Source organism: Symphalangus syndactylus, chromosome 1 (assembly GCF_028878055.3).
Source record: "Symphalangus syndactylus isolate Jambi chromosome 1, NHGRI_mSymSyn1-v2.1_pri, whole genome shotgun sequence".
NCBI lineage: Eukaryota > Metazoa > Chordata > Mammalia > Primates > Hylobatidae > Symphalangus > Symphalangus syndactylus.
In genome coordinates, this window is record NC_072423.2 from 2,653,612 (window position 1) to 2,725,700 (window position 72,089).

The following is a 72,089-nucleotide window of genomic DNA, read 5'->3' on the forward strand; positions in this document are numbered from 1 at the left end:
GAAAGATTGTTCAGATCTGCTCAATCAAAAGTATGGTTTAACTCTGTTAGCTGAATGCACAGATCAGAAAGAACTTTCACCGAATGATTCTGTGTAGTTTATATTTGAAGACATTCCTTTTTCCAATATAACCCTCTTAGCGCTCCGAATCTCCACTTGCATTTTCTACAAAAAGAGTGTTTCATAACTGCTCAATCAAAAATATGTTTTATCTCTGTTAACTGAATTTACAGATCAGAAATAAGTTTCACAGAATGCATCTGTGTAGTTTTTATTTGAAGATATTCTTTTTCCCAATGTAGGCCTCTTAGCGCTTAGCATGTCCAATTGCAGTTTCTACAGAAAGAGTGTTTCAGAACGGCTCAATCAAAAGTAAGGTTCAACTCTGTTAGTTGAATGCACAGAACAGAAAGAAGTTTCATACAATGCTTCTGTGTAGTTTATATTTGAACATATTCTTTTTTCCACTATTACCCACTTAGGGCTACGAATGTCCAGTTGCATTTTCTACAGACAGAGTGTTTCAAAACTGCTCAATCAAAAGTATGGTTTAACTCTGTTAGCTGAATGCTCAGATCAGAAAGAAGTTTCACAGAATGCTTCTGTGTAGTTTATATTTGAATATATTCCTTTTTCCACTACTACTCTTTTAGCGCTCCAAATGTCCAGTTGCATTTTCTACAGAAAGAGTGTTCAGATCTGCTCAATCAAAAGTATGGTTTAACTCTGTTAGCTGAATGCACAGATCAGAAAGAAGTCTCACAGAATGATTCTGTGTAGTTTATATTTGGAGACATTCTTTTTTCCACTATTACCCTCTTAGCGCTCCGAATCTCCACATGCATTTTCTACAGAAAGAGTGTTTCAGAACAGCTCAATCAAAACTAAGGTTCAAGTCTTTTAGTTGAACAAACAGAACAGAAAGAAGTTTCACACAATTCTTCTGTTAAGTTTTTATTTGTAGACACTCTTTTTCCCAATATAGGCCTCTTAGCGCTCAGAATCTCCAATTGCAGTTTCTACAGAAAGAGTGTTTCAGAACGGCTCAATCAAAAGTAAGGTTCAACTCTGTTAGTTGAATGCACAGAACAGAAAGAAGTTTCATACAATGCTTCTGTGTAGTTTATATTTGAACATATACTTTTTTCCACTATTACCCACTTAGCGCTACGAATGTCCAGTTGCATTTTCTACAGAGTGTTTCAAAACTGCTCAATCAAAAGTATGGTTTAACTCTGTTAGCTGAATGCTCAGATCAGAAAGAAGTTTCACAGAATGCTTCTGTGTAGTTTATATTTGAATATATTCCTTTTTCCACTACTACTCTCTTAGCGCTCCAAATGTCCAGTTGCATTTTCTACAGAAAGAGAGTTCAGATCTGCTCAATCAAAAGTATGGTTTAACTCTGTTAGCTGAATGCACAGATCAGAAAGAAGTTTCACAGAATGATTCTGTGTAGTTTATATTTGGAGACATTCCTTTTTCCACTATTACCCTCTTAGCGCTCCGAATCTCCACTTGCATTTTCTACAGAAAGAGTGTTTCAGAACGGCTCAATCAAAACTAAGGTTCAACTCTTTTAGTTGAACAAACAGAACAGAAAGAAGTTTCACACAATTCTTCTGTATAGTTTTTATTTGTAGACATTCTTTTTCCCAATATAGGCCTCTTAGCGCTCAGAATGTCCAATTGCAGTTTCTACAGAAAGAGTGTTTCAGAACGGCTCAATCAAAAGTAAGGTTCAACTCTGTTAGTTGTATGCACAGAACAGAAAGAAGTTTCATACAATGCTTCTGTGTAGTTTATATTTGAACATATTCTTTTTTCCACTATTACCCACTTACCGCTACGAATGTCCAGTTGCATTTTCTACAGACAGAGTGTTTCAAAACTGCTCAATCAAAAGTATGGTTTAACTCTGTTAGCTGAATGCTCAGATCAGAAAGAAGTTTCACAGAATGCTTCTGTGTAGTTTATATTTGAATATATTCCTTTTTCCACTACTACTCTCTTAGCGCTCCAAATGTCCAGTTGCATTTTCTACAGAAAGAGAGTTCAGATCTGCTCAATCAAAAGTATGGTTTAACTCTGTTAGCTGAATGCACAGATCAGAAAGAAGTTTCACAGAATGATTCTGTGTAGTTTATATTTGGAGACATTCCTTTTTCCACTATTACCCTCTTAGCGCTCCGAATCTCCACTTGCATTTTCTACAGAAAGAGTGTTTCAGAACGGCTCAATCAAAACTAATGTTCAAGTCTTTTAGTTGAACAAACAGAACAGAAAGAAGTTTCACACAATTCTTCTGTGTAGTTTTTATTTGTAGACATTCTTTTTCCCAATATAGGCCTCTTAGCGCTCAGAATGTCCAATTGCAGTTTCTACAGAAAGTGTGTTTCAGAACGGCTCAATCAAAAGTAAGGTTCAACTCTGTTAGTTGAATGCACAGAACAGAAAGAAGTTTCATACCATGCTTCTGTGTAGTTTATATTTGAACATATTCTTTTTTCCTCTATTACCCACTTAGCGCTACGAATGTCCAGTTGCATTTTCTACAGACAGAGTGTTTCAAAACTGCTTAATCAAAAGTATGGTTTAACTCTGTTAGCTGAATGCTCAGATCAGAAAGAAGTTTCACAGAATGCTTCTGTGTAGTTTATATTTGAATATATTCCTTTTTCCACTACTACGCTCTTAGTGCTCCAAATGTCCCGTTGCATTTTCTACAGAAAGAGTGTTCAGATCTGCTCAATCAAAAGTATGGTTTAACTCTGTTAGCTGAATGCACAGATCAGAAAGAAGTTTCACCGAATGATTCTGTGTAGTTTATATTTGAAGACATTCCTTTTTCCACTATTACCCTCTTAGCACTCCGAATCTCCACTTGCATTTTCTACAAAAAGAGTGTTTCATAACTGCTCAATCAAAAATATGTTTTATCTCTGTTAACTGAATTTACAGATCAGAAATAAGTTTCACAGAATGCATCTGTGTAGTTTTTATTTGAAGATATTCTTTTTACCAATGTAGGCCTTTTAGCGCTTAGCATGTCCAATTGCAGTTTCTACAGAAAGAGTGTTTCAGAACGGCTCAATCTAAAGTAAGGTTCAACTCTGTTAGTTGAATGCACAGAACAGAAAGAATTTTCACAGAATGCTACTGTGTAGTTTATATTTGAATATATTCCTTTTTCCACTATTACCCTCTTAGCGCTCCGAATGTCCACTTGAATTTTCTACAGAAAGAGTGTTCAGAACTGCGCAATCAAAAGTATGGTTTAACTCTGTTAGCTTAATGAACATATCAGAAATAAATTTCACACAATGCTTCTGTGTAGTTTTTATTTGAAGATATTATTTTTCCCAATATAGGCCTCTTAGCGCTCAGAATGTCCAATTGCAGTTTCTACAGAAAGAGTGTTTCAGAAAGGCTCAATCAAAAGGAAGGTTCAACTCTGTTAGTTGAATGCACAGAACAGAAAGAAGTTTCATACAATGCTTCTGTGTAGTTTATATTTGAACATATTCTTTTTTCCACTATTACCCACTTAGCGCTACGAATGTCCAGTTGCATTTTCTACAGACAGAGTGTTTCAAAACTGCTCAATAAAAAGTATGGTTTAACTCTGTTAGCTGAATGCTCAGATCAGAAAGAAGTTTCACAGAATGCTTCTGTGTAGTTTATATTTGAATATATTCCTTTTTCCACTACTACGCTCTTAGCGCTCCAAATGTCCAGTTGCATTTTCAACAGAAAGAGTGTTCAGATCTGCTCAATCAAAAGTATGGTTTAACTCTGTTAGCTGAATGCACAGATCAGAAAGAACTTTCACCGAATGATTCTGTGTAGTTTATATTTGAAGACATTCCTTTTTCCACTATAACCCTCTTAGCGCTCCGAATCTCCACTTGCATTTTCTACAAAAAGAGTGTTTCATAACTGCTCAATCAAAAATATGTTTTATCTCTGTTAACTGAATTTACAGATCAGAAATAAGTTTCACAGAATGCATCTGTGTAGTTTTTATTTGAAGATATTCTTTTTCCCAATGTAGGCCTCTTAGCGCTTAGCATGTCCAATTGCAGTTTCTACAGAAAGAGTGTTTCAGAACGGGTAAATCAAAAGTAAGGTTCAACTCTGTTAGCTGAATGCACAGAACAGAAAGAGTTTTGACAGAATGCTACTGTGTAGTTTATATTTGAATATATTCCTTTTTCCACTATTACCCTCTTAGCGCTCCGAATGTCCACTTGCATTTTCTACAGAAAGAGTGTTCAGAACTGCGCAATCAAAAGTATGGTTTAACTCTGTTAGCTTAATGAACATATCAGAAATAAGTTTCACACAATGCTTCTGTGTAGTTTTTATTTGAAGTTATTATTTTTCCCAATATAGGCCTCTTAGCGCTCAGAATGTCCAATTGCAGTTTCTACAGAAAGAGTGTTTCAGAAAGGCTCAATCAAAAGTAAGGTTCAACTCTGTTAGTTGAATGCACAGAACAGAAAGAAGTTTCATACAATGCTTCTGTGTAGTTTATATTTGAACATATTCTTTTTTCCACTATTACCCACTTAGGGCTACGAATGTCCAGTTGCATTTTCTACAGACAGAGTGTTTCAAAACTGCTCAATCAAAAGTATGGTTTAACTCTGTTAGCTGAATGCTCAGATTAGAAAGAAGTTTCACAGAATGCTTCTGTGTAGTTTATATTTGAATATATTCCTTTTTCCACTACTACACTCTTAGCGCTCCAAATGTCAAGTTGCATTTTCTACAGAAAGAGTGTTCAGATCTGCTCAATCAAAAGTATGGTTTAACTCTGTTAGCTGAATGCACAGATCAGAAAGAAGTCTCACATAATGATTCTGTGTAGTTTATATGTGGAGACATTCCTTTTTCCACTATTACCCTCTTAGCGCTCCGAATCTCCACTTGCATTTTCTACAGAAAGAGTGTTTCAGAACAGCTCAATCAAAACTAAGGTTCAAGTCTTTTAGTTGAACAAACAAAACAGAAAGAAGTTTCACACAATTCTTCTGTTAAGTTTTTATTTGTAGACACTCTTTTTCCCAATATAGGCCTCTTAGCGCTCAGAATCTCCAATTGCAGTTTCTACAGAAAGAGTGTTTCAGAACGGCTCAATCAAAAGTAAGGTTCAACTCTGTTAGTTGAATGCACAGAACAGAAAGAAGTTTCATACAATGCTTCTGTGTAGTTTATATTTGAACATATACTTTTTTCCACTATTACCCACTTAGCGCTACGAATGTCCAGTTGCATTTTCTACAGAGTGTTTCAAAACTGCTCAATCAAAAGTATGGTTTAACTCTGTTAGCTGAATGCTCAGATCAGAAAGAAGTTTCACAGAATGCTTCTGTGTAGTTTATATTTGAATATATTCCTTTTTCCACTACTACTCTCTTAGCGCTCAAAATGTCCAGTTGCATTTTCTACAGAAAGAGAGTTCAGATCTGCTCAATCAAAAGTATGGTTTAACTCTGTTAGCTGAATGCACAGATCAGAAAGAAGTTTCACAGAATGATTCTGTGTAGTTTATATTTGGAGACATTCCTTTTTCCACTATTACCCTCTTAGCGCTCCGAATCTCCACTTGCATTTTCTACAGAAAAAGTGTTTCAGAACGGCTCAATAAAAACTAAGGTTCAACTCTTTTAGTTGAACAAACAGAACAGAAAGTAGTTTCACACAATTCTTCTGTGTAGTTTTTATTTGTAGACATTCTTTTTTCCAATATAGGCCTCTTAGCGCTCAGAATGTCCAATTGCAGTTTCTACAGAAAGAGTGTTTCAGAACGGCTCAATCAAAAGTAAGGTTCAACTCTGTTAGTTGAATGCACAGAACAGAAAGAAGTTTCATACAATGCTTCTGTGTAGTTTATATTTGAACATATACTTTTTTCCACTATTACCCACTTAGCGCTACGAATGTCCAGTTGCATTTTCCACAGACAGAGTGTTTCAAAACTGCTCAATCAAAAGTATGGTTTAACTCTGTTAGCTGAATGCTCAGATCAGAAAGAAGTTTCACAGAATGCTTCTGTGTAGTTTATATTTGAATATATTCCTTTTTCCACTACTACTCTCTTAGCGCTCCAAATGTCCAGTTGCATTTTCTACAGAAAGAGTGTTCAGATCTGCTCAATCAAAAGTATGGTTTAACTCTGTTAGCTGAATGCACAGATCAGAAAGAAGTTTCACAGAATGATTCTGTGTAGTTTATATTTGGAGACATTCCTTTTTCCACTATTACCCTCTTAGCGCTCCGAATCTCCACTTGCATTTTCTACAGAAAGAGTGTTTCAGAACGGCTCAATCAAAACTAAGGTTCAACTCTTTTAGTTGAACAAACAGAACAGAAAGAAGTTTCACACAATTCTTCTGTGTAGTTTTTATTTGTAGACATTCTTTTTCCCTATATAGGCCTCTTAGCGCTCAGAATGTCCAATTGCAGTTTCTACAGAAAGAGTGTTTCAGAACGGCTCAATCAAAAGTAAGGTTCAACTCTATTAGTTGAATGCACAGAACAGAAAGAAGTTTCATACCATGCTTCTGTGTAGTTTATATTTGAACATATTCTTTTTTCCTCTATTACCCACTTAGCGCTACGAATGTCCAGTTGCATTTTCTACAGACAGAGTGTTTCAAAACTGCTTAATCAAAAGTATGGTTTAACTCTGTTAGCTGAATGCTCAGATCAGAAAGAAGTTTCACAGAATGCTTCTGTGTAGTTTATATTTGAATATATTCCTTTTTCCACTACTACGCTCTTAGTGCTCCAAATGTCCAGTTGCATTTTCTACAGAAAGAGTGTTCAGATCTGCTCAACCAAAAGTATGGTTTAACTCTGTTAGCTGAATGCACAGATCAGAAAGAAGTTTCACCGAATGATTCTGTGTAGTTTATATTTGAAGACATTCCTTTTTCCACTATTACCCTCTTAGCACTCCGAATCTCCACTTGCATTTTCTACAAAAAGAGTGTTTCATAACTGCTCAATCAAAAATATGTTTTATCTCTGTTAACTGAATTTAGAGATCAGAAATAAGTTTCACAGAATGCATCTGTGTAGTTTTTATTTGAAGATATTCTTTTTCCCAATGTAGGCCTCTTAGCGCTTAGCATGTCCAATTGCAGTTTCTACAGAAAGAGTGTTTCAGAACGGCTCAATCGAAAGTAAGGTTCAACTCTGTTAGCTGAATGCACAGAACAGAAAGAGTTTTCACAGAATGCTACTGTGTAGTTTATATTTGAATATATTCCTTTTTCCACTATTACCCTCTTAGCGCTCCGAATGTCCACTTGCATTTTCTACAGAAATAGTGTTCAGAACTGCGCAATCAAAAGTATGGTTTAACTCTGTTAGCTTAATGAACATATCAGAAATAAGTTTCACACAATGCTTCTGTGTAGTTTTTATTTGAAGTTATTATTTTTCCCAATATAGGCCTCTTAGCGCTCAGAATGTCCAATTGCAGTTTCTACAGAAAGAGTGTTTCAGAAAGGCTCAATCAAAAGTAAGGTTCAACTCTGTTAGTTGAATGCACAGAACAGAAAGAAGTTTCATACAATGCTTCTGTGTAGTTTATATTTGAACATATTCTTTTTTCCACTATTACCCACTTAGGGCTACGAATGTCCAGTTGCATTTTCTACAGACAGAGTGTTTCAAAACTGCTCAATCAAAAGTATGGTTTAACTCTGTTAGCTGAATGCTCAGATCAGAAAGAAGTTTCACAGAATGCTTCTGTGTAGTTTATATTTGAATATATTCCTTTTTCCACTACTACTCTCTTAGCGCTCCAAATGTCCAGTTGCATTTTCTACAGAAAGAGTGTTCAGATCTGCTCAATCAAAAGTATGGTTTAACTCTGTTAGCTGAATGCACAGATCAGAAAGAAGTTTCACAGAATGATTCTGTGTAGTTTATATTTGGAGACATTCCTTTTTCCACTATTACCCTCTTAGCGCTCCGAATCTCCACTTGCATTTTCTACAGAAAGAGTGTTTCAGAACGGCTCAATCAAAACTAAGGTTCAAGTCTTTTAGTTGAACAAACAGAACAGAAAGAAGTTTCACACAATTCTTCTGTTAAGTTTTTATTTGTAGACACTCTTTTTCCCAATTTAGGCCTCTTAGCGCTCAGAATGTCCAATTGCAGTTTCTACAGAAAGAGTGTTTCAGAACGGCTCAATCAAAAGTAAGGTTCAACTCTGTTAGTTGAATGCACAGAACAGAAAGAAGTTTCATACAATGCTTCTGTGTAGTTTATATTTGAACATATACTTTTTTCCACTATTACCCACTTAGCGCTACGAATGTCCAGTTGCATTTTCTACAGACAGAGTGTTTCAAAACTGCTCAATCAAAAGTATGGTTTAACTCTGTTAGCTGAATGCTCAGATCAGAAAGAAGTTTCACAGAATGCTTCTGTGTAGTTTATATTTGAATATATTCCTTTTTCCACTACTACGCTCTTAGCGCTCCAAATGTCCAGTTGCATTTTCAACAGAAAGAGTGTTCAGATCTGCTCAATCAAAAGTATGATTTAACTCTGTTAGCTGAATGCACAGATCAGAAAGAAGTTTCACCGAATGATTCTGTGTAGTTTATATTTGAAGACATTCCTTTTTCCACTATTACCCTCTTAGCGCTCCGAATCTCCACTTGCATTTTCTACAAAAAGAGTGTTTCATAACTGCTCAATCAAAAATATGTTTTATCTCTGTTAACTGAATTTACAGATCAGAAATAAGTTTCACAGAATGCATCTGTGTAGTTTTTATTTGAAGATATTCTTTTTCCCAATGTAGGCCTCTTAGCGCTTAGCATGTCCAATTGCAGTTTCTACAGAAAGAGTGTTTCAGAACGGCTCAATCGAAAGTAAGGTTCAACTCTGTTAGCTGAATGCACAGAACAGAAAGAGTTTTCACAGAATGCTACTGTGTAGTTTATATTTGAATATATTCCTTTTTCCACTATTACCCTCTTAGCGCTCCGAATGTCCACTTGCATTTTCTACAGAAATAGTGTTAAGAACTGCGCAATCAAAAGTATGGTTTAACTCTGTTAGCTTAATGAACATATCAGAAATAAGTTTCACACAATGCTTCTGTGTAGTTTTTATTTGAAGTTATTATTTTTCCCAATATAGGCCTCTTAGCGCTCAGAATGTCCAATTGCAGTTTCTACAGAAAGAGTGTTTCAGAAAGGCTCAATCAAAAGTAAGGTTCAACTCTGTTAGTTGAATGCACAGAACAGAAAGAAGTTTCATACAATGCTTCTGTGTAGTTTATATTTGAACATATTCTTTTTTCCACTATTACCCACTTAGGGCTACGAATGTCCAGTTGCATTTTCTACAGACATAGTGTTTCAAAACTGCTCAATCAAAAGTATGGTTTAACTCTGTTAGCTGAATGCTCAGATCAGAAAGAAGTTTCACAGAATGATTCTGTGTAGTTTATATTTGAATATATTCCTTTTTCCACTACTACTCTCTTAGCGCTCCAAATGTCCAGTTGCATTTTCTACAGAAAGAGTGTTCAGATCTGCTCAATCAAAAGTATGGTTTAACTCTGTTAGCTGAATGCACAGATCAGAAAGAAGTTTCACAGAATGATTCTGTGTAGTTTATATTTGGAGACATTCCTTTTTCCACTATTACCCTCTTAGCGCTCCGAATCTCCACTTGCATTTTCTACAGAAAGAGTGTTTCAGAACGGCTCAATCAAAACTAAGGTTCAAGTCTTTTAGTTGAACAAACAGAACAGAAAGAAGTTTCACACAATTCTTCTGTTAAGTTTTTATTTGTAGACACTCTTTTTCCCAATTTAGGCCTCTTAGGGCTCAGAATGTCCAATTGCAGTTTCTACAGAAAGAGTGTTTCAGAACGGCTCAATCAAAAGTAAGGTTCAACTCTGTTAGTTGAATGCACAGAACAGAAAGAAGTTTCATACAATGCTTCTGTGTAGTTTATATTTGAACATATACTTTTTTCCACTATTACCCACTTAGCGGTACGAATGTCCAGTTGCATTTTCTACAGACAGAGTGTTTCAAAACTGCTCAATCAAAAGTATGGTTTAATTCTGTTAGCTGAATGCTCAGATCAGAAAGAAGTTTCACAGAATGCTTCTGTGTAGTTTATATTTGAATATATTCCTTTTTCCACTACTACGCTCTTAGCGCTCCAAATGTCCAGTTGCATTTTCAACAGAAAGAGTGTTCAGATCTGCTCAATCAAAAGTATGGTTTAACCCTGTTAGCTGAATGCACAGATCAGAAAGAAGTTTCACCGAATGATTCTGTGTAGTTTATATTTGAAGACATTCCTTTTTCCACTATTACCCTCTTAGCGCTCCGAATCTCCACTTGCATTTTCTACAAAAAGAGTGTTTCAAAACTGCTCAATCAAAAATATGTTTTATCTCTGTTAACTGAATTTACAGATCAGAAATAAGTTTCACGGAATGCATCTGTGTAGTTTTTATTTGAAGATTTTCTTTTTCCCAATGTAGGCCTCTTAGCGCTTAGCATGTCCAATTGCAGTTTCTACAGAAAGAGTGTTTCAGAACGGCTCAATCAAAAGTAAGGTTCAACTCTGTTAGTTGAATGCACAGAACAGAAAGAATTTTCACAGAATGCTACTGTGTAGTTTATATTTGAATATATTACTTTTTCCACTATTACCCTCTTAGCGCTCCGAATGTCCACTTGCATTTTCTACAGAAAGAGTGTTCAGAACTGCGCAATCAAAAGTATGGTTTAACTCTGTTAGCTTAATGAACATATCAGAAATAAGTTTCACACAATGCTTCTGTGTAGTTTTTATTTGAAGATATTATATTTCCCAATATAGGCCTCTTAGCGCTCAGAATGTCCAATTGCAGTTTCTACAGAAAGAGTGTTTCAGAAAGGCTCAATCAAAAGTAAGGTTCAACTCTGTTAGTTGAATGCACAGAACAGAAAGAAGTTTCATACAATGCTTCTGTGTAGTTTATATTTGAACATATTCTTTTTTCCACTATTACCCACTTAGCGCTACGAATGTCCAGTTGCATTTTCTACAGACAGAGTGTTTCAAAACTGCTCAATAAAAAGTATGGTTTAACTCTGTTAGCTGAATGCTCAGATCAGAAAGAAGTTTCACAGAATGCTTCTGTGTAGTTTATATTTGAATATATTCCTTTTTCCACTACTACTCTCTTAGCGCTCCAAATGTCCAGTTGCATTTTCTACAGAAAGAGTGTTCAGATCTGCTCAATCAAAAGTATGGTTTAACTCTGTTAGCTGAATGCACAGATCAGAAAGAAGTTTCACAGAATGATTCTGTGTAGTTTATATTTGGAGACATTCCTTTTTCCACTATTACCCTCTTAGCGCTCCGAATCTCCACTTGCATTTTCTACAGAAAGAGTGTTTCAGAACGGCTCAATCAAAACTAAGGTTCAACTCTTTTAGTTGAACAAACAGAACAGAAAGAAGTTTCACACAATTCTTCTGTGTAGTTTTTATTTGTAGACATTCTTTTTCCCTATATAGGCCTCTTAGCGCTCAAAATGTCCAATTGCAGTTTCTACAGAAAGAGTGTTTCAGAACGGCTCAATCAAAAGTAAGGTTCAACTCTATTAGTTGAATGCACAGAACAGAAAGAAGTTTCATACCATGCTTCTGAGTAGTTTATATTTGAACATATTCTTTTTTCCTCTATTACCCACTTAGCGCTACGAATGTCCAGTTGCATTTTCTACAGACAGAGTGTTTCAAAACTGCTCAATCAAAAGTATGGTTTAAATCTGTTAGCTGAATGCTCAGATCAGAAAGAAGTTTCACAGAATGCTTCTGTGTAGTTTATATTTGAATATATTCCTTTTTCCACTACTACTCTCTTAGCGCTCCAAATGTCCACTTGCATTTTCTACAGAAAGAGTGTTCAGATCTGCTCAATCAAAAGTATGGTTTAACTCTGTTAGCTGAATGCACAGATCAGAAAGAAGTTTCACAGAATGATTCTGTGTAGTTTATATTTGGAGACATTCCTTTTTCCACTATTACCCTCTTAGCGCTCCGAATCTCCACTTGCATTTTCTACAGAAAGAGTGTTTCAGAACGGCTCAATCAAAACTAAGGTTCAACTCTTTTAGTTGAACAATCAGAACAGAAAGAAGTTTCACACAATTCTTCTGTGTAGTTTTTATTTGTAGATATTCTTTTTCCCAATATAGGCCTCTTAGTGCTCAGAATGTCCAATTGCAGTTTCTACATAAAGAGTGTTTCAGAACGGCTCAATCAAAAGTAAGGTTCAACTCTGTTAGTTGAATGCACAGAACAGAAAGAAGTTTCATACAATGCTTCTGTGTAGTTTATATTTGAACATATTCTTTTTTCCACTATTACCCACTTAGCGCTAGGAATGTCCAGTTGCATTTTCTACAGACAGAGTGTTTCAAAACTGCTCAATCAAAAGTATGGTTTAACTCTGTTAGCTGAATGCTCAGATGAGAAAGAAGTTTCACAGAATGCTTCTGTGTAGTTTATATTTGAATATATTCCTTTTTCCACTACTACGCTCTTAGCGCTCCAAATGTCCAGTTGCATTTTCTACAGAAAGAGTGTTCAGATCTGCTCAATCAAAAGTATGGTTTAACTCTGTTAGCTGAATGCACAGATCAGAAAGAAGTTTCACCGAATGATTCTGTGTAGTTTATATTTGAAGACATTCCTTTTTCCACAATTACCCTCTTAGCGCTCCGAATCTCCACTTGCATTTTCTACAAAAAGAGTGTTTCATAACTGCTCAATCAAAAATATGTTTTATGTCTGTTAACTGAATTAACAGATCAGAAATAAGTTTCACAGAATGCATCTGTGTAGTTTTTATTTGAAGATATTCTTTTTCCCAATGTAGGCCTCTTAGCGCTTAGCATGTCCAATTGCAGTTTCTACAGAAAGAGTGTTTCAGAACGGCTCAATCAAAAGTAAGGTTCAACTCTGTTAGTTGAATGCACAGAACAGAAAGAATTTTCACAGAATGCTACTGTGTAGTTTAAATTTGAATATATTCCTTTTTCCACTATTACCCTCTTAGCGCACCGAATGACCACTTGCATTTTCTACAGAAAGAGTGTTAAGAACTGCGCAATCAAAAGTATGGTTTAACTCTGTTAGCTTAATGAACATATCAGAAATAAGTTTCACACAATGCTTCTGTGTAGTTTTTATTTGAAGATATTATTTTCCCCAATAGAGGCCTCTTAGCGCTCAGAATGTCCAATTGCAGTTTCTACAGAAAGAGTGTTTCAGAAAGGCTCAATCAAAAGTAAGGTTCAACTCTGTTAGTTGAATGCACAGAACAGAAAGAAGTTTCATACAATGCTTCTGTGTAGTTTATATTTGAACATATTCTTTTTTCCACTATTACCCACTTAGCGCTACGAATGTCCAGTTGCATTTTCTACAGACATAGTGTTTCAAAACTGCTCAATCAAAAGTATGGTTTAACTCTGTTAGCTGAATGCTCAGATCAGAAAGAAGTTTCACAGAATGCTTCTGTGAAGTTTATATTTGAATATATTCCTTTTTCCACTACTACACTCTTAGCGCTCCAATTGTCCAGTTGCATTTTCTACAGAAAGAGGGTTCAGATCTGCTCAATCAAAAGTATGGTTTAACTCTGTTAGCTGAATGCACAGATCAGAAAGAAGTTTCACAGAATGATTCTGTGTAGTTTATTTTTGGAGACATTCCTTTTTCCACTATTACCCTCTTAGCGCTCCCAATCTCCACTTGCATTTTCTACAGAAAGACTGTTACAGAACGGCTCAATCAAAACTAAGGTTCAACTCTTTTAGTTGAACAAACAGAACAGAAAGAAGTTTCACACAATTCTTCTGTGTAGTTTTTATTTGTAGACATTCTTTTTCCCAATATAGGCCTCTTAGCGCTCCGAATGTCCAATTGCAGTTTCTACAGAAAGAGTGTTTCAGAACGGCTCAATCAAAAGTAAGGTCCAACTCTGTTAGTTGAATGCACAGAACAGAAAGAATTTTCACAGAATGCTACTGTGTAGTTTATATTTGAATATATTCCTTTTTCCACTATTACCCTCTTAGCGCTCCGAATGTCCACTTGCATTTTCTACAGAAAGAGTGTTCAGAACTGCGCAATCAAAAGTATGGTTTAACTCTGTTAGCTTAATGAACATATCAGAAATAAGTTTCACACAATGCTTCTGTGTAGTTTTTATTTGAAGATATTATTTTTCCCAATGGAGGCCTCTTAGCGCTCAGAATGTCCAATTGCAGTTTCTACAGAAAGAGTGTTTCAGAAAGGCTCAATCAAAAGTAAGGTTCAACTCTGTTAGTTGAATGCACAGAACAGAAAGAAGTTTCATACAATGCTTCTGTGTAGTTTATATTTGAACATATTCTTTTTTCCACTATTACCCACTTAGCGCTAAGAATGTCCAGTTGCATTTTCTACAGACAGAGTGTTTCAAAACTGCTCAATCAAAAGTATGGTTTAACTCTGTTAGCTGAATGCTCAGATCAGAAAGAAGTTTCACAGAATGCTTCTGTGTAGTTTATATTTGAATATATTCCTTTTTCCACTACTACGCTCTTAGCGCTCCAAATGTCCAGTTGCATTTTCTACAGAAAGAGTGTTCAGATCTGCTCAATCAAAAGTATGGTTTAACTCTGTTAGCTGAATGCACAGATCAGAAAGAAGTTTCACCGAATGATTCTGTGTAGTTTATATTTGAAGACATTCCTTTTTCCACTATTACCCTCTTAGCGCTCCGAATCTCCACTTGCATTTTCTACAAAAACAGTGTTTCATAACTGCTCAATCAAAAATATGTTTTATCTCTGTTAACTGAATTTACAGATCAGAAATAAGTTTCACAGAATGCATCTGTGTAGTTTTTTTGAAGATATTCTTTTTCCCAATGTAGGCCTCTTAGCGCTTAGCATGTCCAATTGCAGTTTCTACAGAAAGAGTGTTTCAGAACGGCTCAATCAAAAGTAAGGTTCAACTCTGTTAGTTGAATGCACAGAACAGAAAGAATTTTCACAGAATGCTACTGTGTAGTTTATATTTGAATATATTACTTTTTCCACTATTACCCTCTTAGCGCTCCGAAAGTCCACTTGCATTTTCTACAGAAAGAGTGTTTCAAAACTGCTCAATCAAAAGTATGGTTTAACTCTGTTAGCTGAATGCTCAGATGAGAAAGAAGTTTCACAGAATGCTTCTGTGTAGTTTATATTTGAATATATTCCTTTTTCCACTACTACGCTCTTAGCGCTCCAAATGTCCAGTTGCATTTTCTACAGAAAGAGTGTTCAGATCTGCTCAATCAAAAGTATGGTTTAACTCTGTTAGCTGAATGCACAGATCAGAAAGAAGTTTCACCGAATGATTCTGTGTAGTTTATATTTGAAGACATTCCTTTTTCCACAATTACCCTCTTAGCGCTCCGAATCTCCACTTGCATTTTCTACAAAAAGAGTGTTTCATAACTGCTCAATCAAAAATATGTTTTATCTCTGTTAACTGAATTAACAGATCAGAAATAAGTTTCACAGAATGCATCTGTGTAGTTTTTATTTGAAGATATTCTTTTTCCCAATGTAGGCCTCTTAGCGCTTAGCATGTCCAATTGCAGTTTCTACAGAAAGAGTGTTTCAGAACGGCTCAATCAAAAGTAAGGTTCAACTCTGTTAGTTGAATGCACAGAACAGAAAGAATTTTCACAGAATGCTACTGTGTAGTTTAAATTTGAATATATTCCTTTTTCCACTATTACCCTCTTAGCGCACCGAATGACCACTTGCATTTTCTACAGAAAGAGTGTTAAGAACTGCGCAATCAAAAGTATGGTTTAACTCTGTTAGCTTAATGAACATATCAGAAATAAGTTTCACACAATGCTTCTGTGTAGTTTTTATTTGAAGATATTATTTTCCCCAATAGAGGCCTCTTAGCGCTCAGAATGTCCAATTGCAGTTTCTACAGAAAGAGTGTTTCAGAAAGGCTCAATCAAAAGTAAGGTTCAACTCTGTTAGTTGAATGCACAGAACAGAAAGAAGTTTCATACAATGCTTCTGTGTAGTTTATATTTGAACATATTCTTTTTTCCACTATTACCCACTTAGCGCTACGAATGTCCAGTTGCATTTTCTACAGACAGAGTGTTTCAAAACTGCTCAATCAAAAGTATGGTTTAACTCTGTTAGCTGAATGCTCAGATCAGAAAGAAGTTTCACAGAATGCTTCTGTGTAGTTTATATTTGAATATATTCCTTTTTCCACTACTACACTCTTAGCGCTCCAATTGTCCAGTTGCATTTTCTACAGAAAGAGGGTTCAGATCTGCTCAATCAAAAGTATGGTTTAACTCTGTTAGCTGAATGCACAGATCAGAAAGAAGTTTCACAGAATGATTCTGTGTAGTTTATTTTTGGAGACATTCCTTTTTCCACTATTACCCTCTTAGCGCTCCGAATCTCCACTTGCATTTTCTACAGAAAGACTGTTACAGAACGGCTCAATCAAAACTAAGGTTCAACTCTTTTAGTTGAACAAACAGAACAGAAAGAAGTTTCACACAATTCTTCTGTGTAGTTTTTATTTGTAGACATTCTTTTTCCCAATATAGGCCTCTTAGCGCTCAGAATGTCCAATTGCAGTTTCTACAGAAAGAGTGTTTCAGAACGGCTCAATCAAAAGTAAGGTTCAACTCTGATAGTTGAATGCACAGAACAGAAAGAAGTTTCATACAATGTTTCTGTGTAGTTTATATTTGAACATATTCTTTTTTCCACTATTACCCACTTAGCGCTACGAATGTCCAGTTGCATTTTCTACAGACAGAGTGTTTCAAAACTGCTCAATCAAAAGTATGGTTTAACTCTGTTAGCTGAATGCTCAGATCAGAAAGAAGTTTCACAGAATGCTTCTGTGTAGTTTATATTTGAGTATATTCCTTTTTCCACTACCACGCTCTTAGCGCTCCAAATGTCCAGTTGCATTTTCAACAGAAAGAGTGTTCAGATCTGCTCAATCAAAAGTATGGTTTAACTCTGTTAGCTGAATGCACAGATCAGAAAGAAGTTTCACCGAATGATTCTGTGTATTTTATATTTGAAGACATTCCTTTTTCCACTATTACCCTCTTAGCGCTCCGAATCTCCACTTGCATTTTCTACAAAAAGAGTGCTTCATAACTGCTCAATCAAAAATATGTTTTATCTCTGTTAACTGAATTTACAGATCAGAAATAAGTTTCACAGAATGCATCTGTGTAGTTTTTATTTGAAGATATTCTTTTTCCCAATGTAGGCCTCTTAGCGCTTAGCATGTCCAATTGCAGTTTCTACAGAAAGAGTGTTTCAGAACGGCTCAATCAAAAGTAAGGTCCAACTCTGTTAGTTGAATGCACAGAACAGAAAGAATTTTCACAGAATGCTACTGTGTAGTTTATATTTGAATATATTCCTTTTTCCACTATTACCCTCTTAGCGCTCCGAATGTCCACTTGCATTTTCTACAGAAAGAGTGTTCAGAACTGCGCAATCAAAAGTATGGTTTAACTCTGTTAGCTTAATGAACATATCAGAAATAAGTTTCACACAATGCTTCTGTGTAGTTTTTATTTGAAGATATTATTTTTCCCAATAGAGGCCTCTTAGCGCTCAGAATGTCCAATTGCAGTTTCTACAGAAAGAGTGTTTCAGAAAGGCTCAATCAAAAGTAAGGTTCAACTCTGTTAGTTGAATGCACAGAACAGAAAGAAGTTTCATACAATGCTTCTGTGTAGTTTATATTTGAACATATTCTTTTTTCCACTATTACCCACTTAGCGCTAAGAATGTCCAGTTGCATTTTCTACAGACAGAGTGTTTCAAAACTGCTCAATCAAAAGTATGGTTTAACTCTGTTAGCTGAATGCTCAGATCAGAAAGAAGTTTCACAGAATGCTTCTGTGTAGTTTATATTTGAATATATTCCTTTTTCCACTACTACGCTCTTAGCGCTCCAAATGTCCAGTTGCATTTTCTACAGAAAGAGTGTTCAGATCTGCTCAATCAAAAGTATGGTTTAACTCTGTTAGCTGAATGCACAGATCAGAAAGAAGTTTCACCGAATGATTCTGTGTAGTTTATATTTGAAGACATTCCTTTTTCCACTATTACCCTCTTAGCGCTCCGAATCTCCACTTGCATTTTCTACAAAAACAGTGTTTCATAACTGCTCAATCAAAAATATGTTTTATCTCTGTTAACTGAATTTACAGATCAGAAATAAGTTTCACAGAATGCATCTGTGTAGTTTTTTTTGAAGATATTCTTTTTCCCAATGTAGGCCTCTTAGCGCTTAGCATGTCCAATTGCAGTTTCTACAGAAAGAGTGTTTCAGAACGGCTCAATCAAAAGTAAGGTTCAACTCTGTTAGTTGAATGCACAGAACAGAAAGAATTTTCACAGAATGCTACTGTGTAGTTTATATTTGAATATATTACTTTTTCCACTATTACCCTCTTAGCGCTCCGAAAGTCCACTTGCATTTTCTACAGAAAGAGTGTTCAGAACTGCGCAATCAAAAGTATGGTTTAACTCTGTTAGCTTAATGAACATATCAGAAATAAGTATCACACAATGCTTCTGTGTAGTTTTTATTTGAAGATATTATTTTTCCCAATAGAGGCCTCTTAGCGCTCAGAATGTATAATTGCAGTTTCTACAGAAAGAGTGTTTCAGAAAGGCTCAATCAAAAGTAAGGTTCAACTCTGTTAGTTGAATGCACAGAAAAGAAAGTAGTTTCATACAATGCTTCTGTGTAGTTTATATTTGAACATATTCTTTTTTCCACTATTACCCACTTAGCGCTACGAATGTCCAGTTGCATTTTCTACAGACAGAGTGTTTCAAAACTGCTCAATCAAAAGTATGCTTTAACTCTGTTAGCTGAATGCTCAGATCAGAAAAAGTTTCACAGAATGCTTCTGTGTAGTTTATATTTGAATATATTCCTTTTTCCACTAGTACTCTCTTAGCGCTCCAAATGTCCAGTTGCATTTTCTACAGAAAGAGTGTTCAGATCTGCTCAATCAAAAGTATGGTTTAACTCTGTTAGCTGAATGCACAAATCAGAAAGAAGTTTCACAGAATGATTCTGTGTAGTTTATATTTGGAGACATTCCTTTTTCCACTATTACCCTCTTAGCGCTCCGAATCTCCACTTGCATTTTCTACAGAAAGAGTGTTTCAGAACGGCTCAATCAAAACTAAGGTTCAACTCTTTTAGTTGAACAATCAGAACAGAAAGAAGTTTCACACAATTCTTCTGTGTAGTTTTTATTTCTAGATATTCTTTTTCCCAATATAGGCCTCTTAGCGCTCAGAATGTCCAATTGCAGTTTCTACAGAAAGAGTGTTTCAGAACGGCTCAATCAAAAGTAAGGTTCAACTCTGTTAGTTGAATGCACAGAACAGAAAGAAGTTTCATACAATGCTTCTGTGTAGTTTATATTTGAACATATTCTTTTTTCCACTATTACCCACTTAGCGCTACGAATGTCCAGTTGCATTTTCTACAGACAGAGTGTTTCAAAACTGCTCAATCAAAAGTATGGTTTAACTCTGTTAGCTGAATGCTCAGATCAGAAAGAAGTTTCACAGAATGCTTCTGTGTAGTTTATATTTGAATATATTCCTTTTTCCACTACTACGCTCTTAGCGCTCCAAATGTCCAGTTGCATTTTCTACAGAAAGAGTGTTCAGATCTGCTCAATCAAAAGTATGGTTTAACTCTGTTAGCTGAATGCACAGATCAGAAAGAAGTTTCACCGAATGATTCTGTGTAGTTTATATTTGAAGACATTCCTTTTTCCACAATTACCCTCTTAGCGCTCCAAATCTCCACTTGCATTTTCTACAAAAAGAGTGTTTCATAACTGCTCAATCAAAAATATGTTTTATCTCTGTTAACTGAATTAACAGATCAGAAATAAGTTTCACAGAATGCATCTGTGTAGTTTTTATTTGAAGATATTCTTTTTCCCAATGTAGGCCTCTTAGCGCTTAGCATGTCCAATTGCAGTTTCTACAGAAAGAGTGTTTCAGAACGGCTCAATCAAAAGTAAGGTTCAACTCTGTTAGTTGAATGCACAGAACAGAAAGAATTTTCACAGAATGCTACTGTGTAGTTTATATTTGAATATATTCCATTTTCCACTATTACTCTCTTAGCGCACCGAATGACCACTTGCATTTTCTACAGAAAGAGTGTTCAGAACTGCGCAATCAAAAGTATGGTTTAACTCTGTTAGCTTAATGAACATATCAGAAATAAGTTTCACACAATGCTTCTGTGTAGTTTTCATTTGAAGATATTATTTTCCCCAATAGAGGCCTCTTAGCGCTCAGAATGTCCAATTGCAGTTTCTACAGAAAGAGTGTTTCAGAAAGGCTCAATCAAAAGTAAGGTTCAACTCTGTTAGTTGAATGCACAGAACAGAAAGAAGTTTCATACAATGCTTCTGTGTAGTTTATATTTGAACATATTCTTTTTTCCACTATTACCCACTTAGCGCTACGAATGTCCAGTTGCATTTTCTACAGACAGAGTGTTTCAAAACTGCTCAATCAAAGTATGGTTTAACTCTGTTAGCTGAATGCTCAGATCAGAAAGAAGTTTCACAGAATGCTTCTGTTTATTTTATATTTGAATATATTCCTTTTTCCACTACTACTCTCTTAGCGCTCCAATTGTCCAGTTGCATTTTCTACAGAAAGAGGTTTCAGATCTCCTCAATCAAAAGTATGGTTTAACTCTGTTAGCTGAATGCACAGATCAGAAAGAAGTTTCACAGAATGATTCTGTGTAGTTTATTTTTGGAGACATTCCTTTTTCCACTATTACCCTCTTAGCGCTCCGAATCTCCACTTGCATTTTCTACAGAAAGACTGTTACAGAACGGCTCAATCAAAACTAAGGTTCAACTCTTTTAGTTGAACAAACAGAACAGACAGAAGTTTCACACAATTCTTCTGTGTAGTTTTTATTTGTAGACATTCTTTTTCCCAATATAGGCCTCTTAGCGCTCAGAATGTCCAATTGCAGTTTCTACAGAAAGAGTGTTTCAGAACGGCTCAATCAAAAGTAAGGTTCAACTCTGTTAGTTGAATGCACAGAACAGAAAGTAGTTTCATACAATGCTTCTGTGTAGTTTATAATTGAACATATTCTTTTTTCCACTATTACCCACTTAGCGCTACGAATGTCCATTTGCATTTTCTACAGACAGAGTGTTTCAAAACTGCTCAATCAAAAGTATGGTTTAACTCTGTTAGCTGAATGCTCAGATCAGAAAGAAGTTTCACAGAATGCTTCTGTGTAGTTTATATTTGAATATATTCCTTTTTCCACTACTACGCTCTTAGCGCTCCAAATGTCCAGTTGCATTTTCAACAGAAAGAGTGTTCAGATCTGCTCAATCAAAAGTATGGTTTAACTCTGTTAGCTGAATGCACAGATCAGAAAGAAGTTTCACCGAATGATTCTGTGTATTTTATATTTGAAGACATTCCTTTTTCCACTATTACCCTCTTAGCGCTCCGAATCTCCACTTGCATTTTCTACAAAAAGAGTGTTTCGTAACTGCTCAATCAAAAATATGTTTTATCTCTGTTAACTGAATTTACAGATCAGAAATAAGTTTCACAGAATGCATCTGTGTAGTTTTTATTTGAAGATATTCTTTTCCCAATGTAGGCCTCTTAGCGCTTAGCATGTCCAATTGCAGTTTCTACAGAAAGAGTGTTTCAGAACGGCTCAATCAAAAGTAAGGTCCAACTCTGTTAGTTGAATGCACAGAACAGAAAGAATTTTCACAGAATGCTACTGTGTAGTTTATATTTGAATATATTCCTTTTTCCACTATTACCCTCTTAGCGCTCCGAATGTCCACTTGCATTTTCTACAGAAAGAGTGTTCAGAACTGCGCAATCAAAAGTATGGTTTAACTCTGTTAGCTTAATGAACATATCAGAAATAAGTTTCACACAATGCTTCTGTGTAGTTTTTATTTGAAGATATTATTTTTCCCAATAGAGGCCTCTTAGCGCTCAGAATGTCCAATTGCAGTTTCTACAGAAAGAGTGTTTCAGAAAGGCTCAATCAAAAGTAAGGTTCAACTCTGTTAGTTGAATGCACAGAACAGAAAGAAGTTTCATACAATTCTTCTGTGTAGTTTATATTTGAACATATTCTTTTTTCCACTATTACCCACTTAGCGCTACGAATGTCCAGTTGCATTTTCTACAGACAGAGTGTTTCAAAACTGCTCAATCAAAAGTATGGTTTAACTCTGTTAGCTGAATGCTCAGATCAGAAAGAAGTTTCACAGAATGCTTCTGTGTAGTTTATATTTGAATATATTCCTTTTTCCACTACTATGCTCTTAGCGCTCCAAATGTCCAGTTGCATTTTCTACAGAAAGAGTGTTCAGATCTGCTCAATCAAAAGAATGGTTTAACTCTGTTAGCTGAATGCACAGATCAGAAAGAAGTTTCACCGAATGATTCTGTGTAGTTTATATTTGAAGACATTCCTTTTTCCACTATTACCCTCTTAGCGCTCCGAATCTCCACTTGCATTTTCTACAAAAACAGTGTTTCATAACTGCTCAATCAAAAATATGTTTTATCTCTGTTAACTGAATTTACAGATCAGAAATAAGTTTCACAGAATGCATCTGTGTAGTTTTTATTTGAAGATATTCTTTTTCCCAATGTAGGCCTCTTAGCGCTTAGCATGTCCAATTGCAGTTTCTACAGAAAGAGTGTTTCAGAACGGCTCAATCAAAAGTAAGGTTCAACTCTGTTAGTTGAATGCACAGAACCGAAAGAATTTTCACAGAATGCTACTGTGTAGTTTATATTTGGATATATTACTTTTTCCACTAATACCCTCTTAGCGCTCCGAAAGTCCACTTGCATTTTCTACAGAAAGAGTGTTCAGAACTGCGCAATCAAAAGTATGGTTTAACTCTGTTAGCTTAATGAACATATCAGAAATAAGTTTCACACAATGCTTCTGTGTAGTTTTTATTTGAAGATATTATTTTTCCCAATATAGGCCTCTTAGCGCTCAGAATGTATAATTGCAGTTTCTACAGAAAGAGTGTTTCAGAAAGGCTCAATCAAAAGTAAGGTTCAACTCTGTTAGTTGAATGCACAGAAAAGAAAGTAGTTTCATACAATGCTTCTGTGTAGTTTATATTTGAACATATTCTTTTTTCCACTATTACCCACTTAGCGCTACGAATGTCCAGTTGCATTTTCTACAGACAGAGTGTTTCAAAACTGCTCAATCAAAAGTATGCTTTAACTCTGTTAGCTGAATGCTCAGATCAGAAAAAGTTTCACAGAATGCTTCTGTGTAGTTTATATTTGAATATATTCCTTTTTCCACTACTACTCTCTTAGCGCTCCAAATGTCCAGTTGCATTTTCTACAGAAAGAGTGTTCAGATCTGCTGAATCAAAAGTATGGTTTAACTCTGTTAGCTGAATGCACAAATCAGAAAGAAGTTTCACAGAATGATTCTGTGTAGTTTATATTTGGAGACATTCCTTTTTCCACTATTACCCTCTTAGCGCTCCGAATCTCCACTTGCATTTTCTACAGAAAGAGTGTTTCAGAACGGCTCAATCAAAACTAAGGTTCAACTCTTTTAGTTGAACAATCAGAACAGAAAGAAGTTTCACACAATTCTTCTGTGTAGTTTTTATTTGTAGATATTCTTTTTCCCAATATAGGCCTCTTAGCGCTCAGAATGTCCAATTGCAGTTTCTACAGAAAGAGTGTTTCAGAACGGCTCAATCAAAAGTAAGGTTCAACTCTGTTAGTTGAATGCACAGAACAGAAAGAAGTTTCATACAATGCTTCTGTGTAGTTTATATTTGAACATATTCTTTTTTCCACTATTACCCACTTAGCGCTACGAATGTCCAGTTGCATTTTCTACAGACAGAGTGTTTCAAAACTGCTCAATCAAAAGTATGGTTTAACTCTGTTAGCTGAATGCTCAGATCAGAAAGAAGTTTCACAGAATGCTTCTGTGTAGTTTATATTTGAATATATTCCTTTTTCCACTACTACGCTCTTAGCGCTCCAAATGTCCAGTTGCATTTTCTACAGAAAGAGTGTTCAGATCTGCTCAATCAAAAGTATGGTTTAACTCTGTTAGCTGAATGCACAGATCAGAAAGAAGTTTCACCGAATGATTCTGTGTAGTTTATATTTGAAGACATTCCTTTTTCCACAATTACCCTCTTAGCGCTCCAAATCTCCACTTGCATTTTCTACAAAAAGAGTGTTTCATAACTGCTCAATCAAAAATATGTTTTATCTCTGTTAACTGAATTAACAGATCAGAAATAAGTTTCACAGAATGCATCTGTGTAGTTTTTATTTGAAGATATTCTTTTTCCCAATATAGGCCTCTTAGCGCTTAGCATGTCCAATTGCAGTTTCTACAGAAAGAGTGTTTCAGAACGGCTCAATCAAAAGTAAGGTTCAACTCTGTTAGTTGAATGCACAGAACAGAAAGAATTTTCACAGAATGCTACTGTGTAGTTTATATTTGAATATATTCCATTTTCCACTATTACTCTCTTAGCGCACCGAATGACCACTTGCATTTTCTACAGAAAGAGTGTTCAGAACTGCGCAATCAAAAGTATGGTTTAACTCTGTTAGCTTAATGAACATATCAGAAATAAGTTTCACACAATGCTTCTGTGTAGTTTTCATTTGAAGATATTATTTTCCCCAATAGAGGCCTCTTAGCGCTCAGAATGTCCAATTGCAGTTTCTACAGAAAGAGTGTTTCAGAAAGGCTCAATGAAAAGTAAGGTTCAACTCTGTTAGTTGAATGCACAGAACAGAAAGAAGTTTCATACAATGCTTCTGTGTAGTTTATATTTGAACATATTCTTTTTTCCACTATTACCCACTTAGCGCTACGAATGTCCAGTTGCATTTTCTACAGACAGAGTGTTTCAAAACTGCTCAATCAAAAGTATGGTTTAACTCTGTTAGCTGAATGCTCAGATCAGAAAGAAGTTTCACAGAATGCTTCTGTTTATTTTATATTTGAATATATTCCTTTTTCCACTACTACTCTCTTAGCGCTCCAATTGACCAGTTGCATTTTCTACAGAAAGAGGTTTCAGATCTCCTCAATCAAAAGTATGGTTTAACTCTGTTAGCTGAATGCACAGATCAGAAAGAAGTTTCACAGAATGATTCTGTGTAGTTTATTTTTGGAGACATTCCTTTTTCCACTATTACCCTATTAGCGCTCCGAATCTCCACTTGCATTTTCTACAGAAAGACTGTTACAGAACGGCTCAATCAAAACTAAGGTTCAACTCTTTTAGTTGAACAAACAGAACAGACAGAAGTTTCACACAATTCTTCTGTGTAGTTTTTATTTGTAGACATTCTTTTTCCCAATATAGGCCTCTTAGCGCTCAGAATGTCCAATTGCAGTTTCTACAGAAAGAGTGTTTCAGAACGGCTCAATCAAAAGTAAGGTTCAACTCTGTTAGTTGAATGCACAGAACAGAAAGTAGTTTCATACAATGCTTCTGTGTAGTTTATAATTGAACATATTCTTTTTTCCACTATTACCCACTTAGCGCTACGAATGTCCATTTGCATTTTCTACAGACAGAGTGTTTCAAAACTGCTCAATCAAAAGTATGGTTTAACTCTGTTAGCTGAATGCTCAGATCAGAAAGAAGTTTCACAGAATGCTTCTGTGTAGTTTATATTTGAATATATTCCTTTTTCCACTACTACGCTCTTAGCGCTCCAAATGTCCAGTTGCATTTTCAACAGAAAGAGTGTTCAGATCAGCTCAATCAAAAGTATGGTTTAACTCTGTTAGCTGAATGCACAGATCAGAAAGAAGTTTCACCGAATGATTCTGTGCATTTTATATTTGAAGACATTCCTTTTTCCACTATTACCCTCTTAGCGTTCCGAATCTCCACTTGCATTTTCTACAAAAAGAGTGTTTCGTAACTGCTCAATCAAAAATATGTTTTATCTCTGTTAACTGAATTTACAGATCAGAAATAAGTTTCACAGAATGCATCTGTGTAGTTTTTATTTGAAGATATTCTTTTTCCCAATGTAGGCCTCTTAGCGCTTAGCATGTCCAATTGCAGTTTCTACAGAAAGAGTGTTTCAGAACGGCTCAATCAAAAGTAAGGTCCAACTCTGTTAGTTGAATGCACAGAACAGAAAGAATTTTCACAGAATGCTACTGTGTAGTTTATATTTGAAAATATTCCTTTTTCCACTATTACCCTCTTAGCGCTCCGAATGTCCACTTGCATTTTCTACAGAAAGAGTGTTCAGAACTGCGCAATCAAAAGTATGGTTTAACTCTGTTAGCTTAATGAACATATCAGAAATAAGTTTCACACAATGCTTCTGTGTAGTTTTTATTTGAAGATATTATTTTTCAAAATAGAGGCCTCTTAGCGCTCAGAATGTCCAATTGCAGTTTCTACAGAAAGAGTGTTTCAGAAAGGCTCAATCAAAAGTAAGGTTCAACTCTGTTAGTTGAATGCACAGAACAGAAAGAAGTTTCATACAATGCTTCTGTGTAGTTTATATTTGAACATATTCTTTTTTCCACTATTACCCACTTAGCGCTACGAATGTCCAGTTGCATTTTCTACAGACAGAGTGTTTCAAAACTGCTCAATCAAAAGTATGGTTTAACTCTGTTAGCTGAATGCTCAGATCAGAAAGAAGTTTCACAGAATGCTTCTGTGTAGTTTATATTTGAATATATTCCTTTTTCCACTACTATGCTCTTAGCGCTCCAAATGTCCAGTTGCATTTTCTACAGAAAGAGTGTTCAGATCTGCTCAATCAAAAGAATGGTTTAACTCTGTTAGCTGAATGCACAGATCAGAAAGAAGTTTCACCGAATGATTCTGTGTAGTTTATATTTGAAGACATTCCTTTTTCCACTATTACCCTCTTAGCGCTCCGAATCTCCACTTGCATTTTCTACAAAAACAGTGTTTCATAACTGCTCAATCAAAAATATGTTTTATCTCTGTTAACTGAATTTACAGATCAGAAATAAGTTTCACAGAATGCATCTGTGTAGTTTTTATTTGAAGATATTCTTTTTCCCAATGTAGGCCTCTTAGCGCTTAGCATGTCCAATTGCAGTTTCTACAGAAAGAGTGTTTCAGAACGGCTCAATCAAAAGTAAGGTTCAACTCTGTTAGTTGAATGCACAGAACAGAAAGAATTTTCACAGAATGCTACTGTGTAGTTTATATTTGGATATATTACTTTTTCCACTATTACCCTCTTAGCGCTCCGAAAGTCCACTTGCATTTTCTACAGAAAGAGTGTTCAGAACTGCGCAATCAAAAGTATGGTTTAACTCTGTTAGCTTAATGAACATATCAGAAATAAGTTTCACACAATGCTTCTGTGTAGTTTTTATTTGAAGATATTATTTTTCCCAATAGAGGCCTCTTAGCGCTCAGAATGTATAATTGCACTTTCTACAGAAAGAGTGTTTCAGAAAGGCTCAATCAAAAGTAAGGTACAACTCTGTTAGTTGAATGCACAGAAAAGAAAGAAGTTTCATACAATGCTTCTGTGTAGTTTATATTTGAACATATTCTTTTTTCCACTATTACCCACTTAGCGCTACGAATGTCCAGTTGCATTTTCTACAGACAGAGTGTTTCAAAACTGCTCAATCAAAAGTATGCTTTAACTCTGTTAGCTGAATGCTCAGATCAGAAAAAGTTTCACAGAATGCTTCTGTGTAGTTTATATTTGAATATATTCCTTTTTCCACTACTACTCTCTTAGCGCACCAAATGTCCAGTTGCATTTTCTACAGAAAGAGTGTTCAGATCTGCTCAATCAAAAGTATGGTTTAACTCTGTTAGCTGAATGCACAGATCAGAAAGAAGTTTCACAGAATGATTCTGTGTAGTTTATATTTGGAGACATTCCTTTTCCACTATTACCCTCTTAGCGCTCCGAATCTCCACTTGCATTTTCTACAGAAAGAGTGTTTCAGAACGGCTCAATCAAAACTAAGGTTCAACTCTTTTAGTTGAACAATCAGAACAGAAAGAAGTTTCACACAATTCTTCTGTGTAGTTTTAATTTGTAGATATTCTTTTTCCCAATATAGGCCTCTTAGTGCTCAGAATGTCCAATTGCAGTTTCTACAGAAAGAGGGTTTCAGAACGGCTCAATCAAAAGTAAGGTTCAACTCTGTTAGTTGAATGCACAGAACAGAAAGAATTTTCATACAATGCTTCTGTGTAGTTTATATTTGAACATATTCTTTTTTCCACTATTACCCACTTAGCGCTACGAATGTCCACTTGCATTTTCTACAGACAGAGTGTTTCAAAACTGCTCAATCAAAAGTATGGTTTAACTCTGTTAGCTGAATGCTCAGATCAGAAAGAAGTTTCACAGAATGCTTCTGTGTAGTTTATATTTGAATATATTCCTTTTTCCACTACTACGCTCTTAGCGCTCCAAATGTCCAGTTGCATTTTCTACAGAAAGAGTGTTCACATCTGCTCAATCAAAAGTATGGTTTAACTCTGTTAGCTGAATGCACAGATCAGAAAGAAGTTTCACCGAATGATTCTGTGTAGTTTATATTTGAAGACATTCCTTTTTCCACAATTACCCTCTTAGCGCTCCGAATCTCCACTTGCATTTTCTACAAAAAGAGTGTTTCATAACTGCTCAATCAAAAATATGTTTTATCTCTGTTAACTGAATTAACAGATCAGAAATAAGTTTCACAGAATGCATCTGTGTAGTTTTTATTTGAAGATATTCTTTTTCCCAATGTAGGCCTCTTAGCGCTTAGCATGTCCAATTGCAGTTTCTACAGAAAGAGTGTTTCAGAACGGCTCAATCAAAAGTAAGGTTCAACTCTGTTAGTTGAATGCACAGAACAGAAAGAATTTTCACAAAATGCTACTGTGTAGTTTATATTTGAATATATTCCTTTTTCCACTATTACCCTCTTAGCGCACCGAATGACCACTTGCATTTTCTACAGAAAGAGTGTTCAGAACTGCGCAATCAAAAGTATGGTTTAACTCTGTTAGCTTAATGAACATATCAGAAATAAGTTTCACACAATGCTTCTGTGTAGTTTTTATTTGAAGATATTATTTTTCCCAATAGAGGCCTCTTAGCGCTCAGAATGTCCAATTGCAGTTTCTACAGAAAGAGTGTTTCAGAAAGGCTCAATCAAAAGTAAGGTTCAACTCTGTTAGTTGAATGCACAGAACAGAAAGAAGTTTCATACAATTCTTCTGTGTAGTTTATATTTGAACATATTCTTTTTTCCACTATTACCCACTTAGCGCTACGAATGTCCAGTTGCATTTTCTACAGACAGAGTGTTTCAAAACTGCTCAATCAAAAGTATGGTTTAACTCTGTTAGCTGAATGCTCAGATCAGAAAGAAGTTTCACAGAATGCTTCTGTGTAGTTTATATTTGAATATATTCCTTTTTCCACTACTATGCTCTTAGCGCTCCAAATGTCCAGTTGCATTTTCTACAGAAAGAGTGTTCAGATCTGCTCAATCAAAAGAATGGTTTAACTCTGTTAGCTGAATGCACAGATCAGAAAGAAGTTTCACCGAATGATTCTGTGTAGTTTATATTTGAAGACATTCCTTTTTCCACTATTACCCTCTTAGCGCTCCGAATCTCCACTTGCATTTTCTACAAAAACAGTGTTTCATAACTGCTCAATCAAAAATATGTTTTATCTCTGTTAACTGAATTTACAGATCAGAAATAAGTTTCACAGAATGCATCTGTGTAGTTTTTATTTGAAGATATTCTTTTTCCCAATGTAGGCCTCTTAGCGCTTAGCATGTCCAATTGCAGTTTCTACAGAAAGAGTGTTTCAGAACGGCTCAATCAAAAGTAAGGTTCAACTCTGTTAGTTGAATGCACAGAACCGAAAGAATTTTCACAGAATGCTACTGTGTAGTTTATATTTGGATATATTACTTTTTCCACTAATACCCTCTTAGCGCTCCGAAAGTCCACTTGCATTTTCTACAGAAAGAGTGTTCAGAACTGCGCAATCAAAAGTATGGTTTAACTCTGTTAGCTTAATGAACATATCAGAAATAAGTTTCACACAATGCTTCTGTGTAGTTTTTATTTGAAGATATTATTTTTCCCAATATAGGCCTCTTAGCGCTCAGAATGTATAATTGCAGTTTCTACAGAAAGAGTGTTTCAGAAAGGCTCAATCAAAAGTAAGGTTCAACTCTGTTAGTTGAATGCACAGAAAAGAAAGTAGTTTCATACAATGCTTCTGTGTAGTTTATATTTGAACATATTCTTTTTTCCACTATTACCCACTTAGCGCTACGAATGTCCAGTTGCATTTTCTACAGACAGAGTGTTTCAAAACTGCTCAATCAAAAGTATGCTTTAACTCTGTTAGCTGAATGCTCAGATCAGAAAAAGTTTCACAGAATGCTTCTGTGTAGTTTATATTTGAATATATTCCTTTTTCCACTACTACTCTCTTAGCGCTCCAAATGTCCAGTTGCATTTTCTACAGAAAGAGTGTTCAGATCTGCTGAATCAAAAGTATGGTTTAAATCTGTTAGCTGAATGCACAAATCAGAAAGAAGTTTCACAGAATGATTCTGTGTAGTTTATATTTGGAGACATTCCTTTTTCCACTATTACCCTCTTAGCGCTCCGAATCTCCACTTGCATTTTCTACAGAAAGAGTGTTTCAGAACGGCTCAATCAAAACTAAGGTTCAACTCTTTTAGTTGAACAATCAGAACAGAAAGAAGTTTCACACAATTCTTCTGTGTAGTTTTTATTTGTAGATATTCTTTTTCCCAATATAGGCCTCTTAGCGCTCAGAATGTCCAATTGCAGTTTCTACAGAAAGAGTGTTTCAGAACGGCTCAATCAAAAGTAAGGTTCAACTCTGTTAGTTGAATGCACAGAACAGAAAGAAGTTTCATACAATGCTTCTGTGTAGTTTATATTTGAACATATTCTTTTTTCCACTATTACCCACTTAGCGCTACGAATGTCCAGTTGCATTTTCTACAGACAGAGTGTTTCAAAACTGCTCAATCAAAAGTATGGTTTAACTCTGTTAGCTGAATGCTCAGATCAGAAAGAAGTTTCACAGAATGCTTCTGTGTAGTTTATATTTGAATATATTCCTTTTTCCACTACTACGCTCTTAGCGCTCCAAATGTCCAGTTGCATTTTCTACAGAAAGAGTGTTCAGATCTGCTCAATCAAAAGTATGGTTTAACTCTGTTAGCTGAATGCACAGATCAGAAAGAAGTTTCACCGAATGATTCTGTGTAGTTTATATTTGAAGACATTCCTTTTTCCACAATTACCCTCTTAGCGCTCCAAATCTCCACTTGCATTTTCTACAAAAAGAGTGTTTCATAACTGCTCAATCAAAAATATGTTTTATCTCTGTTAACTGAATTAACAGATCAGAAATAAGTTTCACAGAATGCATCTGTGTAGTTTTTATTTGAAGATATTCTTTTTCCCAATATAGGCCTCTTAGCGCTTAGCATGTCCAATTGCAGTTTCTACAGAAAGAGTGTTTCAGAACGGCTCAATCAAAAGTAAGGTTCAACTCTGTTAGTTGAATGCACAGAACAGAAAGAATTTTCACAGAATGCTACTGTGTAGTTTATATTTGAATATATTCCATTTTCCACTATTACTCTCTTAGCGCACCGAATGACCACTTGCATTTTCTACAGAAAGAGTGTTCAGAACTGCGCAATCAAAAGTATGGTTTAACTCTGTTAGCTTAATGAACATATCAGAAATAAGTTTCACACAATGCTTCTGTGTAGTTTTCATTTGAAGATATTATTTTCCCCAATAGAGGCCTCTTAGCGCTCAGAATGTCCAATTGCAGTTTCTACAGAAAGAGTGTTTCAGAAAGGCTCAATCAAAAGTAAGGTTCAACTCTGTTAGTTGAATGCACAGAACAGAAAGAAGTTTCATACAATGCTTCTGTGTAGTTTATATTTGAACATATTCTTTTTTCCACTATTACCCACTTAGCGCTACGAATGTCCAGTTGCATTTTCTACAGACAGAGTGTTTCAAAACTGCTCAATCAAAAGTATGGTTTAACTCTGTTAGCTGAATGCTCAGATCAGAAAGAAGTTTCACAGAATGCTTCTGTTTATTTTATATTTGAATATATTCCTTTTTCCACTACTACTCTCTTAGCGCTCCAATTGACCAGTTGCATTTTCTACAGAAAGAGGTTTCAGATCTCCTCAATCAAAAGTATGGTTTAACTCTGTTAGCTGAATGCACAGATCAGAAAGAAGTTTCACAGAATGATTCTGTGTAGTTTATTTTTGGAGACATTCCTTTTTCCACTATTACCCTATTAGCGCTCCGAATCTCCACTTGCATTTTCTACAGAAAGACTGTTACAGAACGGCTCAATCAAAACTAAGGTTCAACTCTTTTAGTTGAACAAACAGAACAGACAGAAGTTTCACACAATTCTTCTGTGTAGTTTTTATTTGTAGACATTCTTTTTCCCAATATAGGCCTCTTAGCGCTCAGAATGTCCAATTGCAGTTTCTACAGAAAGAGTGTTTCAGAACGGCTCAATCAAAAGTAAGGTTCAACTCTGTTAGTTGAATGCACAGAACAGAAAGTAGTTTCATACAATGCTTCTGTGTAGTTTATAATTGAACATATTCTTTTTTCCACTATTACCCACTTAGCGCTACGAATGTCCATTTGCATTTTCTACAGACAGAGTGTTTCAAAACTGCTCAATCAAAAGTATGGTTTAACTCTGTTAGCTGAATGCTCAGATCAGAAAGAAGTTTCACAGAATGCTTCTGTGTAGTTTATATTTGAATATATTCCTTTTTCCACTACTACGCTCTTAGCGCTCCAAATGTCCAGTTGCATTTTCAACAGAAAGAGTGTTCAGATCTGCTCAATCAAAAGTATGGTTTAACTCTGTTAGCTGAATGCACAGATCAGAAAGAAGTTTCACCGAATGATTCTGTGTATTTTATATTTGAAGACATTCCTTTTTCCACTATTACCCTCTTAGCGCTCCGAATCTCCACTTGCATTTTCTACAAAAAGAGTGTTTCGTAACTGCTCAATCAAAAATATGTTTTATCTCTGTTAACTGAATTTACAGATCAGAAATAAGTTTCACAGAATGCATCTGTGTAGTTTTTATTTGAAGATATTCTTTTTCCCAATGTAGGCCTCTTAGCGCTTAGCATGTCCAATTGCAGTTTCTACAGAAAGAGTGTTTCAGAACGGCTCAATCAAAAGTAAGGTCCAACTCTGTTAGTTGAATGCACAGAACAGAAAGAATTTTCACAGAATGCTACTGTGTAGTTTATATTTGAAAATATTCCTTTTTCCACTATTACCCTCTTAGCGCTCCGAATGTCCACTTGCATTTTCTACAGAAAGAGTGTTCAGAACTGCGCAATCAAAAGTATGGTTTAACTCTGTTAGCTTAATGAACATATCAGAAATAAGTTTCACACAATGCTTCTGTGTAGTTTTTATTTGAAGATATTATTTTTCCCAATAGAGGCCTCTTAGCGCTCAGAATGTCCAATTGCAGTTTCTACAGAAAGAGTGTTTCAGAAAGGCTCAATCAAAAGTAAGGTTCAACTCTGTTAGTTGAATGCACAGAACAGAAAGAAGTTTCATACAATGCTTCTGTGTAGTTTATATTTGAACATATTCTTTTTTCCACTATTACCCACTTAGCGCTACGAATGTCCAGTTGCATTTTCTACAGACAGAGTGTTTCAAAACTGCTCAATCAAAAGTATGGTTTAACTCTGTTAGCTGAATGCTCAGATCAGAAAGAAGTTTCACAGAATGCTTCTGTGTAGTTTATATTTGAATATATTCCTTTTTCCACTACTATGCTCTTAGCGCTCCAAATGTCCAGTTGCATTTTCTACAGAAAGAGTGTTCAGATCTGCTCAATCAAAAGAATGGTTTAACTCTGTTAGCTGAATGCACAGATCAGAAAGAAGTTTCACCGAATGATTCTGTGTAGTTTATATTTGAAGACATTCCTTTTTCCACTATTACCCTCTTAGCGCTCCGAATCTCCACTTGCATTTTCTACAAAAACAGTGTTTCATAACTGCTCAATCAAAAATATGTTTTATCTCTGTTAACTGAATTTACAGATCAGAAATAAGTTTCACAGAATGCATCTGTGTAGTTTTTATTTGAAGATATTCTTTTTCCCAATGTAGGCCTCTTAGCGCTTAGCATGTCCAATTGCAGTTTCTACAGAAAGAGTGTTTCAGAACGGCTCAATCAAAAGTAAGGTTCAACTCTGTTAGTTGAATGCACAGAACAGAAAGAATTTTCACAGAATGCTACTGTGTAGTTTATATTTGGATATATTACTTTTTCCACTATTACCCTCTTAGCGCTCCGAAAGTCCACTTGCATTTTCTACAGAAAGAGTGTTCAGAACTGCGCAATCAAAAGTATGGTTTAACTCTGTTAGCTTAATGAACATATCAGAAATAAGTTTCACACAATGCTTCTGTGTAGTTTTTATTTGAAGATATTATTTTTCCCAATAGAGGCCTCTTAGCGCTCAGAATGTATAATTGCACTTTCTACAGAAAGAGTGTTTCAGAAAGGCTCAATCAAAAGTAAGGTTCAACTCTGTTAGTTGAATGCACAGAAAAGAAAGAAGTTTCATACAATGCTTCTGTGTAGTTTATATTTGAACATATTCTTTTTTCCACTATTACCCACTTAGCGCTACGAATGTCCAGTTGCATTTTCTACAGACAGAGTGTTTCAAAACTGCTCAATCAAAAGTATGCTTTAACTCTGTTAGCTGAATGCTCAGATCAGAAAAAGTTTCACAGAATGCTTCTGTGTAGTTTATATTTGAATATATTCCTTTTTCCACTACTACTCTCTTAGCGCTCCAAATGTCCAGTTGCATTTTCTACAGAAAGAGTGTTCAGATCTGCTCAATCAAAAGTATGGTTTAACTCTGTTAGCTGAATGCACAGATCAGAAAGAAGTTTCACAGAATGATTCTGTGTAGTTTATATTTGGAGACATTCCTTTTCCACTATTACCCTCTTAGCGCTCCGAATCTCCACTTGCATTTTCTACAGAAAGAGTGTTTCAGAACGGCTCAATCAAAACTAAGGTTCAACTCTTTTAGTTGAACAATCAGAACAGAAAGAAGTTTCACACAATTCTTCTGTGTAGTTTTTATTTGTAGATATTCTTTTTCCCAATATAGGCCTCTTAGTGCTCAGAATGTCCAATTGCAGTTTCTACAGAAAGAGGGTTTCAGAACGGCTCAATCAAAAGTAAGGTTCAACTCTGTTAGTTGAATGCACAGAACAGAAAGAATTTTCATACAATGCTTCTGTGTAGTTTATATTTGAACATATTCTTTTTTCCACTATTACCCACTTAGCGCTACGAATGTCCACTTGCATTTTCTACAGACAGAGTGTTTCAAAACTGCTCAATCAAAAGTATGGTTTAACTCTGTTAGCTGAATGCTCAGATCAGAAAGAAGTTTCACAGAATGCTTCTGTGTAGTTTATATTTGAATATATTCCTTTTTCCACTACTACGCTCTTAGCGCTCCAAATGTCCAGTTGCATTTTCTACAGAAAGAGTGTTCACATCTGCTCAATCAAAAGTATGGTTTAACTCTGTTAGCTGAATGCACAGATCAGAAAGAAGTTTCACCGAATGATTCTGTGTAGTTTATATTTGAAGACATTCCTTTTTCCACAATTACCCTCTTAGCGCTCCGAATCTCCACTTGCATTTTCTACAAAAAGAGTGTTTCATAACTGCTCAATCAAAAATATGTTTTATCTCTGTTAACTGAATTAACAGATCAGAAATAAGTTTCACAGAATGCATCTGTGTAGTTTTTATTTGAAGATATTCTTTTTCCCAATGTAGGCCTCTTAGCGCTTAGCATGTCCAATTGCAGTTTCTACAGAAAGAGTGTTTCAGAACGGCTCAATCAAAAGTAAGGTTCAACTCTGTTAGTTGAATGCACAGAACAGAAAGAATTTTCACAGAATGCTACTGTGTAGTTTATATTTGAATATATTCCTTTTTCCACTATTACCCTCTTAGCGCACCGAATGACCACTTGCATTTTCTACAGAAAGAGTGTTCAGAACTGCGCAATCAAAAGTATGGTTTAACTCTGTTAGCTTAATGAACATATCAGAAATAAGTTTCACACAATGCTTCTGTGTAGTTTTTATTTGAAGATATTATTTTCCCCAATAGAGGCCTCTTAGCGCTCAGAATGTCCAATTGCAGTTTCTACAGAAAGGGTGTTTCAGAAAAGCTCAATCAAAAGTAAGGTTCAACTCTGTTAGTTGAATGCACAGAACAGAAAGAAGTTTCATACAATGCTTCTGTGTAGTTTATATTTGAACATATTCTTTTTTCCACTATTACCCACTTAGCGCTACGAATATCCAGTTGCATTTTCTACAGACAGAGTGTTTCAAAACTGCTCAATCAAAAGTATGGTTTAACTCTGTTAGCTGAATGCTCAGATCAGAAAGAAGTTTCACAGAATGCTTCTGTGTAGTTTATATTTGAATATATTCCTTTTTCCACTACTACTCTCTTAGCGCTCCAATTGTCCAGTTGCATTTTCTACAGAAAGAGGGTTCAGATCTGCTCAATCAAAAGTATGGTTTAACTCTGTTAGCTGAATGCACAGATCAGAAAGAAGTTTCACAGAATGATTCTGTGTAGTTTATTTTTGGAGACATTCCTTTTTCCACTATTACCCTCTTAGCGCTCCGAATCTCCACTTGCATTTTCTACAGAAAGACTGTTACAGAACGGCTCAATCAAAACTAAGGTTCAACTCTTTTAGTTGAACAAACAGAACAGAAAGAAGTTTCACACAATTCTTCTGTGTAGTTTTTATTTGTAGACATTCTTTTTCCCAATATAGGCCTCTTAGCGCTCAGAATGTCCAATTGCAGTTTCTACAGAAAGAGTGTTTCAGAACGGCTCAATCAAAAGTAAGGTTCAACTCTGTTAGTTGAATGCACAGAACAGAAAGTAGTTTCATACAATGCTTCTGTGTAGTTTATAATTGAACATATTCTTTTTTCCACTATTACCCACTTAGCGCTACGAATGTCCATTTGCATTTTCTACAGACAGAGTGTTTCAAAACTGCTCAATCAAAATTATGGTTTAACTCTGTTAGCTGAATGCTCAGATCAGAAAGAAGTTTCACAGAATGCTTCTGTGTAGTTTATATTTGAATATATTCCTTTTTCCACTACTACGCTCTTAGCGCTCCAAATGTCCAGTTGCATTTTCAACAGAAAGAGTGTTCAGATCTGCTCAATCAAAAGTATGGTTTAACTCTGTTAGCTGAATGCACAGATCAGAAAGAAGTTTCACCGAATGATTCTGTGTATTTTATATTTGAAGACATTCCTTTTTCCACTATTACCCTCTTAGCGCTCCGAATCTCCACTTGCATTTTCTACAAAAAGAGTGTTTCATAACTGCTCAATCAAAAATATGTTTTATCTCTGTTAACTGAATTTACAGATCAGAAATAAGTTTCACAGAATGCATCTGTGTAGTTTTTATTTGAATATATTCTTTTTCCCAATGTAGGCCTCTTAGTGCTTAGCATGTCCAATTGCAGTTTCTACAGAAAGAGTGTTTCAGAACGGCTCAATCAAAAGTAAGGTCCAACTCTGTTAGTTGAATGCACAGAACGGAAAGAATTTTCACAGAATGCTACTGTGTAGTTTATATTTGAATATATTCCTTTTTCCACTATTACCCTCTTAGCGCTCCGAATGTCCACTTGCATTTTCTACAGAAAGAGTGTTCAGAACTGCGCAATCAAAAGTATGGTTTAACTCTGTTAGCTTAATGAACATATCAGAAATAAGTTTCACACAATGCTTCTGTGTAGTTTTTATTTGAAGATATTATTTTTCCCAATAGAGGCCTCTTAGCGCTCAGAATGTCCAATTGCAGTTTCTACAGAAAGAGTGTTTCAGAAAGGCTCAATCAAAAGTAAGGTTCAACTCTGTTAGTTGAATGCACAGAACAGAAAGAAGTTTCATACAATGCTTCTGTGTAGTTTATATTTGAACATATTCTTTTTTCCACTATTACCCACTTAGCGCTACGAATGTCCAGTTGCATTTTCTACAGACAGAGTGTTTCAAAACTGCTCAATCAAAAGTATGGTTTAACTCTGTTAGCTGAATGCTCAGATCAGAAAGAAGTTTCACAGAATGCTTCTGTGTAGTTTATATTTGAATATATTCCTTTTTCCACTACTACGCTCTTAGCGCTCCAAATGTCCAGTTGCATTTTCTACAGAAAGAGTGTTCAGATCTGCTCAATCAAAAGTATGGTTTAACTCTGTTAGCTGAATGCACAGATCAGAAAGAAGTTTCACCGAATGATTCTGTGTAGTTTATATTTGAAGACATTCCTTTTTCCACTATTACCCTCTTAGCGCTCCGAATCTCCACTTGCATTTTCTACAAAAACAGTGTTTCATAACTGCTCAATCAAAAATATGTTTTATCTCTGTTAACTGAATTTACAGATCAGAAATAAGTTTCACAGAATGCATCTGTGTAGTTTTTATTTGAAGATATTCTTTTTCCCAATGTAGGCCTCTTAGCGCTTAGCATGTCCAATTGCAGTTTCTACAGAAAGAGTGTTTCAGAACGGCTCAATCAAAAGTAAGGTTCAACTCTGTTAGTTGAATGCACAGAACAGAAAGAATTTTCACAGAATGCTACTGTGTAGTTTATATTTGAATATATTCCTTTTTCCACTATTACCCTCTTAGCGCACCGAATGACCACTTGCATTTTCTACAGAAAGAGTGTTCAGAACTGCGCAATCAAAAGTATGGTTTAACTCTGTTAGCTTAATGAACATATCAGAAATAAGTTTCACACAATGCTTCTGTGTAGTTTTTATTTGAAGATATTATTTTCCCCAATAGAGGCCTCTTAGCGCTCAGAATGTCCAATTGCAGTTTCTACAGAAAGAGTGTTTCAGAAAGGCTCAATCAAAAGTAAGGTTCAACTCTGTTAGTTGAATGCACAGAACAGAAAGTAGTTTCATACAATGCTTCTGTGTAGTTTATATTTGAACATATTCTTTTTTCCACTATTACCCACTTAGCGCTACGAATGTCCAGTTGCATTTTCTACAGACAGAGTGTTTCAAAACTGCTCAATCAAAAGTATGGTTTAACTCTGTTAGCTGAATGCTCAGATCAGAAAGAAGTTTCACAGAATGCTTCTGTGTAGTTTATATTTGAATATATTCCTTTTTCCACTACTACTCTCTTAGCGCTCCAATTGTCCAGTTGCATTTTCTACAGAAAGAGTGTTCAGATCTGCTCAATCAAAAGTATGGTTTAACTCTGTTAGCTGAATGCACAGATCAGAAAGAAGTTTCACAGAATGATTCTGTGTAGTTTATTTTTGGAGACATTCCTTTTTCCACTATTACCCTCTTAGCGCTCCGAATCTCCACTTGCATTTTCTACAGAAAGACTGTTACAGAACGGCTCAATCAAAACTAAGGTTCAACTCTTTTAGTTGAACAAACAGAACAGAAAGAAGTTTCACACAATTCTTCTGTGTAGTTTTTATTTGTAGACATTCTTTTTCCCAATATAGGCCTCTTAGCGCTCAGAATGTCCAATTGCAGTTTCTACAGAAAGAGTGTTTCAGAACGGCTCAATCAAAAGTAAGGTTCAACTCTGTTAGTTGAATGCACAGAACAGAAAGAAGTTTCATACAATATTTCTGTGTAGTTTATAATTGAACATATTCTTTTTTCCACTATTACCCACTTAGCGCTACGAATGTCCAGTTGCATTTTCTACAGACAGAGTGTTTCAAAACTGCTCAATCAAAAGTATGGTTTAACTCTGTTAGCTGAATGCTCAGATCAGAAAGAAGTTTCACAGAATGCTTCTGTGTAGTTTATATTTGAATATATTCCTTTTTCCACTACTACGCTCTTAGCGCTCCAAATGTCCAGTTGCATTTTCAACAGAAAGAGTGTTCAGATCTGCTCAATCAAAAGTATGGTTTAACTCTGTTAGCTGAATGCACAGATCAGAAAGAAGTTTCACCGAATGATTCTGTGTATTTTATATTTGAAGACATTCCTTTTTCCACTATTACCCTCTTAGCGCTCCGAATCTCAACTTGCATTTTCTACAAAAAGAGTGTTTCATAACTGCTCAATTCAAAATATGTTTTATCTCTGTTAACTGAATTTACAGATCAGAAATAAGTTTCACAGAATGCATCTGTGTAGTTTTTATTTGAAGATATTCTTTTTCCCAATGTAGGCCTCTTAGCGCTTAGCATGTCCAATTGCAGTTTCTACAGAAAGAGTGTTTCAGAACGGCTCAATCAAAAGTAAGGTCCAACTCTGTTAGTTGAATGCACAGAACAGAAAGAATTTTCACAGAATGCTACTGTGTAGTTTATATTTGAATATATTCCTTTTTCCACTATTACCCTCTTAGCGCTCCGAATGTCCACTTGCATTTTCTACAGAAAGAGTGTTCAGAACTGCGCAATCAAAAGTATGGTTTAACTCTGTTAGCTTAATGAACATATCAGAAATAAGTTTCACACAATGCTTCTGTGTAGTTTTTATTTGAAGATATTATTTTTCCCAATAGAGGCCTCTTAGCGCTCAGAATGTCCAATTGCAGTTTCTACAGAAAGAGTGTTTCAGAAAGGCTCAATCAAAAGTAAGGTTCAACTCTGTTAGTTGAATGCACAGAACAGAAAGAAGTTTCATACAATGCTTCTGTGTAGTTTATATTTGAACATATTCTTTTTTCCACTATTACCCACTTAGCGCTACGAATGTCCAGTTGCATTTTCTACAGACAGAGTGTTTCAAAACTGCTCAATCAAAAGTATGCTTTAACTCTGTTAGCTGAATGCTCAGATCAGAAAGAAGTTTCACAGAATGCTTCTGTGTAGTTTATATTTGAATATATTCCTTTTTCCACTACTACTCTCTTAGCGCTCCAAATGTCCAGTTGCATTTTCTACAGAAAGAGTGTTCAGATCTGCTCAATCAAAAGTATGGTTTAACTCTGTTAGCTGAATGCACAAATCAGAAAGAAGTTTCACAGAATGATTCTGTGTAGTTTATATTTGGAGACATTCCTTTTTCCACTATTACCCTCTTAGCGCTCCGAATCTCCACTTGCATTTTCTACAGAAAGAGTGTTTCAGAACGGCTCAATCAAAACTAAGGTTCAACTCTTTTAGTTGAACAATCAGAACAGAAAGAAGTTTCACACAATTCTTCTGTGTAGTTTTTATTTGTAGACATTCTTTTTCCCAATATAGGCCTCTTAGCGCTCAGAATGTCCAATTGCAGTTTCTACAGAAAGAGTGTTTCAGAACGGCTCAATCAAAAGTAAGGTTCAACTCTGTTAGTTGAATGCACAGAACAGAAAGTAGTTTCATACAATGCTTCTGTGTAGTTTATAATTGAACATATTCTTTTTTCCACTATTACCCACTTAGCGCTACGAATGTCCATTTGCATTTTCTACAGACAGAGTGTTTCAAAACTGCTCAATCAAAAGTATGGTTTAACTCTGTTAGCTGAATGCTCAGATCAGAAAGAAGTTTCACAGAATGCTTCTGTGTAGTTTATATTTGAATATATTCCTCTTTCCACTACTACGCTCTTAGCGCTCCAAATGTCCAGTTGCATTTTCAACAGAAAGAGTGTTCAGATCTGCTCAATCAAAAGTATGGTTTAACTCTGTTAGCTGAATGCACAGATCAGAAAGAAGTTTCACCGAATGATTCTGTGTATTTTATATTTGAAGACATTCCTTTTTCCACTATTACCCTCTTAGCGCTCCGAATCTCCACTTGCATTTTCTACAAAAAGAGTGTTTCGTAACTGCTCAATCAAAAATATGTTTTATCTCTGTTAACTGAATTTACAGATCAGAAATAAGTTTCACAGAATGCATCTGTGTAGTTTTTATTTGAAGATATTCTTTTTCCCAATGTAGGCCTCTTAGCGCTTAGAATGTCCAATTTCAGTTTCTACAGAAAGAGTGTTTCAGAACGGCTCAATCAAAAGTAAGGTCCAACTCTGTTAGTTGAATGCACAGAACAGAAAGAATTTTCACAGAATGCTACTGTGTAGTTTATATTTGGATATATTACTTTTTCCACTATTACCCTCTTAGCGCTCCGAAAGTCCACTTGCATTTTCTACAGAAAGAGTGTTCAGAACTGCGCGATCAAAAGTATGGTTTAACTCTGTTAGCTTAATGAACATATCAGAAATAAGTTTCACACAATGCTTCTGTGTAGTTTTTATTTGAAGATATTATTTTTCCCAATAGAGGCCTCTTAGCGCTCAGAATGTATAATTGCACTTTCTACAGAAAGAGTGTTTCAGAAAGGCTCAATCAAAAGTAAGGTTCAACTCTGTTAGTTGAATGCACAGAAAAGAAAGAAGTTTCATACAATGCTTCTGTGTAGTTTATATTTGAACATATTCTTTTTTCCACTATTACCCACTTAGCGCTACGAATGTCCAGTTGCATTTTCTACAGACAGAGTGTTTCAAAACTGCTCAATCAAAAGTATGCTTTAACTCTGTTAGCTGAATGCTCAGATCAGAAAAAGTTTCACAGAATGCTTCTGTGTAGTTTATATTTGAATATAATCCTTTTTCCACTACTACTCTCTTAGCGCTCCAAATGTCCAGTTGCATTTTCTACAGAAAGAGTGTTCAGATCTGCTCAATCAAAAGCATGGTTTAACTCTGTTAGCTGAATGCACAGATCAGAAAGAAGTTTCACAGAATGATTCTGTGTAGTTTATATTTGGAGACATTCCTTTTTCCACTATTACCCTCTTAGCGCTCCGAATCTCCACTTGCATTTTCTACAGAAAGAGTGTTTCAGAACGGCTCAATCAAAACTAAGGTTCAACTCTTTTAGTTGAACAATCAGAACAGAAAGAAGTTTCACACAATTCTTCTGTGTAGTTTTTATTTGTAGATATTCTTTTTCCCAATATAGGCCTCTTAGTGCTCAGAATGTCCAATTGCAGTTTCTACAGAAAGAGTGTTTCAGAACGGCTCAATCAAAAGTAAAGTTCAACTCTGTTAGTTGAATGCACAGAACAGAAAGAAGTTTCATACAATGCTTCTGTGTAGTTTATATTTGAACATATTCTTTTTTCCACTATTACCCACTTAGCGCTACGAATGTCCATTTGCATTTTCTACAGACAGTATTTCAAAACTGCTCAATCAAAAGTATTTTTTAACTCTGTTAGCTGAATGCTCAGATCAGAAAGAAGTTTCACAGAATGCTTCTGTGTAGTTTATATTTGAATATATTCCTTTTTCCACTACTACGCTCTTAGCGCTCCAAATGTCCAGTTGCATTTTCTACAGAAAGAGTGTTCAGATCTGCTCAATCAAAAGTATGGTTTAACTCTGTTAGCTGAATGCACAGATCAGAAAGAAGTTTCACCGAATGATTCTGTGTAGTTTATATTTGAAGACATTCCTTTTTCCACAATTACCCTCTTAGCGCTCCGAATCTCCACTTGCATTTTCTACAAAAAGAGTGTTTCATAACTGCTCAATCAAAAATATGTTTTATCTCTGTTAACTGAATTAACAGATCAGAAATAAGTTTCACAGAATGCATCTGTGTAGTTTTTATTTGAAGATATTCTTTTTCCCAATGTAGGCCTCTTAGCGCTTAGCATGTCCAATTGCAGTTTCTACAGAAAGAGTGTTTCAGAACGGCTCAATCAAAAGTAAGGTTCAACTCTGTTAGTTGAATGCACAGAACAGAAAGAATTTTCACAGAATGCTACTGTGTAGTTTATATTTGAATATATTCCTTTTTCCACTATTACCCTCTTAGCGCACCGAATGACCACTTGCATTTTCTACAGAAAGAGTGTTCAGAACTGCGCAATCAAAAGTATGGTTTAACTCTGTTAGCTTAATGAACATATCAGAAATAAGTTTCACACAATGCTTCTCTGTAGTTTTTATTTGAAGATATTATTTTCCCCAATAGAGGCCTCTTAGCGCTCAGAATGTCCAATTGCAGTTTCTACAGAAAGAGTGTTTCAGAAAGGCTCAATCAAAAGTAAGGTTCAACTCTGTTAGTTGAATGCACAGAACAGAAAGAAGTTTCATACAATGCTTCTGTGTAGTTTATATTTGAACATATTCTTTTTTCCACTATTACCCACTTAGCGCTACGAATGTCCAGTTGCATTTTCTACAGACAGAGTGTTTCAAAACTGCTCAATCAAAAGTATGGTTTAACTCTGTTAGCTGAATGCTCAGATCAGAAAGAAGTTTCACAGAATGCTTCTGTGTAGTTTATATTTGAATATATTCCTTTTTCCACTATAACTCTCTTAGCGCTCCAAATGTCCAGTTGCATTTTCTACAGAAAGAGTGTTCAGATCTGCTCAATCAAAAGTATGGTTTAACTCTGTTAGCTGAATGCACAGATCAGAAAGAAGTTTCACAGAATGATTCTGTGTAGTTTATTTTTGGAGACATTCCTTTTTCCACTATTACCCTCTTAGCGCTCCGAATCTCCACTTGCATTTTCTACAGAAAGACTGTTACAGAACGGCTCAATCAAAACTAAGGTTCAACTCTTTTAGTTGAACAAACAGAACAGAAAGAAGTTTCACACAATTCTTCTGTGTAGTTTTTATTTGTAGACATTCTTTTTCCCAATATAGGCCTCTTAGCGCTCAGAATGTCCAATTGCAGTTTCTACAGAAAGAGTGTTTCAGAACGGCTCAATCAAAAGTAAGGTTCAACTCTGTTAGTTGAATGCACAGAACAGAAAGAAGTTTCATACAATGCTTCTGTTTAGTTTATAATTGAACATATTCTTTTTTCCACTATTACCCACTTAGCGCTACGAATGTCCAGTTGCATTTTCTACAGACAGAGTGTTTCAAAACTGCTCAATCAAAAGTATGGTTTAACTCTGTTAGCTGAATGCTCAGATCAGAAAGAAGTTTCACAGAATGCTTCTGTGTAGTTTATATTTGAATATATTCCTTTTTCCACTACTACGCTCTTAGCGCTCCAAATGTCCAGTTGCATTTTCAACAGAAAGAGTGTTCAGATCTGCTCAATCAAAAGTATGGTTTAACTCTGTTAGCTGAATGCACAGATCAGAAAGAAGTTTCACCGAATGATTCTGTGTATTTTATATTTGAAGATATTCCTTTTTCCACTATTACCCTCTTAGCGCTCCGAATCTCCACTTGCATTTTCTACAAAAAGAGTGTTTCATAACTGCTCAATCAAAAATATTTTTTATCTCTGTTAACTGAATTTACAGATCAGAAATAAGTTTCACAGAATGCATCTGTGTAGTTTTTATTTGAAGATATTCTTTTTCCCAATGTAGGCCTCTTAGCGCTTAGCATGTCCAATTGCAGTTTCTACAGAAAGAGTGTTTCAGAACGGCTCAATCAAAAGTAAGGTCCAACTCTGTTAGTTGAATGCACAGAACAGAAAGAATTTTCACAGAATGCTACTGTGTAGTTTATATTTGAATATATTCCTTTTTCCACTATTACCCTCTTAGCGCTCCGAATGTCCACTTGCATTTTCTACAGAAAGAGTGTTCAGAACTGCGCAATCAAAAGTATGGTTTAACTCTGTTAGCTTAATGAACATATCAGAAATAAGTTTCACACAATGCTTCTGTGTAGTTTTTATTTGAAGATATTATTTTTCCCAATAGAGGCCTCTTAGCGCTCAGAATGTCCAATTGCAGTTTCTACAGAAAGAGTGTTTCAGAAAGGCTCAATCAAAAGTAAGGTTCAACTCTGTTAGTTGAATGCACAGAACAGAAAGAAGTTTCATACAATGCTTCTGTGTAGTTTATATTTGAACATATTCTTTTTTCCACTATTACCCACTTAGCGCTACGAATGTCCAGTTGCATTTTCTACAGACAGAGTGTTTCAAAACTGCTCAATCAAAAGTATGGTTTAACTCTGTTAGCTGAATGCTCAGATCAGAAAGAAGTTTCACAGAATGCTTCTGTGTAGTTTATATTTGAATATATTCCTTTTTCCACTACTACTCTCTTAGCGCTCCAAATGTCCAGTTGCATTTTCTACAGAAAGAGTGTTCAGATCTGCTCAATCAAAAGTATGGTTTAACTCTGTTAGCTGAATGCACAGATCAGAAAGAAGTTTCACAGAATGATTCTGTGTAGTTTATTTTTGGAGACATTCCTTTTTCCACTATTACCCTCTTAGCGCTCCGAATCTCCACTTGCATTTTCTACAGAAAGACTGTTACAGAACGGCTCAATCAAAACTAAGGTTCAACTCTTTTAGTTGAAAAAACAGAACAGAAAGAAGTTTCACACAATTCTTCTGTGTAGTTTTTATTTGTAGACATTCTTTTTCCCAATATAGGCCTCTTAGCGCTCAGAATGTCCAATTGCAGTTTCTACAGAAAGAGTGTTTCAGAACGGCTCAATCAAAAGTAAGGTTCAACTCTGTTAGTTGAATGCACAGAACAGAAAGAAGTTTCATACAATGCTTCTGTGTACTTTATATTTGAACATATTCTTTTTTCCACTATTACCCACTTAGCGCTACGAATGTCCAGTTGCATTTTCTACAGACAGAGTGTTTCAAAACTGCTCAATCAAAAGTATGGTTTAACTCTGTTAGCTGAATGCTCAGATCAGAAAGAAGTTTCACAGAATGCTTCTGTGTAGTTTATATTTGAATATATTCCTTTTTCCACTACTACGCTCTTAGCGCTCCAAATGTCCAGTTGCATTTTCAACAGAAAGAGTGTTCAGATCTGCTCAATCAAAAGTATGGTTTAACTCTGTTAGCTGAATGCACAGATCAGAAAGAAGTTTCACCGAATGATTCTGTGTATTTTATATTTGAAGACATTCCTTTTTCCACTATTACCCTCTTAGCGCTCCGAATCTCCACTTGCATTTTCTACAAAAAGAGTGTTTCATAACTGCTCAATCAAAAATAAGTTTTATCTCTGTTAACTGAATTTACAGATCAGAAATAAGTTTCACAGAATGCATCTGTGTAGTTTTTATTTGAAGATATTCTTTTTCCCAATGTAGGCCTCTTAGCGCTTAGCATGTCCAATTGCAGTTTCTACAGAAAGAGTGTTTCAGAACGGCTCAATCAAAAGTAAGGTCCAACACTGTTAGTTGAATGCACAGAACAGAAAGAATTTTCACAGAATGCTACTGTGTAGTTTATATTTGAATATATTCCTTTTTCCACTATTACCCTCTTAGCGCTCCGAATGTCCACTTGCATTTTCTACAGAAAGTGTGTTCAGAACTGCGCAATCAAAAGTATGGTTTAACTCTGTTAGCTTAATGAACATATCAGAAATAAGTTTCACACAATTCTTCTGTGTAGTTTTTATTTGAAGATATTATTTTTCCCAATAGAGGCCTCTTAGCGCTCAGAATGTCCAAATGCAGATTCTACAGAAAGAGTGTTTCAGAAAGGCTCAATCAAAAGTAAGGTTCAACTCTGTTAGTTGAATGCACAGAACAGAAAGAAGTTTCATACAATGCTTCTGTGTAGTTTATATTTGAACATATTCTTTTTTCCACTATTTCCCACTTAGCGCTACGAATGTCCAGTTGCATTTTCTACAGACAGAGTGTTTCAAAACTGCTCAATCAAAACTATGGTTTAACTCTGTTAGCTGTATCCTCAGATCAGAAAGAAGTTTCACAGAATGCTTCTGTGTAGTTTATATTTGTATATATTCCTTTTTCCACTACTACGCTCTTAGCGCTCCAAATGTCCAGTTGCATTTTCAACAGAAAGAGTGTTCAGACCTCCTCAATCAAAAGTATGTTTTAACTCTGTTAGCTGAATGCACAGATCAGAAAGGAGTTTCACCGAATGATTCTGTGTAGTTTATATTTGAAGACATTCCTTTTTCCACTATTACCCTCTTAGCGCTCCGAATCTCCACTTGCATTTTCTACAAAAAGAGTGTTTCATAACTGCTCAATCAAAAATATGTTTTATCTCTGTTAACTGAATTTACAGATCAGAAATAAGTTTCACAGAATGCATCTGTGTAGTTTTTATTTGAAGATATTCTTTTTCCCAATGTAGGCCTCTTAGCGCTTAGCATGTCCAATTGCAGTTTCTACAGAAAGAGTGTTTCAGAACGGCTCAATCAAAAGTAAGGTTCAACTCTGTTAGTTGAATGCACAGAACAGAAAGAATTTTCACAAAATGCTACTGTGTAGTTTATATTTGAATATATTCCTTTTTCCACTATTACCCTCTTAGCGCTCAGAATTTCCACTTGCATTTTCTACAGAAAGAGTGTTCAGAACTGCGCAATCAAAAGTATGGTTTAACTCTGTTAGCTTAATGAACATATCAGAAATAAGTTTCACACAATGCTTCTGTGTAGTTTTTATTTGAAGATATTATTTTTCCCAATAGAGGCCTCTTAGTGCTCAGAATGTCCAATTGCAGTTTCTACAGAAAGAGTGTTTCAGAAAGGCTCAATCAAAAGTAAGGTTCAACTCTGTTAGTTGAGTGCACAGAACAGAAAGAAGTTTCATACAATGCTTCTGTGTAGTTTATATTTGAACATATTCTTTTTTCCACTATTACCCACTTAGCGCTACGAATGTCCAGTTGCATTTCCTACAGACAGAGTGTTTCAAAACTGCTCAATCAAAAGTATGGTTTAACTCTGTTAGCTGAATGCTCAGATCAGAAAGAAGTTTCACAGAATGCTTCTGTGTAGTTTATATTTGAATATATTCCTTTTTCCACTACTACTCTCTTAGCGCTCCAAGTGTCCAGTTGCATTTTCTACTGAAAGAGTGTTCAGATCTGCTGAATCAAAAGTATGTTTTAACTCTGTTAGCTGAATGCACAGATCAGAAAGAAGTTTCACAGAATGATTCTGTGTAGTTTATATTTGGAGACATTCCTTTTTCCACTATTACCCTCTTAGCGCTCCGAATCTCCACTTGCATTTTCTACAGAAAGAGTGTTTCAGAACGGCTCAATCAAAACTAAGGTTCAACTCTTTTAGTTGAACAAACAGAACAGAAAGAAGTTTCACACAATTCTTCTGTGTAGTTTTTATTTGTAGACCTTTTTTTTCCCAATATAGGCCTCTTAGCGCTCAGAATGTCCAATTGCAGTTTCTACAGAAAGAGTGTTTCAGAACGGCTCAATCAAAAGTAAGGTTCAACTCTGTTAGTTGAATGCACATAACAGAAAGTAGTTTCATACAATGCTTCTGTGTAGTTTATATTTGAACATATTCTCTTTTCCACTATTACCCACTTAGCGCTACGAATATCCAGTTGCATTTTCTACAGACAGAGTGTTTCAAAACTGCTCAATCAAAAGTATGGTTTAACTCTGTTAGCTGAATGCTCAGATCAGAAAGAAGTTTCACAGAATGCTTCTGTGTAGTTTATATTTGAATATATTCCTTTTCCCACTAATACGCTCTTAGCGCTCCAAATGTCCAGTTGCATTTTCAACAGAAAGAGTGTTCAGATCTGCTCAATCAGAAGTATGGTTTAACTCTGTTAGCTGAATGCACAGATCAGAAAGAAGTTTCACCGAATGATTCTGTGTAGTTTATATTTGAAGACATTCCTTTTTCCACTATTACCCTCTTAGCGTTCCGAATCTCCACTTGCATTTTCTACAAAAAGAATGTTTCATAACTGGTCAATCAAAAATATGTTTTATCTCTGTTAACTGAATTTACAGATCAGAAATAAGTTTCACAGAATGCATCTGTGTAGTTTTTATTTGAAGATATTCTTTTTCCCAATGTAGGCCTCTTAGCGCTTAGCATGTCCAATTGCAGTTTCTACAGAAAGAGTGTTTCAGAACGGCTCAATCAAAAGTAAGGTTCAACTCTGTTAGTTGAATGCACAGAACAGAAAGAATTTTCACAGAATGCTACTGTGTAGTTTATATTTGTATATATTACTTTTTCCACTATTACCCTCTTAGCGCTCCGAATGTCCACTTGCATTTTCTACAGAAAGAGTGTTCAGAACTGCGCAATCAAAAGTATGGTTTAACTCTGTTAGCTTAATGAACATATCAGAAATAAGTTTCACACAATGCTTCTGTGTAGTTTTTATTTGAAGATATTAATTTTCCCAATATAGGCCTCTTAGCGCTCAGAATGTCCAATTGCAGATTCTACAGAAAGAGTGTTTCAGAAAGGCTCAATCAAAAGTAAGGTTCAACTCTGTTAGTTGAATGCACAGAACAGAAAGTAGTTTCATACAATGCTTCTGTGTAGTTTATATTTGAACATATTCTTTTTTCCACTATTACCCACTTAGCGCTACGAATGTCCAGTTGCATTTTCTACAGACAGAGTGTTTCAGAACGGCTCAATCAAAACTAAGATTCAACTCTTTTAGTTGAACAAACAGAACAGAAAGAAGTTTCACACAATTCTTCTGTGTAGTTTTTATTTGTAGACATTCTTTTTCCCAATATAGGCCTCTTAGCGCTCAGAATGTCCAATTGCAGTTTCTACAGAAAGAGTGTTTCAGAACGGCTCAATCAAAAGTAAGGTTCAACTCTGTTAGTTGAATGCACAGAACAGAAAGAAGTTTCATACAATGCTTCTGTGTAGTTTATATTTGAACATATTCTCTTTTCCACTATTACCCACTTAGCGCTACGAATGTCCAGTTGCATTTTCTACAGACAGAGTGTTTCAAAACTGCTCAATCAAAAGTATGGTTTAACTCTGTTAGCTGTATGCTCAGATCAGAAAGATGTTTCACAGAATGCTTCTGTGTAGTTTATATTTGAATATATTCCTTTTTCCACTACTACGCTCTTAGCGCTCCAAATGTCCAGTTGCATTTTCAACAGAAAGAGTGTTCAGATCTGCTCAATCAAAAGTATGGTTTAACTCTGTTAGCTGAATGCACAGATCAGAAAGAAGTTTCACCGAATGATTCTGTGTAGTTTATATTTGAAGACATTCCTTTTTCCACTATTACCCTCTTAGCGCTCCGAATCTCCACTTGCATTTTCTACAAAAAGAGTGTTTCATAACTGCTCAATCAAAAATATGTTTTATCTCTGTTAACTGAATTTACAGATCAGAAATAAGTTTCACAGAATGCATCTGTGTAGTTTTTATTTGAAGATATTCTTTTTCCCAATGTAGGCCTCTTAGCGCTTAGCATGTCCAATTGCAGTTTCTACAGAAAGAGTGTTTCAGAACGGCTCAATCAAAAGTAAGGTTCAACTCTGTTAGTTGAATGCACAGAACAGAAAGAATTTTCACAGAATGCTACTGTGTAGTTTATATTTGAATATATTCCTTTTTCCACTATTACCCTCTTAGCGCTCCGAATGTCCACTTGAATTTTCTACAGAAAGAGTGTTCAGAACTGCGCAATCAAAAGTATGGTTTAACTCTGTTAGCTTAATGAACATATCAGAAATAAGTTTCACACAATGCTTCTGTGTAGTTTTTATTTGAAGATATTATTTTTCCCAATAGAGGCCTCTTAGCGCTCAGAATGTCCAATTGCAGTTTCTACAGAAAGAGTGTTTCAGAAAGGCTCAATCAAAAGTAAGGTTCAACTCTGTTAGTTGAATGCACAGAACAGAAAGAAGTTTCATACAATGCTTCTGTGTAGTTTATATTTGAACATATGCTTTTTTCCACTATTACCCACTTAGCGCTACGAATGTCCAGTTGCATTTTCTACAGACAGAGTGTTTCAAAACTGCTCAATGAAAAGTATGGTTTAACTCTGTTAGCTGAATGCTCAGATCAGAAAGAAGTTTCACAGAATGCTTCTGTGTAGTTTATATGTGAATATATTCCTTTTTCCACTACTACTCTCTAAGCGCTCCAAATGTCCAGTTGCATTTTCTACAGAAAGAGTGTTCAGATCTGCTCAATCAAAAGTATGGTTTAACTCTGTTAGCTGAATGCACAGATCAGAAAGAAGTTTCACAGAATGATTCTGTGTAGTTTATATTTGGAGACATTCCTTTTTCCACTATTACCCTCTTAGCGCTCCGAATCTCCACTTGCATTTTCTTCAGAAAGAGTGTTTCAGAACGGCTCAATCAAAACTAAAGTTCAACTCTTTTAGTTGAACAAACAGAAAAGAAAGAAGTTTCACACAATTCTTCTGTGTAGTTTTTATTTGTAGACATTCTTTTTCCCAATATAGGCCTCTTAGCGCTCAGAATGTCCAATTGCAGTTTCTACAGAAAGAGTGTTTCAGAACGGCTCAATCAAAAGTAAGGTTCAACTCTGTTAGTTGAATGCACAGAACAGAAAGAAGTTTCATACAATGCTTCTGTGTAGTTTATAATTGAACATATTCTTGTTTCCACTATTACCCACTTAGCGCTACGAATGTCCAGTTGCATTTTCTACAGACAGAGTGTTTCAAAACTGCTCAATCAAAAGTATGGTTTAACTCTGTTAGCTGAATGCTCAGATCAGAAAGAAGTTTCACAGAATGCTTCTGTGTAGTTTATATTTGAATATATTCCTTTTTCCACTACTACGCTCTTAGCGCTCCAAATGTCCAGTTGCATTTTCAACAGAAAGAGTGTTCAGATCTGCTCAATCAAAAGTATGGTTTAACTCTGTTAGCTGAATGCACAGATCAGAAAGAAGTTTCACCGAATGATTCTGTGTATTTTATATTTGAAGACATTCCTTTTTCCACTATTACCCTCTTAGCGCTCCGAATCTCCACTTGCATTTTCTACAAAAAGAGTGTTTCATAACTGCGCAATCAAAAATATGTTTTATCTCTGTTAACTGAATTTACAGATCAGAAATAAGTTTCACAGAATGCATCTGTGTAGTTTTTATTTGAAGATATTCTTTTTCCCAATGTAGGCCTCTTAGCGCTTAGCATGTCCAATTGCAGTTTCTACAGAAAGAGTGTTTCAGAACGGCTCAATCAAAAGTAAGGTCCAACTCTGTTAGTTGAATGCACAGAACAGAAAGAATTTTCACAGAATGCTACTGTGTAGTTTATATTTGTATATATTCCTTTTTCCACTATTACCCTCTTAGCGCTCCGAATGTCCACTTGCATTTTCTACAGAAAGAGTGTTCAGAACTGCGCAATCAAAAGTATGGTTTAACTCTGTTAGCTTAATGAACATATCAGAAATAAGTTTCACACAATGCTTCTGTGTAGTTTTTATTTGAAGATATTATTTTTCCCAATAGAGGCCTCTTAGCGCTCAGAATGTCCAATTGCAGTTTCTACAGAAAGAGTGTTTCAGAAAGGCTCAATCAAAAGTAAGGTTCAACTCTGTTAGTTGAATGCACAGAACAGAAAGAAGTTTCATACAATGCTTCTGTGTAGTTTATATTTGAACATATTCTTTTTTCCACTATTACCCACTTAGCGCTACGAATGTCCAGTTGCATTTTCTACAGACAGAGTGTTTCAAAACTGCTCAATCAAAAGTATGGTTTAACTCTGTTAGCTGAATGCTCAGATCAGAAAGAAGTTTCACAGAATGCTTCTGTGTAGTTTATATTTGAATATATTCCTTTTTCCACTACTACTCTCTTAGCGCTCCAAATGTCCAGTTGCATTTTCTACAGAAAGAGTGTTCAGATCTGCTCAATCAAAAGTATGGTTTAACTCTGTTAGCTGAATGCACAGATCAGAAAGAAGTTTCACAGAATGATTCTGTGTAGTTTATTTTTGGAGACATTCCTTTTTCCACTATTACCCTCTTAGCGCTCCGAATCTCCACTTGCATTTTCTACAGAAAGACTGTTACAGAACGGCTCAATCAAAACTAAGGTTCAACTCTTTTAGTTGAAAAAACAGAACAGAAAGAAGTTTCACACAATTCTTCTGTGTAGTTTTTATTTGTAGACATTCTTTTTCCCAATATAGGCCTCTTAGCGCTCAGAATGTCCAATTGCAGTTTCTACAGAAAGAGTGTTTCAGAACGGCTCAATCAAAAGTAAGGTTCAACTCTGTTAGTTGAATGCACAGAACAGAAAGAAGTTTCATACAATGCTTCTGTGTACTTTATATTTGAACATATTCTTTTTTCCACTATTACCCACTTAGCGCTACGAATGTCCAGTTGCATTTTCTACAGACAGAGTGTTTCAAAACTGCTCAATCAAAAGTATGGTTTAACTCTGTTAGCTGAATGCTCAGATCAGAAAGAAGTTTCACAGAATGCTTCTGTGTAGTTTATATTTGAATATATTCCTTTTTCCACTACTACGCTCTTAGCGCTCCAAATGTCCAGTTGCATTTTCAACAGAAAGAGTGTTCAGATCTGCTCAATCAAAAGTATGGTTTAACTCTGTTAGCTGAATGCACAGATCAGAAAGAAGTTTCACCGAATGATTCTGTGTATTTTATATTTGAAGACATTCCTTTTTCCACTATTACCCTCTTAGCGCTCCGAATCTCCACTTGCATTTTCTACAAAAAGAGTGTTTCATAACTGCTCAATCAAAAATAAGTTTTATCTCTGTTAACTGAATTTACAGATCAGAAATAAGTTTCACAGAATGCATCTGTGTAGTTTTTATTTGAAGATATTCTTTTTCCCAATGTAGGCCTCTTAGCGCTTAGCATGTCCAATTGCAGTTTCTACAGAAAGAGTGTTTCAGAACGGCTCAATCAAAAGTAAGGACCAACTCTGTTAGTTGAATGCACAGAACAGAAAGAATTTTCACAGAATGCTACTGTGTAGTTTATATTTGTATATATTCCTTTTTCCACTATTACCCTCTTAGCGCTCCGAATGTCCACTTGCATTTTCTACAGAAAGAGTGTTCAGAACTGCGCAATCAAAAGTATGGTTTAACTCTGTTAGCTTAATGAACATATCAGAAATAAGTTTCACACAATGCTTCTGTGTAGTTTTTATTTGAAGATATTATTTTTCCCAATAGAGGCCTCTTAGCGCTCAGAATGTCCAATTGCAGTTTCTACAGAAAGAGTGTTTCAGAAAGGCTCAATCAAAAGTAAGGTTCAACTCTGTTAGTTGAATGCACAGAACAGAAAGAAGTTTCATACAATGCTTCTGTGTAGTTTATATTTGAACATATTCTTTTTTCCACTATTACCCACTTAGCGCTACGAATGTCCAGTTGCATTTTCTACAGACAGAGTGTTTCAAAACTGCTCAATCAAAAGTATGGTTTAACTCTGTTAGCTGAATGCTCAGATCAGAAAGAAGTTTCACAGAATGATTCTGTGTAGTTTATATTTGAATATATTCCTTTTTCCACTACTACTCTCTTAGCGCTCCAAATGTCCAGTTGCATTTTCTACAGAAAGAGTGTTCAGATCTGCTCAATCAAAAGTATGGCTTAACTCTGTTAGCTGAATGCACAGATCAGAAAGAAGTTTCACAGAATGATTCTGTGTAGTTTATATTTGGAGACATTCCTTTTTCCACTATTACCCTCTTAGCGCTCCGAATCTCCACTTGCATTTTCTACAGAAAGACTGTTACAGAACGGCTCAATCAAAACTAAGGTTCAACTCCTTTAGTTGAACAAACAGAACAGAAAGAAGTTTCACAGAATTCTTCTGTGTAGTTTTTATTTGTAGACATTCTTTTTCCCAATATAGGCCTCTTAGCGCACAGAATGTCCAATTGCAGTTTCTACAGAAAGAGTGTTTCAGAACGGCTCAATCAAAAGTAAGGTTCAACTCTGTTAGTTGAATGCACAGAACAGAAAGAAGTTTCATACAATGCTTCTGTGTAGTTTATATTTGAACATATTCTCTTTTCCACTATTACCCACTTAGCGCTACGAATGTCCAGTTGCATTTTCTACAGACAGAGTGTTTCAAAACTGCTCAATCAAAAGTATGGTTTAACTCTGTTAGCTGAATGCTCAGATCAGAAAGAAGTTTCACAGAATGCTTCTGTGTAGTTTATATTTGAATATATTCCTTTTTCCACTACTACGCTCTTAGCGCTCCAAATGTCCAGTTGCATTTTCAACAGAAAGAGTGTTCAGATCTGCTCAATCAAAAGTATGGTTTAACTCTGTTAGCTGAATGCACAGATCAGAAAGAAGTTCCACCGAATGATTCTGTGTAGTTTATATTTGAAGACATTCCTTTTTCCACTATTACCCTCTTAGCGCTCCGAATCTCCACTTGCATTTTCTACAAAAAGAGTGTTTCATAACTGGTCAATCAAAAATATGTTTTATCTCTGTTAACTGAATTTACAGATCAGAAATAAGTTTCACAGAATGCATCTGTGTAGTTTTTATTTGAAGATATTCTTTTTCCCAATGTAGGCCTCTTAGCGCTTAGCATGTCCAATTGCAATTTCTACAGAAAGAGTGTTTCAGAACGGCTCAATCAAAAGTAAGGTTCAACTCTGTTAGTTGAATGCACAGAACAGAAAGAATTTTCACAGAATGCTACTGTGTAGTTTATATTTGAATATATTCCTTTTTCCACTATTACCCTCTTAGCGCTCCGAATGTCCACTTGCATTTTCTACAGAAAGAGTGTTCAGAACTGCGCAATCAATAGTATGGTTTAACTCTGTTAGCTTAATGAACATATCAGAAATAAGTTTCACACAATGCTTCTGTGTAGTTTTTATTTGAAGATATTATTTTTCCCAATAGAGGCCTCTTAGCGCTCAGAATGTCCAATTGCAGTTTCTACAGAAAGAGTGTTTCAGAAAGGCTCAATCAAAAGTAAGGTTCAACTCTGTTAGTTGAATGCACAGAACAGAAAGAAGTTTCATACAATGCTTCTGTGTAGTTTATATTTGAACATATTCTTTTTTCCACTATTACCCACTTAGCGCTACGAATGTCCAGTTGCATTTTCTACAGACAGAGTGTTTCAAAACTGCTCAATCAAAAGTATGGTTTAACTCTGTTAGCTGAATGCTCAGATCAGAAAGAAGTTTCACAGAATGCTTCTGTGTAGTTTATATTTGAATATATTCCTTTTTCCACTACTACTCTCTTAGCGCTCCAAATGTCCAGTTGCATTTTCTACAGAAAGAGGGTTCAGATCTGCTCAATCAAAAGTATGGTTTAACTCTGTTAGCTGAATGCACAGATCAGAAAGAAGTTTCACAGAATGATTCTGTGTAGTTTATTTTTGGAGACATTCCTTTTTCCACTATTACCCTCTTAGCGCTCCGAATCTCCACTTGCATTTTCTACAGAAAGACTGTTACAGAACGGCTCAATCAAAACTAAGGTTCAACTCTTTTAGTTGAACAAACAGAACAGACAGAAGTTTCACACAATTCTTCTGTGTAGTTTTTATTTGTAGACATTCTTTTTCCCAATATAGGCCTCTTAGCGCTCAGAATGTCCAATTGCAGTTTCTACAGAAAGAGTGTTTCAGAACGGCTCAATCAAAAGTAAGGTTCAACTCTGTTAGTTGAATGCACAGAACAGAAAGTAGTTTCATACAATGCTTCTGTGTAGTTTATAATTGAACATATTCTTTTTTCCACTATTACCCACTTAGCGCTACGAATGTCCATTTGCATTTTCTACAGACAGAGTGTTTCAAAACTGCTCAATCAAAAGTATGGTTTAACTCTGTTAGCTGAATGCTCAGATCAGAAAGAAGTTTCACAGAATGCTTCTGTGTAGTTTATATTTGAATATATTCCTTTTTCCACTACTACGCTCTTAGCGCTCCAAATGTCCAGTTGCATTTTCAACAGAAAGAGTGTTCAGATCTGCTCAATCAAAAGTATGGTTTAACTCTGTTAGCTGAATGCACAGATCAGAAAGAAGTTTCACCGAATGATTCTGTGTATTTTATATTTGAAGACATTCCTTTTTCCACTATTACCCACTTAGCGCTCCGAATCTCCACTTGCATTTTCTACAGAAAGAGTGTTTCGTAACTGCTCAATCAAAAATATGTTTTATCTCTGTTAACTGAATTTACAGATCAGAAATAAGTTTCACAGAATGCATCTGTGTAGTTTTTATTTGAAGATATTCTTTTTCCCAATGTAGGCCTCTTAGCGCTTAGCATGTCCAATTGCAGTTTCTACAGAAAGAGTGTTTCAGAACGGCTCAATCAAAAGTAAGGTCCAACCCTGTTAGTTGAATGCACAGAACAGAAAGAATTTTCACAGAATGCTACTGTGTAGTTTATATTTGAATATATTCCTTTTTCCACTATTACCCTCTTAGCGCTCCGAATGTCCACTTGCATTTTCTACAGAAAGAGTGTTCAGAACTGCGCAATCAAAAGTATGGTTTAACTCTGTTAGCTTAATGAACATATCAGAAATAAGTTTCACACAATTCTTCTGTGTAGTTTTTATTTGAAGATATTATTTTTCCCAAAAGAGGCCTCTTAGCGCTCAGAATGTCCAATTGCAGATTCTACAGAAAGAGTGTTTCAGAAAGGCTCAATCAAAAGTAAGGTTCAACTCTGTTAGTTGAATGCACAGAACAGAAAGAAGTTTCATACAATGCTTCTGTGTAGTTTATATTTGAACATATTCTTTTTTCCACTATTTCCCACTTAGCGCTACGAATGTCCAGTTGCATTTTCTACAGACAGAGTGTTTCAAAACTGCTCAATCAAAACTATGGTTTAACTCTGTTAGCTGTATCCTCAGATCAGAAAGAAGTTTCACAGAATGCTTCTGTGTAGTTTATATTTGTATATATTCCTTTTTCCACTACTACGCTCTTAGCGCTCCAAATGTCCAGTTGCATTTTCAACAGAAAGAGTGTTCAGACCTCCTCAATCAAAAGTATGTTTTAACTCTGTTAGCTGAATGCACAGATCAGAAAGAAGTTTCACCGAATGATTCTGTGTAGTTTATATTTGAAGACATTCCTTTTTCCACTATTACCCTCTTAGCGCTCCGAATCTCCACTTGCATTTTCTACAAAAAGAGTGTTTCATAACTGCTCAATCAAAAATATGTTTTATCTCTGTTAACTGAATTTACAGATCAGAAATAAGTTTCACAGAATGCATCTGTGTAGTTTTTATTTGAAGATATTCTTTTTCCCAATGTAGGCCTCTTAGCGCTTAGCATGTCCAATTGCAGTTTCTACAGAAAGAGTGTTTCAGAACGGCTCAATCAAAAGTAAGGTTCAACTCTGTTAGTTGAATGCACAGAACAGAAAGAATTTTCACAAAATGCTACTGTGTAGTTTATATTTGAATATATTCCTTTTTCCACTATTACCCTCTTAGCGCTCAGAATTTCCACTTGCATTTTCTACAGAAAGAGTGTTCAGAACTGCACAATCAAAAGTATGGTTTAACTCTGTTAGCTTAATGAACATATCAGAAATAAGTTTCACACAATGCTTCTGTGTAGTTTTTATTTGAAGATATTATTTTTCCCAATAGAGGCCTCTTAGTGCTCAGAATGTCCAATTGCAGTTTCTACAGAAAGAGTGTTTCAGAAAGGCTCAATCAAAAGTAAGGTTCAACTCTGTTAGTTGAGTGCACAGAACAGAAAGAAGTTTCATACAATGCTTCTGTGTAGTTTATATTTGAACATATTCTTTTTTCCACTATTACCCACTTAGCGCTACGAATGTCCAGTTGCATTTCCTACAGACAGAGTGTTTCAAAACTGCTCAATCAAAAGTATGGTTTAACTCTGTTAGCTGAATGCTCAGATCAGAAAGAAGTTTCACAGAATGCTTCTGTGTAGTTTATATTTGAATATATTCCTTTTTCCACTACTACTCTCTTAGCGCTCCAAGTGTCCAGTTGCATTTTCTACTGAAAGAGTGTTCAGATCTGCTGAATCAAAAGTATGTTTTAACTCTGTTAGCTGAATGCACAGATCAGAAAGAAGTTTCACAGAATGATTCTGTGTAGTTTATATTTGGAGACATTCCTTTTTCCACTATTACCCTCTTAGCGCTCCGAATCTCCACTTGCATTTTCTACAGAAAGAGTGTTTCAGAACGGCTCAATCAAAACTAAGGTTCAACTCTTTTAGTTGAACAAACAGAACAGAAAGAAGTTTCACACAATTCTTCTGTGTAGTTTTTATTTGTAGACCTTTTTTTTCCCAATATAGGCCTCTTAGCGCTCAGAATGTCCAATTGCAGTTTCTACAGAAAGAGTGTTTCAGAACGGCTCAATCAAAAGTAAGGTTCAACTCTGTTAGTTGAATGCACATAACAGAAAGTAGTTTCATACAATGCTTCTGTGTAGTTTATGTTTGAACATATTCTCTTTTCCACTATTACCCACTTAGCGCTACGAATATCCAGTTGCATTTTCTACAGACAGAGTGTTTCAAAACTGCTCAATCAAAAGTATGGTTTAACTCTGTTAGCTGAATGCTCAGATCAGAAAGAAGTTTCACAGAATGCTTCTGTGTAGTTTATATTTGAATATATTCCTTTTCCCACTAATACGCTCTTAGCGCTCCAAATGTCCAGTTGCATTATCAACAGAAAGAGTGTTCAGATCTGCTCAATCAGAAGTATGGTTTAACTCTGTTAGCTGAATGCACAGATCAGAAAGAAGTTTCACCGAATGATTCTGTGTAGTTTATATTTGAAGACATTCCTTTTTCCACTATTACCCTCTTAGCGTTCCGAATCTCCACTTGCATTTTCTACAAAAAGAATGTTTCATAACTGGTCAATCAAAAATATGTTTTATCTCTGTTAACTGAATTTACAGATCAGAAATAAGTTTCACAGAATGCATCTGTGTAGTTTTTATTTGAAGATATTCTTTTTCCCAATGTAGGCCTCTTAGCGCTTAGCATGTCCAATTGCAGTTTCTACAGAAAGAGTGTTTCAGAACGGCTCAATCAAAAGTAAGGTTCAACTCTGTTAGTTGAATGCACAGAACAGAAAGAATTTTCACAGAATGCTACTGTGTAGTTTATATTTGTATATATTACTTTTTCCACTATTACCCTCTTAGCGCTCCGAATGTCCACTTGCATTTTCTACAGAAAGAGTGTTCAGAACTGCGCAATCAAAAGTATGGATTAACTCTGTTAGCTTAATGAACATATCAGAAATAAGTTTCACACAATGCTTCTGTGTAGTTTTTATTTGAAGATATTAATTTTCCCAATATAGGCCTCTTAGCGCTCAGAATGTCCAATTGCAGATTCTACAGAAAGAGTGTTTCAGAAAGGCTCAATCAAAAGTAAGGTTCAACTCTGTTAGTTGAATGCACAGAACAGAAAGTAGTTTCATACAATGCTTCTGTGTAGTTTATATTTGAACATATTCTTTTTTCCACTATTACCCACTTAGCGCTACGAATGTCCAGTTGCATTTTCTACAGACAGAGTGTTTCAGAACGGCTCAATCAAAACTAAGATTCAACTCTTTTAGTTGAACAAACAGAACAGAAAGAAGTTTCACACAATTCTTCTGTGTAGTTTTTATTTGTAGACATTCTTTTTCCCAATATAGGCCTCTTAGCGCTCAGAATGTCCAATTGCAGTTTCTACAGAAAGAGTGTTTCAGAACGGCTCAATCAAAAGTAAGGTTCAACTCTGTTAGTTGAATGCACAGAACAGAAAGAAGTTTCATACAATGCTTCTGTGTAGTTTATATTTGAACATATTCTCTTTTCCACTATTACCCACTTAGCGCTACGAATGTCGAGTTGCATTTTCTACAGACAGAGTGTTTCAAAACTGCTCAATCAAAAGTATGGTTTAACTCTGTTAGCTGTATGCTCAGATCAGAAAGATGTTTCACAGAATGCTTCTGTGTAGTTTATATTTGAATATATTCCTTTTTCCACTACTACGCTCTTAGCGCTCCAAATGTCCAGTTGCATTTTCAACAGAAAGAGTGTTCAGATCTGCTCAATCAAAAGTATGGTTTAACTCTGTTAGCTGAATGCACAGATCAGAAAGAAGTTTCACCGAATGATTCTGTGTAGTTTATATTTGAAGACATTCCTTTTTCCACTATTACCCTCTTAGCGCTCCGAATCTCCACTTGCATTTTCTACAAAAAGAGTGTTTCATAACTGCTCAATCAAAAATATGTTTTATCTCTGTTAACTGAATTTACAGATCAGAAATAAGTTTCACAGAATGCATCTGTGTAGTTTTTATTTGAAGATATTCTTTTTCCCAATGTAGGCCTCTTAGCGCTTAGCATGTCCAATTGCAGTTTCTACAGAAAGAGTGTTTCAGAACGGCTCAATCAAAAGTAAGGTTCAACTCTGTTAGTTGAATGCACAGAACAGAAAGAATTTTCACAGAATGCTACTGTGTAGTTTATATTTGAATATATTCCTTTTTCCACTATTACCCTCTTAGCGCTCCGAATGTCCACTTGAATTTTCTACAGAAAGAGTGTTCAGAACTGCGCAATCAAAAGTATGGTTTAACTCTGTTAGCTTAATGAACATATCAGAAATAAGTTTCACACAATGCTTCTGTGTAGTTTTTATTTGAAGATATTATTTTTCCCAATAGAGGCCTCTTAGCGCTCAGAATGTCCAATTGCAGTTTCTACAGAAAGAGTGTTTCAGAAAGGCTCAATCAAAAGTAAGGTTCAACTCTGTTAGTTGAATGCACAGAACAGAAAGAAGTTTCATACAATGCTTCTGTGTAGTTTATATTTGAACATATGCTTTTTTCCACTATTACCCACTTAGCGCTACGAATGTCCAGTTGCATTTTCTACAGAGTGTTTCAAAACTGCTCAATGAAAAGTATGGTTTAACTCTGTTAGCTGAATGCTCAGATCAGAAAGAAGTTTCACAGAATGCTTCTGTGTAGTTTATATTTGAATATATTCCTTTTTCCACTACTACTCTCTAAGCGCTCCAAATGTCCAGTTGCATTTTCTACAGAAAGAGTGTTCAGATCTGCTCAATCAAAAGTATGGTTTAACTCTGTTAGCTGAATGCACAGATCAGAAAGAAGTTTCACAGAATGATTCTGTGTAGTTTATATTTGGAGACATTCCTTTTTCCACTATTACCCTCTTAGCGCTCCGAATCTCCACTTGCATTTTCTTCAGAAAGAGTGTTTCAGAACGGCTCAATCAAAACTAAAGTTCAACTCTTTTAGTTGAACAAACAGAAAAGAAAGAAGTTTCACACAATTCTTCTGTGTAGTTTTTATTTGTAGACATTCTTTTTCCCAATATAGGCCTCTTAGCGCTCAGAATGTCCAATTGCAGTTTGTACAGAAAGAGTGTTTCAGAACGGCTCAATCAAAAGTAAGGTTCAACTCTGTTAGTTGAATGCACAGAACAGAAAGAAGTTTCATACAATGCTTCTGTGTAGTTTATAATTGAACATATTCTTGTTTCCACTATTACCCACTTAGCGCTACGAATGTCCAGTTGCATTTTCTACAGACAGAGTGTTTCAAAACTGCTCAATCAAAAGTATGGTTTAACTCTGTTAGCTGAATGCTCAGATCAGAAAGAAGTTTCACAGAATGCTTCTGTGTAGTTTATATTTGAATATATTCCTTTTTCCACTACTACGCTCTTAGCGCTCCAAATGTCCAGTTGCATTTTCAACAGAAAGAGTGTTCAGATCTGCTCAATCAAAAGTATGGTTTAACTCTGTTAGCTGAATGCACAGATCAGAAAGAAGTTTCACCGAATGATTCTGTGTATTTTATATTTGAAGACATTCCTTTTTCCACTATTACCCTCTTAGCGCTCCGAATCTCCACTTGCATTTTCTACAAAAAGAGTGTTTCATAACTGCGCAATCAAAAATATGTTTTATCTCTGTTAACTGAATTTACAGATCAGAAATAAGTTTCACAGAATGCATCTGTGTAGTTTTTATTTGAAGATATTCTTTTTCCCAATGTAGGCCTCTTAGCGCTTAGCATGTCCAATTGCAGTTTCTACAGAAAGAGTGTTTCAGAACGGCTCAATCAAAAGTAAGGTCCAACTCTGTTAGTTGAATGCACAGAACAGAAAGAATTTTCACAGAATGCTACTGTGTAGTTTATATTTGTATATATTCCTTTTTCCACTATTACCCTCTTAGCGCTCCGAATGTCCACTTGCATTTTCTACAGAAAGAGTGTTCAGAACTGCGCAATCAAAAGTATGGTTTAACTCTGTTAGCTTAATGAACATATCAGAAATAAGTTTCACACAATGCTTCTGTGTAGTTTTTATTTGAAGATATTATTTTTCCCAATAGAGGCCTCTTAGCGCTCAGAATGTCCAATTGCAGTTTCTACAGAAAGAGTGTTTCAGAAAGGCTCAATCAAAAGTAAGGTTCAACTCTGTTAGTTGAATGCACAGAACAGAAAGAAGTTTCATACAATGCTTCTGTGTAGTTTATATTTGAACATATTCTTTTTTCCACTATTACCCACTTAGCGCTACGAATGTCCAGTTGCATTTTCTACAGACAGAGTGTTTCAAAACTGCTCAATCAAAAGTATGGTTTAACTCTGTTAGCTGAATGCTCAGATCAGAAAGAAGTTTCACAGAATGATTCTGTGTAGTTTATATTTGAATATATTCCTTTTTCCACTACTACTCTCTTAGCGCTCCAAATGTCCAGTTGCATTTTCTACAGAAAGAGTGTTCAGATCTGCTCAATCAAAAGTATGGCTTAACTCTGTTAGCTGAATGCACAGATCAGAAAGAAGTTTCACCGAATGATTCTGTGTAGTTTATATTTGGAGACATTCCTTTTTCCACTATTACCCTCTTAGCGCTCCGAATCTCCACTTGCATTTTCTACAGAAAGACTGTTACAGAACGGCTAAATCAAAACTAAGGTTCAACTCTTTTAGTTGAACAAACAGAACAGAAAGAAGTTTCACACAATTTTTCTGTGTAGTTTTTATTTGTAGACATTCTTTTTCCCAATATAGGCCTCTTAGCGCTCAGAATGTCCAATTGCAGTTTCTACAGAAAGAGTGTTTCAGAACGGCTCAATCAAAAGTAAGGTTCAACTCTGTTAGTTGAATGCACAGAACAGAAAGAAGTTTCATACAATGCTTCTGTGTAGTTTATATTTGAACATATTCTTTTTTCCACTATTACCCACTTAGCGCTACGAATGTCCAGTTGCATTTTCTACAGACAGAGTGTTTCAAAACTGCTCAATCAAAAGTATGGTTTAACTCTGTTAGCTGAATGCTCAGATCAGAAAGAAGTTTCACAGAATGCTTCTGTGTAGTTTATATTTGAATATATTACTTTTTCCACTACTACGCTCTTAGCGCTCCAAATGTCCAGTTGCATTTTCAACAGAAAGAGTGTTCAGATCTGCTCAATCAAAAGTATGGTTTAACTCTGTTAGCTGAATGCACAGATCAGAAAGAAGTTTCACCGAATGATTCTGTGTATTTTATATTTGAAGACATTCCTTTTTCCACTATTACCCTCTTAGCGCTCCGAATCTCCACTTGCATTTTCTACAAAAAGAGTGTTTCATAACTGCTCAATCAAAAATATGTTTTATCTCTGTTAACTGAATTTACAGATCAGAAATAAGTTTCACAGAATGCATCTGTGTAGTTTTTATTTGAAGATATTCTTTTTCCCAATGTAGGCCTCTTAGCGCTTAGCATGTCCAATTGCAGTTTCTACAGAAAGAGTGTTTCAGAACGGCTCAATCAAAAGTAAGGTTCAACTCTGTTAGTTGAATGCACAGAACAGAAAGAATTTTCACAGAATGCTACTGTGTAGTTTATATTTGTATATATTACTTTTTCCACTATTACCCTCTTAGCGCTCCGAATGTCCACTTGCATTTTCTACAGAAAGAGTGTTCAGAACTGCGCAATCAAAAGTATGGTTTAACTCTGTTAGCTTAATGAACATATCAGAAATAAGTTTCACACAATGCTTCTGTGTAGTTTTTATTTGAAGATATTAATTTTCCCAATATAGGCCTCTTAGCGCTCAGAATGTCCAATTGCAGATTCTACAGAAAGAGTGTTTCAGAAAGGCTCAATCAAAAGTAAGGTTCAACTCTGTTAGTTGAATGCACAGAACAGAAAGTAGTTTCATACAATGCTTCTGTGTAGTTTATATTTGAACATATTCTTTTTTCCACTATTACCCACTTAGCGCTACGAATGTCCAGTTGCATTTTCTACAGACAGAGTGTTTCAGAACGGCTCAATCAAAACTAAGATTCAACTCTTTTAGTTGAACAAACAGAACAGAAAGAAGTTTCACACAATTCTTCTGTGTAGTTTTTATTTGTAGACATTCTTTTTCCCAATATAGGCCTCTTAGCGCTCAGAATGTCCAATTGCAGTTTCTACAGAAAGAGTGTTTCAGAACGGCTCAATCAAAAGTAAGGTTCAACTCTGTTAGTTGAATGCACAGAACAGAAAGAAGTTTCATACAATGCTTCTGTGTAGTTTATATTTGAACATATTCTCTTTTCCACTATTACCCACTTAGCGCTACGAATGTCGAGTTGCATTTTCTACAGACAGAGTGTTTCAAAACTGCTCAATCAAAAGTATGGTTTAACTCTGTTAGCTGTATGCTCAGATCAGAAAGATGTTTCACAGAATGCTTCTGTGTAGTTTATATTTGAATATATTCCTTTTTCCACTACTACGCTCTTAGCGCTCCAAATGTCCAGTTGCATTTTCAACAGAAAGAGTGTTCAGATCTGCTCAATCAAAAGTATGGTTTAACTCTGTTAGCTGAATGCACAGATCAGAAAGAAGTTTCACCGAATGATTCTGTGTAGTTTATATTTGAAGACATTCCTTTTTCCACTATTACCCTCTTAGCGCTCCGAATCTCCACTTGCATTTTCTACAAAAAGAGTGTTTCATAACTGCTCAATCAAAAATATGTTTTATCTCTGTTAACTGAATTTACAGATCAGAAATAAGTTTCACAGAATGCATCTGTGTAGTTTTTATTTGAAGATATTCTTTTTCCCAATGTAGGCCTCTTAGCGCTTAGCATGTCCAATTGCAGTTTCTACAGAAAGAGTGTTTCAGAACGGCTCAATCAAAAGTAAGGTTCAACTCTGTTAGTTGAATGCACAGAACAGAAAGAATTTTCACAGAATGCTACTGTGTAGTTTATATTTGAATATATTCCTTTTTCCACTATTACCCTCTTAGCGCTCCGAATGTCCACTTGAATTTTCTACAGAAAGAGTGTTCAGAACTGCGCAATCAAAAGTATGGTTTAACTCTGTTAGCTTAATGAACATATCAGAAATAAGTTTCACACAATGCTTCTGTGTAGTTTTTATTTGAAGATATTATTTTTCCCAATAGAGGCCTCTTAGCGCTCAGAATGTCCAATTGCAGTTTCTACAGAAAGAGTGTTTCAGAAAGGCTCAATCAAAAGTAAGGTTCAACTCTGTTAGTTGAATGCACAGAACAGAAAGAAGTTTCATACAATGCTTCTGTGTAGTTTATATTTGAACATATGCTTTTTTCCACTATTACCCACTTAGCGCTACGAATGTCCAGTTGCATTTTCTACAGAGTGTTTCAAAACTGCTCAATGAAAAGTATGGTTTAACTCTGTTAGCTGAATGCTCAGATCAGAAAGAAGTTTCACAGAATGCTTCTGTGTAGTTTATATTTGAATATATTCCTTTTTCCACTACTACTCTCTAAGCGCTCCAAATGTCCAGTTGCATTTTCTACAGAAAGAGTGTTCAGATCTGCTCAATCAAAAGTATGGTTTAACTCTGTTAGCTGAATGCACAGATCAGAAAGAAGTTTCACAGAATGATTCTGTGTAGTTTATATTTGGAGACATTCCTTTTTCAACTATTACCCTCTTAGCGCTCCGAATCTCCACTTGCATTTTCTTCAGAAAGAGTGTTTCAGAACGGCTCAATCAAAACTAAAGTTCAACTCTTTTAGTTGAACAAACAGAAAAGAAAGAAGTTTCACACAATTCTTCTGTGTAGTTTTTATTTGTAGACATTCTTTTTCCCAATATAGGCCTCTTAGCGCTCAGAATGTCCAATTGCAGTTTGTACAGAAAGAGTGTTTCAGAACGGCTCAATCAAAAGTAAGGTTCAACTCTGTTAGTTGAATGCACAGAACAGAAAGAAGTTTCATACAATGCTTCTGTGTAGTTTATAATTGAACATATTCTTGTTTCCACTATTACCCACTTAGCGCTACGAATGTCCAGTTGCATTTTCTACAGACAGAGTGTTTCAAAACTGCTCAATCAAAAGTATGGTTTAACTCTGTTAGCTGAATGCTCAGATCAGAAAGAAGTTTCACAGAATGCTTCTGTGTAGTTTATATTTGAATATATTCCTTTTTCCACTACTACGCTCTTAGCGCTCCAAATGTCCAGTTGCATTTTCAACAGAAAGAGTGTTCAGATCTGCTCAATCAAAAGTATGGTTTAACTCTGTTAGCTGAATGCACAGATCAGAAAGAAGTTTCACCGAATGATTCTGTGTATTTTATATTTGAAGACATTCCTTTTTCCACTATTACCCTCTTAGCGCTCCGAATCTCCACTTGCATTTTCTACAAAAAGAGTGTTTCATAACTGCGCAATCAAAAATATGTTTTATCTCTGTTAACTGAATTTACAGATCAGAAATAAGTTTCACAGAATGCATCTGTGTAGTTTTTATTTGAAGATATTCTTTTTCCCAATGTAGGCCTCTTAGCGCTTAGCATGTCCAATTGCAGTTTCTACAGAAAGAGTGTTTCAGAACGGCTCAATCAAAAGTAAGGTCCAACTCTGTTAGTTGAATGCACAGAACAGAAAGAATTTTCACAGAATGCTACTGTGTAGTTTATATTTGTATATATTCCTTTTTCCACTATTACCCTCTTAGCGCTCCGAATGTCCACTTGCATTTTCTACAGAAAGAGTGTTCAGAACTGCGCAATCAAAAGTATGGTTTAACTCTGTTAGCTTAATGAACATATCAGAAATAAGTTTCACACAATGCTTCTGTGTAGTTTTTATTTGAAGATATTATTTTTCCCAATAGAGGCCTCTTAGCGCTCAGAATGTCCAATTGCAGTTTCTACAGAAAGAGTGTTTCAGAAAGGCTCAATCAAAAGTAAGGTTCAACTCTGTTAGTTGAATGCACAGAACAGAAAGAAGTTTCATACAATGCTTCTGTGTAGTTTATATTTGAACATATTCTTTTTTCCACTATTACCCACTTAGCGCTACGAATGTCCAGTTGCATTTTCTACAGACAGAGTGTTTCAAAACTGCTCAATCAAAAGTATGGTTTAACTCTGTTAGCTGAATGCTCAGATCAGAAAGAAGTTTCACAGAATGATTCTGTGTAGTTTATATTTGAATATATTCCTTTTTCCACTACTACTCTCTTAGCGCTCCAAATGTCCAGTTGCATTTTCTACAGAAAGAGTGTTCAGATCTGCTCAATCAAAAGTATGGCTTAACTCTGTTAGCTGAATGCACAGATCAGAAAGAAGTTTCACCGAATGATTCTGTGTAGTTTATATTTGGAGACATTCCTTTTTCCACTATTACCCTCTTAGCGCTCCGAATCTCCACTTGCATTTTCTACAGAAAGACTGTTACAGAACGGCTAAATCAAAACTAAGGTTCAACTCTTTTAGTTGAACAAACAGAACAGAAAGAAGTTTCACACAATTTTTCTGTGTAGTTTTTATTTGTAGACATTCTTTTTCCCAATATAGGCCTCTTAGCGCTCAGAATGTCCAATTGCAGTTTCTACAGAAAGAGTGTTTCAGAACGGCTCAATCAAAAGTAAGGTTCAACTCTGTTAGTTGAATGCACAGAACAGAAAGAAGTTTCATACAATGCTTCTGTGTAGTTTATATTTGAACATATTCTTTTTTCCACTATTACCCACTTAGCGCTACGAATGTCCAGTTGCATTTTCTACAGACAGAGTGTTTCAAAACTGCTCAATCAAAAGTATGGTTTAACTCTGTTAGCTGAATGCTCAGATCAGAAAGAAGTTTCACAGAATGCTTCTGTGTAGTTTATATTTGAATATATTACTTTTTCCACTACTACGCTCTTAGCGCTCCAAATGTCCAGTTGCATTTTCAACAGAAAGAGTGTTCAGATCTGCTCAATCAAAAGTATGGTTTAACTCTGTTAGCTGAATGCACAGATCAGAAAGAAGTTTCACCGAATGATTCTGTGTATTTTATATTTGAAGACATTCCTTTTTCCACTATTACCCTCTTAGCGCTCCGAATCTCCACTTGCATTTTCTACAAAAAGAGTGTTTCATAACTGCTCAATCAAAAATATGTTTTATCTCTGTTAACTGAATTTACAGATCAGAAATAAGTTTCACAGAATGCATCTGTGTAGTTTTTATTTGAAGATATTCTTTTTCCCAATGTAGGCCTCTTAGCGCTTAGCATGTCCAATTGCAGTTTCTACAGAAAGAGTGTTTCAGAACGGCTCAATCAAAAGTAAGGTCCAACTCTGTTAGTTGAATGCACAGAACAGAAAGAATTTTCACAGAATGCTACTGTGTAGTTTATATTTGTATATATTCCTTTTTCCACTATTACCCTCTTAGCGCTCCGAATGTCCACTTGCATTTTCTACAGAAAGAGTGTTCAGAACTGCGCAATCAAAAGTATGGTTTAACTCTGTTAGCTTAATGAACATATCAGAAATAAGTTTCACACAATGCTTCTGTGTAGTTTTTATTTGAAGATATTATTTTTCCCAATAGAGGCCTCTTAGCGCTCAGAATGTCCAATTGCAGTTTCTACAGAAAGAGTGTTTCAGAAAGGCTCAATCAAAAGTAAGGTTCAACTCTGTTAGTTGAATGCACAGAACAGAAAGAAGTTTCATACAATGCTTCTGTGTAGTTTATATTTGAACATATTCTTTTTTCCACTATTTCCCACTTAGCGCTACGAATGTCCAGTTGCATTTTCTACAGACAGAGTGTTTCAAAACTGCTCAATCAAAAGTATGGTTTAACTCTGTTAGCTGAATGCTCAGATCAGAAAGAAGTTTCACAGAATGCTTCTGTGTAGTTTATATTTGAATATATTCCTTTTTCCACTACTACTCTCTTAGCGCTCCAAATGTCCAGTTGCATTTTCTACAGAAAGAGTGTTCAGATCTGCTCAATCAAAAGTATGGTTTAACTCTGTTAGCTGAATGCACAGATCAGAAAGAAGTTTCACAGAATGATTCTGTGTAGTTTATATTTGGAGACATTCCTCTTTCCACTATTACCCTCTTAGCGCTCCGAATCTCCTCTTGCATTTTCTACAGAAAGACTGTTACAGAACGGCTAAATCAAAACTAAGGTTCAACTCCTTTAGTTGAACAAACAGAACAGAAAGAAGTTTCACACAATTTTTCTGTGTAGTTTTTATTTGTAGACATTCTTTTTCCCAATATAGGCCTCTTAGCGCTCAGAATGTCCAATTGCAGTTTCTACAGAAAGAGTGTTTCAGAACGGCTCAATCAAAAGTAAGGTTCAACTCTGTTAGATGAATGCACAGAACAGAAAGAAGTTTCATACAATGCTTCTGTGTAGTTTATATTTGAACATATTCTATTTTCCACTATTACCCACTTAGCGCTACGAATGTCCAGTTGCATTTTCTACAGACAGAGTGTTTCAAAACTGCTCAATCAAAAGTATGGTTTAACTCTGTTAGCTGAATGCTCAGATCAGAAAGAAGTTTCACAGAATGCTTCTGTGTAGTTTATATTTGAATATATTCCTTTTTCCACTACTACGCTCTTAGCGCTCCAAATGTCCAGTTGCATTTTCAACAGAAAGAGTGTTCAGATCTGCTCAATCAAAAGTATGGTTTAACTCTGTTACCTGAATGCACAGATCAGAAAGAAGTTTCACCGAA